At 44.9% G+C, this 71735-nt stretch overlaps 3 protein-coding genes across 4 annotated transcripts; 2 read left to right on the forward strand and 1 right to left on the reverse strand.

Annotated features, from left to right (window-relative positions):
• Positions 1-25347: 25347 nt before the first annotated feature.
• On the forward strand, positions 25348-28399 carry LOC123179877 (actin-97). Of its 2 annotated transcripts, none has more exons than XM_044591772.1 (5): positions 25348-25566; positions 26477-26550; positions 26638-27031; positions 27279-27892; positions 27987-28399. In XM_044591772.1, exons 2-5 carry the CDS (start codon positions 26491-26493, stop codon positions 28050-28052), a joined length of 1134 nt encoding a protein of 377 aa, XP_044447707.1. In that variant the 5' UTR covers positions 25348-25566; positions 26477-26490; the 3' UTR covers positions 28053-28399. The 2 variants fall into 2 exon arrangements, with proteins under 2 accessions (XP_044447707.1, XP_044447708.1); XM_044591773.1 differs by having other exon boundaries at positions 25393-25858.
• A 391-nt stretch (positions 28400-28790) lies between these two features.
• LOC123179878 (uncharacterized) lies at positions 28791-31410 on the reverse strand. Its single transcript, XM_044591775.1, has 6 exons — positions 31114-31410; positions 30586-30672; positions 30150-30243; positions 29418-29712; positions 29272-29326; positions 28791-29165 (listed from the first exon to the last, which is right to left on the reverse strand). Exons 1-6 carry the CDS (start codon positions 31201-31203, stop codon positions 29088-29090), a joined length of 699 nt encoding a protein of 232 aa, XP_044447710.1. The 5' UTR covers positions 31204-31410; the 3' UTR covers positions 28791-29087.
• A 2049-nt stretch (positions 31411-33459) lies between these two features.
• LOC123179879 (phosphoinositide phosphatase SAC7) lies at positions 33460-41575 on the forward strand. Its single transcript, XM_044591776.1, has 20 exons — positions 33460-33622; positions 34701-35068; positions 35155-35246; positions 35474-35531; positions 36057-36113; positions 36215-36248; positions 36851-36931; positions 37096-37202; positions 37417-37503; positions 37655-37732; positions 38089-38159; positions 38238-38336; positions 38595-38694; positions 39407-39515; positions 39608-39680; positions 40148-40241; positions 40660-40743; positions 40858-40924; positions 41117-41260; positions 41368-41575. The coding sequence occupies exons 2-19, from the start codon at positions 34712-34714 to the stop codon at positions 41245-41247; spliced, it is 1779 nt and encodes a 592-aa protein (XP_044447711.1). The 5' UTR covers positions 33460-33622; positions 34701-34711; the 3' UTR covers positions 41248-41260; positions 41368-41575.
• The last annotated feature ends 30160 nt before the right edge of the window (positions 41576-71735 follow it).

Genomic DNA, 71735 nt, shown 5'->3' on the forward strand with positions numbered 1-71735 from the left:
AAAGTTAACAATGGGAGAAGAACACGAGCTCAAAGGATAAGGTTCATTGGGGAAGAAGACCCCCTTTTATAGGAGGGGGAAAATCCAACCGTTATGCTCACAGCCCGCACAGAGCGGTACTACCGCTAGGGCAGCAGAAGCCCAATGAAACAACACTGCAAAGGGGCAACAGGGCGGTACTACTGCAGGAGCAGTATTACCACCTGCCTTGCGGTACTACCGCGCGACCACGGATGTAAAAACTAACTGCCGCGCCTACAACCGTTGGAGCTAGCTACGAGAAAAAGTCGGCACGGTACTACCGCTCACAGGGAGCGGTACTACCGCGTAAGGGCGGATGTAAGAAATTACATCTGCGCCTACTACCGCATGCAACAGCGCCAGGACACGAGGCAGCGGTACTACCGCTCACCAGGAGCGGTACTACCGCATAGGGCGCGGAAGTAAAAAATTACTTCCGCGCCTACTTCCGTGCGCGCCAACGTTCTCGGTTAGAGGCAGCGGTACTACCGCTCACCAGGAGCGGTACTACCGCTGGCCCCTGCGGTACTACCGCTCCCTTGAGCAGTACTACCGCACGCCACAGAGGCTTTAGCACTTGGATGCCTCCAAAACGCAGCTAAAGACAACAGACGGATCCAATAAAACCAGAACTGCCATAACTTTTGCAAATGAGCTCCGAATTGAGCAAACTCAAGCTTGTTGGATACAAGAGAACGAGTAGCATCAAAACAGCGACAGAGAAGAACTGGCAGAGCCTCCAACATCGAAAACATCATAGAAGATGCATGTGAACTCCGTTTTTGATGAACTCGAGCTTGTCAACAAGATGACCATAAGCTCCAAATCTCACAAAGAGAACCAAACAAGAACCAAGAAAGATGATGCAAGGATGCAGTGGTTTGAGCTCTCTACGAACGATACGATCAAGCTACTCATCGAGAGCCCTCCTTGATAGTACGGCAATCGATCCTATAACCCGGTCTCCCAACTACCACCATGAGACCGGTAAAATAGAAAACCTATCAAGGGCAAACCTTTGCCTTGCACATGGTCCACTTGAGCTAGATGATGATGATCTTGACTCCCTCAAGTTGGACCACCTTTCTTGATTGCGTTGGCTCGATGAAGACTAGTTGATTGCTCCCCCATACTCCACTATGGATGAGCCACTCTTCCGCACATCTTCACAAATCCATTGTTATCACAATGGACGGCAAGCTTCAAGCATTTGATCTCTTCGTGATGCTCCACTTGAACTTGCACACCGCAACCTAACCCCACAAAGAACTCTCACGAATACCATGGGTTAGCATACAAGCGTAATGGACAATGCTTACCATACCATGGGATCACTTGATCCCTTGGTACATCTTGTACGCTTTGTGTGTTGATCACTTTGATTTACTCTTTGACTTAGTCTTGATCAACCTCTCACATGACCAATCTTTAGGTAATTCCTTGAATAGCACCTTGGTCATCACAAACTCTCCTTGAAACCAACAAATGGACTCCAAGAAAAGCCTATGGACAAATCCTTCAAATATAACTCAAGGCAACCATTAGTCCATAGAGATTGTCATCAATTACCAAAACCAAACATGGGGGCACCACATGTTCTTTCATGTTCGGTTCCATCTCCTGCATAAGGATTAGCTAGCAGTTGTTCTATCATACCCGAAGGAATTTCATATTCAATATTTTCAGTAGGTGCAGTAGGTTGAGGGGCAATTAATTTTCGTTCGGTACGAGGTGAAGATACCCCGAACAAACCCCTCAAAGGATTGTTTTCCATAGTAACAAGTGACAATAAATTTCAGCACACTATAAAAATGTTTCCTTACCGAATTCCACTTACCAAAGGCGCTTCACTCCCCGGCAACGGCGCCAGAAAATAGCCTTAATGACCCACAAGTATAGGGGGTCAATTGTAGCTCTTTTTGATAAGTAAGAGTGTCGAACCCAACGAGGAGCAGAAGGAAATGACAAGTAGTTTTCAGTAAGGTAATGTCTGCAAGTGCTGAAATTGTAAGTAGTTGAGTAGTTTGATAGCAAGACAATTTGTAATGAGCAAGTAACGATAATAGTAACAAGCATGCAAAAAGGTAGCCCAATCCTTTTGAGGCAAAGGACAGGCCAAAACGGTCTCTTATAATGAGCAAAGCGTTCTTGAGGGCACACGGGAATTTCATCTAGTCACTTTCATCATGTTGGTTTGATTTGTGTTCGCTACTTTGATAATTTGATATGTGGGTGGACCGGTGCTTAGGTGCTATTCTTACTTGAACAAACCTCCTACTTATGATTAACCCTGCCGCAAGCATCCGCAACTACGAGAAAAGTATTAAGAATAAATTCTAACCATAGCATTAAACTCTAGGATCCAATCGGTCCCTTACAGAATAGTGCATAACCTGGGGTTTAAGTTTCTGTCACTCTCGCAACCCACCATCTATTTACTACTCCACAATGCATTCTCTTAGGCCCAAATATGGTGAAGTTTCATGTAGTCGACGTTCACATGACACCAGTAAGGGAATCACAACATACATACCATCAAAATATCGAACACATATTAAATTCACATGATTACTTGCAACATGATTTATCCCTTGACCTCAAGAACAAAAGTAACTACTCACAAACAATGAACATGCTCATGATTAGAGGGGTATTAATATGCATAATGGATCTGAACATATAATCTTCCACCAAATAAACCATATAGTAATCAACTACAAGATGCAATCAACGCTACTAGTCACCCCCTAGCACCAATCTATAGTTCCGGTAACAAGATTGAATACAAGAGATGAACTAGGGTTTGAGATGAGATGGTGCTAGTGAAGATGTTGATGGACATTTCCCTCCCCAAGATGGGAGAGTTGTTGGTGATGATGATGACGATGATTTCCCCCTCCGGGAGGGAAGTTCCCCCGGCAGAATCGCTCCGCCAGAGGGCAAAAGTTCTCCTGCCCAAGTTCCGCCTTGAGCCGGTGGCGCTCCGTCCCAAAAATCTTCTCCTTATTTTTTCTAGGTCAAAATGACTTATATACCAAAATATGGGCACCGGAGGTGGGCCGAGGAGGCCACAACCCACCAGATGGCCCCCCTCTGGTGTTTATTGGCTCCAATATATTCTTAAATAATCAATAAAAATTCTCCGTGAAGTTTCAGCTCATTTGGGGTTGTGCAGAATAGGTGGCCTGACGTAGCTTTTCGAGGTGCAGATTTTCAGTTGCCGGAATTCTCCCTCTTGGTGTGTTCGTTCCAAATTATGAGAGAAAAGGCATTAGAATTACTACAAAAAGCATTATTATGGATAAAAACAATATAAATAACAGTAAGAAATCATGATGCAAAATGGACGAATCGGCTCGCTGGTAGTACCTTTTCCCCCTTGATTGCCATCACTAGTAGAAAACTGGGCTTTGGTCACATGGCAATATTCACATTAGTCCCAGTTCAGTCACAAACCGGGACTAATGTGAGCATTGGTCCCGGTTCGTGTGGCCAGGGGCCTGCTGGGCCTCGTGGGGGCATTGGTCCCGGTTCGTCCGGCCCCTTTGGTCCCGGTTGGTGGGACAAACCGGGACCAATGGGCCTCGCTCCTGGCCCACCACCATTGGTCCCGGTTGGTAGCTTGAACCGGGACCAGAGGCTCACCCTTTAGTCCCGGTTCATACCACAAACCGGGACTAAAGGGTTGGTCCTAGTTGCGGTCAGAGTTTAGTCCCACCTCGCCAACCAAAGGGCGCTCACAACAGTTTATAAGCCCGTCCCTCTCTGCCTTGTTGAGCTCCTCTCAAAGTGAAAATAGATGCCCTTATACAGGGAATTTGACCTAAATTCAGAGTAAATTTCTTTGAATTTCATAGAAATTTATTATGAATTTAGGTTGAATTTTCTCTATAGGCGCATCTATGTTCATTTTTTTATAGTAAATAAAATAAATAAACCTTAATAAACTAAATAAAAATAAATAAACCTTAATAAAATTAAATAAAATAAACTATAGTAAATAAAATAAATAAACCTTAATAAAATAAATAAAGCAAAAGAAATAAAGTAAAATACATAAGTAATTAGAAACAAAATGGAATAAAATAAATAAGTTTTTTGTTGTAAGTAGAAACAAAACAAAATAAATAAAGCAAAAGAGAAAACAAAAAACAGGGAAAAAATTATGCCACCTACTGGGCCACCACGGCCTGAATACGACATGAAACCCATCCATGGGCCAGGATTCAGGCCCGCAGAAGGCCCAGTAGGCCCCACAGGCAAAGAGAACGGTTAGGCCCGAAAGCCTGCAGTTGAGAGGAGCTCGAGAGGGTGGGCGCAGCAGCGCTTATAAACCACTCTCGAGCTCTCTCAACTAGCGAGGTGGGACTAAAATTTTGACGCGGGGCAGCACAAGGCCTTTGGTCCCGGTTGGTGCCACCAACCGGGACTAAAGGGGGGCATGCGTACCTGTTCGTGGCACCAACCGGGACCAATGCCCCCCCTTTAGTCCCGGTTGGTGCCACGAACCGGGACCAATGTGTTTCCTATATATACCCCATCGCCACAGCAGAGCACTCCACGGTGCTCTGTTTTTTCTGGCCGGTGAGGGGAGGGCATTTGGGTGCTCTAGCTCACCTCCTATGCACATGAGGTGTTCGATGAAATGTCTGAGCCACACTAGTTAATCTTTCTCCTCTCAAAACTCGACCTCCGAGCTCCATTTTCCCCAAGATTTGTCTAGGTTTAGCGGTCCGTCACGTCCCGTCCCCGTCTTCACCGCCGTCGATCGCCCGCGCCGATCTCGTCGCCAGCACCACCGTGGTGAGCCTCTTGTTCTTAACTTCTTTCTGAAAGAAAAAAAATTCTTACTTTAGATAGATACTTGTCTAATTTTGTTACTTTTATTATTCCTTCTTATTACATAGCGTGATGGTTTTGGTATCCGACCCCGTCGTCCCTCGTCCTGTCTATGATTCGGATGTGGTATATATTATCTTTTTATAACTATTTGGTTCATTTATTGTTTATAACAAATATGCCGACCAACGTGACATAGATTTTATTTATCTAGGAGGTGGTTGAACCGGAAATTCCAACCGACCCTATTGTCGAGAGGTTAAATTTAGTTGAAGAAGAAAACAATTACTTGAAGGAAAAAATAAAAAAATTGAGGAGGAGAAGATGATATTGGAGTTGCATGTTGCGGATGTCGTCGATGATCACAAGATCAAGATGGATGCAATGCGCTTGAAGATTAGAAAGATTAGAAAATATGCCATTCATACCGAGGCTTGGTATCATTAAGCCGTTGGATCAATTGTTACCTTGGTTGTGATTATGATCGCATTTGTTTTCACATTGAAATGTTTTACATAGTTTCAATGTATGGTTTAATTAATTAGATGCTCTGCAGAGCTATATATATGTTGTTAGATGAGAACTATGTATGTACTTTGGTTTTAATGTGATGATGAACTTCTATTAATTTCGTCACATAATTATCTATCCATGATGTTCTGTAATGGTTTTTGACACACTTAATTATATATAATGCACGCAGATGAACCGGCAATGGATGTATGGTGACAGACACACCTCCGAGTACATTAAGGGCGTGCATGATTTTCTCGAAGTGGCTGAGGCAAACAAGCAGAATGGTTTTATGTGTTGTCCATGCCCTACATGTGGGAATACGAAGTCTTACTCTGACAGGAAAATCCTTCACACCCACCTGTTTTACAAGGGTTTCATTCCACACTATAATGTTTGGACGAGGCACGGAGAAATAGGGGTTATGATGGAAGACGGCGAAGAAGAAGAGGACGATGACAACTATGTGCCCCCTGAATACGGTGATGCTGCAACGGGGGAAGCTGCTGAAGATCAAGAGGAACCAGACGATGTGCCCAATGATGCTGTAAGGGGGGAAGCTACTGAAGATCAAGAGGAACCAGTTTTTGGAAATATGCCCTAGAGGCAATAATAAATTGGTTATTATTATATTTCCTTGTTCATGATAATCGTTTATTATCCATGCTAGAATTGTATTGATAGGAAACTTGGATACATGTGTGGATACATAGACAACACCATGTCCCTAGTAAGCCTCTAGTTGACTAGCTCGTTGATCAATAGATGGTTACGGTTTCCTGACCATGGACATTGGATGTCGTTGATAACAGGATCACATCATTAGGAGAATGATGTGATGGACAAGACCCAATCCTAAGCATAGCATAAAAGATCGTGTAGTTCGTTTGCTAGAGCTTTTCCAATGTCAAGTATTTTTTCCTTAGACCATGAGATCGTGTAACTCCTGGATGCCGTAGGAGTGCTTTGGGTGTACCCAACGTCACAACGTAACTGGGTGACTATAAAGGTACACTACGGGTATCTCTGAAAGTGTCTGTTGGGTTGACACGGATCGAGACTGGGATTTGTCACTTCGTATGAGGAGAGGTATCTCTGGGCCCACTCGGTAATGCGTCATCATAATGAGCTCAATGTGACTAAGGAGTTAGCCACGGGATCATGCATTATGGTACGAGTAAAGTGACTTACCGGTAACGAGATTGAACAAGGTATTGGGATACCGACGATCGAATCTCGGGCAAGTAACGTACCGATTGACAAAGGGAATTGTATACGGGATTGATTGAATCCTCGACATTGTGGTTCATCCGAGGAGATCATCGTGGAACATGTGGGAGCCAACATGGGTATCCAGATCCCGCTGTTGGTTATTGACCGGAGAGGCGTCTCGGTCATGTCTGCATGTCTCCCGAACCCGTAGGGTCTACACACTTAAGGTTCGGTGACGCTAGGGTTGTAGAGATATTAGTATGCGGAAACCCGAAAGTTGTTCGGAGTCCCGGATGAGATCCCGGACGTCACGAGGAGTTCCGGAATGGTCCGGAGGTGAAGAATTATATATGGGAAGTCCAGTTTCGGCCACCGGGAAAGTTTTGGGGGTTATCGGTATTGTACCGGGACCACCGAAAGGGTCCCTGGGGTCCACCGGGTGGGGCCACCTATCCCGGAGGGCCCCATGGGCTGAAGTGGGAAGGGAACCAGCCCTTAGTGGGCTGGGGCGCCCCCCCCTTGGGCCTCCCCCTGCGCCTAGGGTTGGAAACCCTAGGGGTGGGGGCGCCCCACTTGGCTTGGGGGGGAAGCCAACCCCCCTTTCCCCTTGGCCGCCGCCCCCCCTTGGAGATCTGATCTCCCAGGGCCGGCGCCCCCCAGGGGTCCCTATATATAGTGGGGGGAGGGAGGGCAGCAGGAACACAGCCCCTGGCGCCTCCCTCTCCCCCTGCAACACCTCTCCCTCTCGCAGAAGCTTGGTGAAGCCCTGCCGAGATCCCCGCTGCTTCCACCACCACGCCGTCGTGCTGCTGGATCTCCATCAACCTCTCCTTCCCCCTTTCTGGATCAAGAAGGAGGAGACGTCGCTGCTCCGTACGTGTGTTGAACGCAGAGGTGCCGTCCGTTCGGCACTCGGTCATCGGTGATTTCGATCACGGCGAATACGACTCCATCAACCCCGTTCATTGGAACGCTTCCGCTCGCGATCTACAGGGGTATGTAGATGCACTCCTCTCCCCCTTGCTAGTATACTCCATAGATGGATCTTGGTGATGCGTAGGAAAATTTTAAATTCTGCTACGATCCCCAACAGTGGCATCATGAGCCAGGCCTATGCGTAGTTACTATGCACGAGTAGAACACAAAGCAGTTGTGGGCGTAGATGTTGCCAATTCTTATTGCCGCTACTAGTCTTATCTTGTTTCGGCAGTATTGTGGGATGAAGCGGCCCGGACCGACCTTACACGTACGCTTACGTGAGACAGGTTCCACCGACTGACATGCACTAGTTGCATAAGGTGGCTAGCGGGTGTCTGTCTCTCCCACTTTAGTCGGAGCGGATTCAATGAAAGGGTCCTTATGAAGGGTAAATAGAAATTGGCATATCACGTTGTGGTTTTACGTATGTAAGAAACGTTCTTGCTAGAAACCTATACAAGCCACGTATAAAACATGCAACAACAATTAGAGGACGTCTAACTTGTTTTTGCAGGGTATGCTATGTGATGTGATATGGCCAAAAAGGGATGTGATGAATGATATATGTGATGTATGAGATTGATCATGTTCTTGTAATAGGAATCACGACTTGCATGTCGATGAGTATGACAACCAGCAGGAGCCATAGGAGTTGTCTTTATTTTTTGTATGACCTGCGTGTCATTGAAGAACGCCATGTAAATTACTTTACTTTATTGCTAAACGCGTTAGCCATAGAAGTAGAAGTAATCGTTGGCGTGACAACTTCATGAAGACACAATGATGGAGATCATGGTGTCATGCCGGTGACGAAGATGATCATGACGCCCCGAAGATGGAGATCAAAGGAGCAGAATGATATTGGCCATATCATGTCACTATTTGATTGCATGTGATGTTTATCATGTTTTGCATCTTATTTGCTTAGAACGACGGTAGTAAGTAAGATGATCCCTTATAATAATTTCAAGAAAGTGTTCCCCCTAACTGTGCACCGTTGCGAAGGTTCGTTGTTTTGAAGCACCACGTGATGATCGGGTGTGATAGATTCTAACGTTCGCATACAACGGGTGTTGACGAGCCTAGCATGTACATACATGGCCTCGGAACACATGCGAAACACTTAGGTTGACTTGACGAGCCTAGCATGTACAGACATGGCCTCGGAACACAAGAGATCGAAAGGTCGAACATGAGTCGTATAGTAGATGCGATCAACATGGAGATGTTCACCGATGATGACTAGTCCGTCTCACGTGATGATCGGACACGGCCTAGTTTGACTCGGATCATGTATCACTTAGATGACTAGAGGGATGTCTATCTAAGTGGGAGTTCATTAATCAGATGAACTTAATTATCATGAACATAGTCAAAAGGTCTTTGCAAATTATGTCGTAGCTTGCGCTGTAGTTCTACTGTTTAAGATATGTTCCTAGAGAAAATTTAGTGGAAAGTTGATAGTAGCAATTATGCGGACTGGGTCCGTGAACTGAGGATTGTCCTCATTGCTGCACAGAAGGCTTATGTCCTTAATGCACTGCTCGGTGTGCTGAACCTCAGCGTCGTCTGTAGATGTTGCGAAACATCCGACATACACGTTTTGATGACTACGTGATAGTTCAGTGCGTAATGCTAACAGTTTAGAATTGTGGCACCAAAGATGGTTTTTGAAACGTCGCAGAACATATGAGATGTTCCGAAGACTGAAATTGGGATTTCAGACTAGTGCCCACGTCAAGAGGTATGAGACCTCTGACAAGTTTCTTAAGCCTGCAAACTAAGGGAGAAAAGCTCAATCGTTGAGCATGTGCTCAGATTGTCTGAGTACCACAACCGCTTGAATCGAGTGGGAGTTAATCTTCCAGATGAGATAGTGATGGTTCTCCATAGTCACTGCCACCAAGCTATTAGAGCTTCGTGATGAACTATAACATATCAGGGATAGACATGATGATCCTTGAGCAACTCGCGATGTTTGACACCGCGAAAGTAGAAATCAAGAAGGAGCATCAATTGTTGATGGTTAGTAAAACCACAAGTTTCAAGAAGGGCAAGGGAAGAAGGGATACTTCATGAAATAGCAAATCATTTGCTGCTCTAGTGAAGAATCCCAAGGTTGAACCCAAACCCGAGACTAAGTGCTTCTGTAATGAGGGGAACGGTCACTGAAGCGGGACTACCCTAGATACTTGGTAGATGAGAAGGCAGGCAAGGTCGACAGAAGTATATTGGATATACATTATATGAATGTGTACTTTACTAGTACTCCTAGCAGCACCAGGGTATTAGATACCGGTTCGGTTGCTAAGTGTTAGTAACTCGAAATAAAAGCTACGGAATAAACGGAGACTAGCTAAAGCTGAGATGACGATATGTGTTGGAAGTGTTTCCAAAGTTGATGTGATCAAGCATCGCATGCTCCCTCTACCATCGAGATTGGTGTTAAACCTAAATAATTGTTATTTGGTGTTGAGCATAAACATGATTGGATTATGTTTATCGCAATACGGTTATTCACTTAAGGAGAATAATGGTTACTCTGTTTATTTGAATAATACCTTCAATGGTCTTGCACCTAAAATGAATCTCGATCGTAGTGATACACATGTTCATGCCAAAAGATATAAGATAGTAATGATAGTACCACGTACTTGTGGCACTGCCACTTGAGTCATATTGGTATAAAACGCATGAAGAAGCTCCATGTAGATGGATCTTTGGACTCACTCGTTTTTGAAAAGATTGAGACATGCGAACCATGTCTATTGGTATATATGCATGAAGAAACTCCATGCAGATGGATCGTTTGGACTCACTTGATTTTGAATCACTTGAGACATGCAAATCATACCACATGGGCAAGATGACTGAAAGGCCTCGTTTTCAGTAAGATGGAACAAGAGAGCAACTTATTGCAAGTAATACATTTTGATGTATGCAGTCCAATGAGTGCTGAGGCATACAGTGGATATCGTTATGTTCTTACTTCACAGATGATTTGAGTAGATGCTGAGAATATTTGCTTGATGAAACACAAGTCTGAATTATTGAAAGGTTCAAGTAATTTCAGAGTGAAGTTGAAGATCGTCGTGACAAGAGGATAAAATGTCTGTGATATGATCACAGAGATGAATATCTGAGTTACAAGTTTGGCACACAATTAAGAAATTGTGGAAATTGTTTCACAACTAATACCGCTTGGAGCACCATAGTGTGATGGTGTGTCCAAACATCATAACTGCACCCTGTTGGATATGGTGCATACCATGATGTCTCTTATCGAATTACAACTATCGGTTATGGGTTAGGCATTAGAGACAACCGCATTCACTTTAAATAGGGCACCACGCAATTCCGTTGAGACGACACCGTTTAGAGAAACCTAAGTTGTCGTTTCTTAAAAGTTTGGGGCTGCGACGCTTATGTGAAAAAGTTTCAGGCTGATAAGCTCGAACCCAAAGCGGATAAATGCATCTTCATAGAAAACCCAAAACAGTTGGGTATACCTCCTATTTCAGATCTGGAAGCAAAAGTAATTGCTTCTAGAAACGAGTCCTTTCTCGAGGAAAAGTTTCTCTCGAAAGAATTGAGTGGGAGGATGGTGGAGACTTGATGAGGTTATTGAACCATAACTTCAACTAGTGTGTAGCAGGGCACAGGAAGTTGTTCCTGTGGCACCTACACCAATTGAAGTGGAAGCTTATGATAGTGATCATGAAACTTCGGATCAAGTCACTACCAAACCTCGTAGGACGACGAGGATGCGTACTACTTCAGAGTAATGCGTAATCCTGTGTTGGAAGTCATGTTGCTAGACAACAATGAACCTACGAGCTATGGAGAAGCGATGGTGGGCCCATATTCCGACAAATGGTTAGAAGCCATGAAATCCGAGATAGGATCCATATATCATAACAAAGCATGGACTTTGGTGAACTTGCCCGATGATCGGCAAGCCATTAAGATAAATGGATCTTTAAGAAGAAGACGGACATGGACGGTAATGTTACCGTCTGTGAAGCTCGACTTGTGGCAAAGAGTATTTTCACAAGTTCAAGGAGTTGACTACGATGAGATTCTCTCATCCGTAGCGATGCTTAAGTCCGTCGGAATCATGTTAGCATTAGCTGCATTTATGAAATCTGGCAGACGGATGTCAAAACAAGTTTCCTTACTAGTTTTCGTAAGGAAAGGTTGTATGTGATACAATCAGAAAGGTTTTGTCGATCCTAAGGATGCTAAAAGGTATGCTAGCTCCAGCGATCCTTCTGTGGACTAGAGCAAGCATCTCGGAGTCAGAATATATGCTTTGATGGAGTGATCAAAGTTTTTGGGTTTATACAAAGTTTGTTAGAAACTTGTATTTACAATAAAGTGAGTGGGAGCGCTACAACATTTCTGATAAGTATATGTGAATGACATATTGTTGATCCGAAATGATGTAGAATTTCTGGAAAGCATAAAGGGTTGTTTGAAAGGAGTTTTTCAAAGGAAGACCTGGATAAAGCTGCTTACATATTGGGCATCAAGATCTATAGAGATAGATCAAGACGCCTGATGATACTTTCAAAGAACGCACACCTTGACATGATTTTGAAAGAGTTCAAAATAGATCAGCAAAGAAGGAGTTCTTGGCTGTGTTACAAGGTGTGAGTATTGAGTAAGACTCAAGACCTGACCACAGCAGAAGAGAGAGAAAGGACGAAGGTCGTCCCCTATGCTTAAGACGTAGGCTCTACAGTATGCTATGTTGTGTACCGCACATGAAGTGTGCTTTGCCATGAGTTGGTCAAGGGGTACAATAGTGATCCGGGAATGGATCACATGACAGCGGTCGAACTTATCCTTAGTATTTAGTGGACTAAGGAATTTTCTCGATTATGGAGGTGAAAAGGAGTTCGTCGTAAAGGGTTACGTCGATGCGAACTTTGACACTAATCCGGATGACTCTGAGTAGTAAATCGGATTCGTATAGTAGAGCAGTTATTTGAAATGGCTCCAAGTAGCACGTGGTAACATCCACAAGATGACATAGATATTCGTAAAGCACACACGGATCTAAAAGCTTCAGACCCGTTGACTAATAACCTCTCTCACAAGCATAACATGATCAAACCAGAACTCATTGAGTGGTAATCACATAGTGATGTGAACTAGATTGTTGACTCTAGTAAACTCTTTGGATGTTGGTCACATGGTGATGTGACCTGTGAGTGTTAATCACATGGTGATGTGAACTAGATTATTGACTCTAGTGCAAGTGGGAGACTGTTGGAAAGATGCCCTGGAGGCAATAATAAATTGGTTATTATTATATTTCCTTGTTCATGATAATCGTTTATTATCCATGCTAGAATTGTATTTATAGGAAACTCAGATACATGTGTGGATACATAGACAACACCATATCCCTAGTAAGCCTCTAGTTGACTAGCTCGTTGATCAATAGATGGTTACGGTTTCTTGACCAGGGACATTGGATGTCGTTGATAACGGGATCACATCATTAGGAGAATGATGTGATGGACAAGACCCAATCCTAAGCATAGCATAAAAGATCGTGTAGTTCGTTTGCTAGAGCTTTCCAATGTCAAGTATTTTTTCCTTAGACCATGAGATTGTGTAACTCCCGGATGTCGTAGGAGTGCTTTGGGTGTACCCAACATCACAACGTAACTGGGTGACTATAAAGGTACACTACGGGTATCTCTGAAAGTGTCTGTTGGGTTGACACGGATCGAGACTGGGATTTGTCACTCCGTATGACGGAGAGGTATCTTTGGGCCCACTCGGTAATACATCATCATAATGAGCTCAATGTGACTAAGGAGTTAGCCACGGGATCATGCATTACGGTACGAGTAAAGTGACTTACCGGTAACGAGATTGAACAAGGTATTGGGATACCGACGATCGAATCTCGGGCAAGTAACGTACCGATTGACAAAGGGAATTGTATACGGGATTGATTGAATCCTCGACATCGTGGTTCATCCGATGAGATCATCGTGGAACATGTGGGAGCCAACATGGGTATCCAGATCCCGCTGTTGGTTATTGACCGGAGAGGCGTCTCGGTCATGTCTGCATGTCTCCCGAACCCGTAGGGTCTACACACTTAAGGTTCGGTGACGCTAGGGTTGTAGAGATATTAGTATGCGGAAACCCAAAAGTTGTTTGGAGTCCCGGATGAGATCCCGGACGTCACAAGGAGTTCCGGAATGGTCCGGAGGTGAAGAGTTATATATGGGAAGTCCAGTTTCGGCCACCGGGAAAGTTTTATCGGTATTGTACCTGGACCACCGGAAGGGTCCCGGAGGTCCACCGGGTGGGGCCACCTATCCCGGAGGGCCCCATGGGCTGAAGTGGGAAGGGAACCAGCCCTTAGTGGGCTGGGGCGCCCCCCCTTGGGCCTCCCCCTGCGCCTAGGGTTGGAAACCCTAGGGGTGGGGGCGCCCCACTTGGCTTGGGGGGGAAGCCAACCCCCCCTTTCCCCTTGGCCGCCCCCCCCCCCCCTTGGAGATCTGATCTCCCAGGGCTGGCGCCCCCCCAGGGGTCCCTATATATAGTGGGGGGAGGGAGGGCAGCAGGAACACAGCCCCTGGCGCCTCCCTCTCCCCCTGCAACACCTCTCCCTCTCGCAGAAGCTTGGCGAAGCCCTGCCGAGATCCCCGCTGCTTCCACCACCACGCCGTCGTGCTGCTGGATCTCCATCAACCTCTCCTTCCCCCTTGCTGGATCAAGACGGAGGAGATGTCGCTGCTCCGTACGTGTGTTGAACGCAGAGGTGCCGTCCGTTCGGCACTCGGTCATCGGTGATTTGGATCACGGCGAATACGACTCCATCAACCCCGTTCATTGGAACGCTTCCGCTCGCGATCTACAAGGGTATGTAGATGCACTCCTCTCCCCTCGTTGCTAGTATACTCCATAGATGGATCTTGGTGATGCGTAGGAAAATTTTAAATTCTGCTACGATCCCCAACACCAGTGCCCGATGATGATGATCTCCGCCGGGTCATTGTCGATGCAAGGACGCAATGCGAAAGTCAAAAGGAGAAGCTGAAGTTCGATCGCATGTTAGAGGATCACAAAAAAGGGTTGTACCCCAATTGCGAAGATGGCAACACAAAGCTCGGTACCGTACTGGAATTGCTGCAGTGGAAGGCAGAGAATGCTGTGCCTGACAAAGGATTTGAGAAGCTATTGAAAATATTGAAGAAGAAGCTTCCAAAGGATAATGAATTGCCCGACAGTACATACGCAGCAAAGAAGGTCGTATGCCCTCTAGGATTGGAGGTGCAGAAGATACATGCATGCCCTAATGACTGCATCCTCTACCGCCGTGCGTACAAGGATCTGAACGCATGCCCGGTATGCGGTGCATTGCAGTATAAGATCAGACGAGATGACCTGGTGATGTTGACAGCGAGCCCCCCAGGAAGAGGGTTCCTGCGAAGGTAATGTGGTGTGCTCCTATAATACCACGGTTGAAACGTCTGTTCAGAAACGAAGAGCATGCCAAGTTGATGCGATGGCACAGTGAGGACCGTAAGAAAGACGGGAAGTTGAGAGCACCCGCTGACGGGTCGCAGTGGAGAAAAATCGAGAGAAAGTACTGGGCTGAGTTTGCAGCTGACCCAAGGAACGTATGGTTTGGTTTAAGCGCGGATGGCATTAATCCTTTCGGGGAGCAGAGCAGCAATCACAGCACCTGGCCCGTGACTCTATGTATGTATAACCTTCCTCCTTGGATGTGCATGAAGCGGAAGTTCATTATGATGCCAGTTCTCATGCAAGGCCCTAAGCAACCCGGCAACGACATTGATGTGTACCTAAGGCCATTAGTTGAAAAACTTTTACAGCTGTGGAATGGAAACGGTGTACGTACGTGGGATGAGCACAAACAGGAGGAATTTAACCTGCACGCGTTGCTGTTTGTAACCATCAATGATTGGCCCGCTCTCAGTAACCTTTCAGAACAGACAAACAAGGGATACCACGCATGCACGCACTGTTTAGATGACACTGAAAGTATATACCTGGACAAATGCAGGAAGAATGTGTACCTGGGCCATCGTCGATTTCTTCCGACCAACCATCAATGTCGAAAGAAAGGCAAGCATTTCAAAGGCGAGGCAGATCACCGGAAGAAGCCCGCCATGCGTACCGGTGATCACGTACTTTCTATGGTCAATGATTTACACGTAATCTTTGGAAAGGGTCCCGGCGGACTAGCTGTTCCGAATGACGCTGAGGGACACGCACCCATGTGGAAGAAGAAATATATATTTTGGGACCTACCCTACTGGAAAGAGCTAGAGGTCCGCTCTTCAATCGACGTGATGCACGTGACGAAGAACCTTTGCGTGAACCTGCTAGGCTTCTTGGGCGTGTATGGAAGACAAAAGATACACCTGAGGCACCGGAGGACCTGCAACGTTTGCATGAAAAAGACGGCATGCCTCCGAAGCAGTATGAAGGTCCTGCCAGCTACGCTCTTACGAAAGAAGAGAAATAAATCTTCTTTGAATGCCTGCTCAGTATGAAGGTCCCGACTGGCTTCTCGTCAAATATAAAGGGAATAATAAATATGCCAGAGAAAAAGTTCCAGAACCTAAAGTCTCATGACTGCCACGTGATTATGACGCAACTGCTTCCGGTTGCATTGAGGGGGCTTCTACCGGAAAACGTCCGATTAGCCATTGTGAAGCTATGTGCATTCCTCAATGCAATCTCTCAGAAGGTGATCGATCCAGAAATCATACCAAGGCTAAGGAGTGATGTGGCGCAATGTCTTGTCAGTTTCGAGCTGGTGTTCCCACCATCCTTCTTCAATATCATGACACACGTCCTAGTTCATCTAGTCGACGAGATTGTCATTCTGGGGCCCGTATTTCTACACAATATGTTCCCCTTTGAGAGGTTCATGGGAGTCCTAAAGAAATATGTCTGTAACCGCGCTAGGCCAGAAGGAAGCATCTCCATGGGCCATCAAACAGAGTATGTCATTGGGTTTTGTGTTGACTTCATTCCTGGCCTTAAGAAGATAGGTCTCCCTAAATCGCGGTATGAGGGGAGACTGACTGGAAAAGGCACGCTTGGAGGGGACTCAATAATATGCAGGGACGGATATTCTTGGTCTCAAGCACACTGCACAGTTCTACAGAACTCTACCTTGGTGACCCCGTATGTCGATGAACACAAGAACAGTCTGCGCTCCAAACACCCGGAGCAGTGTGATGACTGGATTACATGTGAACACATCATGACTTTCAGCAGTTGGTTGGAAACACGTCTCAGAGGTGACAACACTGTTTGTGATGAGCTGTACTCGTTGTCCAGGGGACCATCTTTGACTGTATTGACTTACAAAGGATACGAGCTAATTGGGAATACATTTTACACGATCGCCCAAGATCAAAAGAGCACCAACCAAAACAGCGGTGTCCGCTTTGATGCAGCAACCGAGAGGGGAAAGGACACATATTATGGTTACATAATGGACATATGGGAACTTGACTACGGACATGATTTTAAGGTCCCTTTGTTTAAGTGCAAATGGGTCAATCTGTCAGGAGGCGGGGTACAGGTAGACCCACAGTACGGAATGACAACAGTGGATCTGAACAATCTTGGGTACACTGACGAACCGTTCGTCCTAGCCAATGATGTGGCACAGGTTATCTATGTGAAGGACATGTCTACCAGACCGAGAAAAAGAAAAGATAAGGATGCGAATACATCATACGATGAGCCAAAGCGCCACATAGTTCTTTCAGGAAAAAGGGACATTGTGGGAGTGGAGGGCAAGACAGACATGTCTGAAGATTATGAAAAGTTTCATGAAATTCCTCCCTTCAAAGTCAAGGCTGACCCAAGCATCCTGATAAACGATGAAGATTATCCATGGTTACGGCGCAATAAGCTAATGACATAAGCGAAGAAAAAGTGAAGACTTTCTCCCGCAACTATTATGATGATACCATGCCAACTTTGTAACAGACGAGTATGACACCATTGTTCGTTTTGTACACGAAGTGCATCTAGTTTTTGCCATAACCCTCTCAACTTTCTTGCACATGCTATGTGGATGAAATGATGATACCATGCCAACTTTCAACCTTTTCAGAGTTCATTTGAAATGCTTTTCAATTTTAGGGTCTTATAGCTCAAAATAATTAGTAAATGCATGAAAAATAACAAATGAAGTCAGAAAGGGTTGAAAATTGATGATGTGGCTTTGAATGGTGCATTTTGAACACACAAAAAGTCAGGAGTTCAAATAAGTTTAAAAAAATGAAATCCCTTTGTAACAGACGAGTTTCCGTATGAAATCCTGATACTTCGAAAGAGATTGTCCGTTTTGTACACGAAGTGCATCCAGTTTTTGCCGTAACCCTCTCAACTTTCTTGCACATGCTATGTGGATGAAATGATGATACCATGCCAACTTTCAACCTTTTCAGAGTTCATTTGAAATGCTTTTCAATTTTAGGGTCTTATAGCTCAAAATAATCAGTAAATGCATGAAAATGGTGCATGAAAATAACAAATAAAATAAATAAGTAATTAGAAACAAAATAATATAAAATTTAATAAAATATATAAGTAGAAACAAAATAAAATAAACTTTAATAACATAAATAAAATTTATGAAACTAAAATTATCAAAGTATTTTCTGTTCAAAACATTATAAGCAACCTCTAGTATTATTGAAACTAAAATTATATAAAATTGATGCAACTAAAATTATCGAAGTATTTTCTGTTCAAAATCATTGAAAGCAAAAATAATTTTCATAAATAACTTTTTTTGTTAGAAACTTTAATAGCAAAAAGAATTATCCTAAAGTAAAATAAATAAGTAATTAGAAACAAAATAAAATAAAATAAATAAGTTTTTTGTTGTAAGTAGAAACAAAACAAAATAAATAAAGCAAAAAAGAAAACAAAAAATGCAAAAAATAAAAATTATGCCACCTACTGGGCCACCACGGCCTGAATACGATTAGAAACCCATCCATGGGCCAGGATTCAGGCCCGCGGAAGGCCCAGTAGGCCCACAGGCATGTACAGAGAGGTTAGGCCCGTAAGCCTGCTTTAGAGAGGAGCTCGACAGCTCAGGCGCACCGCACCTTATAAACAGGTGCGGCTCTCTCTCAGCTAGCGAGGTGGGACTAAACTCCCACCACCACGCCGTTGTGCAAAGTTATTGGTCCCGGTTGGTGGCACGAACCGGGACCAATGCCACCCTTTGGTCCCGGTTCGTGGCACCAACCGGGACCAATGCCCCCCTTTAGTCCCGGTTGGTGCCACCAACCGGGACCAAAGGCCGCCGCTTCCCGCCCTTTGGGCTGCTGAAAAGAGGCCTTTGGTCCCGGGGACTAAAGGGGGGCATTGGTCCCGGTTGGTGCCACGAACCGGGACCAATGCTCTCAGTATATAAGAAAGCACTTAGCGTTTTTCACATTCATCTCTGCATCAGTTCCCCCGCCCCGACGATGCCGCCAGGCTACCCGAGCTCGCCACGTCGACGCCGTCGCCGCCCTCAGTTGCCTCGTCGACGCGCAGCCGCCCCTTCCCCGAGCACGCCGCCGGTGCCCCGCCCCGACCACGCCGCGCGCCCCTGCCCCGACCACGTCGTCGTCGCCCCAGCTGCCCCGACCACGCCGCCGTCGCCTCTGCCTCGCCCTGCCCGACCACGCCGCCGTCGCCTCTGCCCCTGCCCCGACCATGCCGCCGTCGCCTCTACCCCGACGCGCACCGTGCCTCTGCCCCTACCCCGACCACGCCGCACCTCTCATCCTTTGGTCAGGGCCGGCACTGCCCCCGTCCTCCCTGTTTTTTCTGCACATATATGTGATGTTTTTTCCCGATTATATGTATATGTATGAGTATATGTATGTGTGTATATCTGTTTATATGTCCTTTTTCTAGATCTTTTAATTATTGTAGAATATGCAAATGTTTGTATATTCATATGAACAATGCATTAGGCAAAACCTTTACTTTTTTTTGAAATTTTCTATTTGAACATTTTTTTATGAATGAGAGGGAAAAGGAAAATAAGAAGAGGAAGAAAGGAGAAGAAGAGGAGAGGAAGAAGAGGAGAAATAAATAAGAAGAGGAAAAAAGAAGAAAAAGAAGAGGAGAAGAAGAAAGGAATAGAAGAGAAGAAGAAAAAATAGAAACTCCTCTATTCCTTTCTTCTTCTCCTCTTTTTTTTTCTTTTTTTTCTTCGATCTTCTCCTCTATTCCTTTCTTCTTCTCCTCTTTTTATTTCTTCTTCGTTTTCTTATGTTTTATCGGGTCTGTCGTCGTCGATATACCCCTCTCCCGATAACTTCAACACGAGGGGGGGGGTCGATATACCCCCTCCCCGATAATATTATTTTCCCATGTATGTATGTCGTCGTTGTCGATATAACCCCCTCCCGATAACTTCAACACGTGGGGGGGGGTCGATATACCCCCTCCCCGATAACATTATTTTCCCATGTATGTATGTCGTCATTGTCGATATATATAACTCCCTCCCAGATAACTTCGGCATGATGGACGGTCAATATTTATACCCCCTCTCGACCGTGATAACTTATACCACGGGAGCACCCCCCGGCCCTCTCGCTCGACCAAAACTCTCGAGGACACCCAAACCCTAGAAAAAACGATGTCGGTCTCCTACCCCCTCCCGTCGCGCCCCTACCCTTGAACCGTTGCCGAGGCCACCCCAAACCCAGAATAAGCTAGGTCTACGTTTGCACTAATATATCCACCTGATGTCATGTTTGTGTAATAATTGCCATGTTGTAATATTTGCAGAAACAATGGAGCACGGACGAGACGAGCAAGGAGAAGAGGTGTTGGGGGACATAATCTTAGCCGGAGGTGATATCTTGTCGTATCTTAACGACAATGATGGTCTGGAAGAACAGGGTGAAGAAGCAGGCTACGGTGATCGAAGAGTGGAGGAGGAAAGACATGATTATGATGCCTCCGGTGACCCAATGCTGGTGCAAGAAGGAGCCCGTGGTGACGGCTCCGGTGACCGAACAGAGTCCGGCCAGGTAAATATATTAGTTAAGCCTGTGCTGACTAGCTAATTGATGCATTCATTGTTTTGGTATGTACACATATTAATTAACTCTCGTCTTTATTCTTTTTTCTAGCCCTCCGGATCAAGCACAACTTCGGTAAAGAGACGAGGCCCGAAGAGAAAGTTGCGCTCAGATGAAAGGTTTGAGATCACAGCAATCGCGCGCGATGGCCAACCGATTGAACCCATCCGGACAAAGGAAGCATTTGCTGCTCAGTGCGGGGTTCTTGTTAGGGACAAGATCCCGATCAGCATCCACCAATGGTATAAGCCTAAGAAGGAAGACTTTGAGGTGTCTTATGTCAATGATATGCAGAAAGATGATCTTTGGACTGAGCTGAAGGCAAATTTCACCCTACCGCCAGAGGAGGATCCGGAGAAGCCAGTTAAAGAGCAATTAATCAAGTCTCATGCTCTTAAGAAGATGGCAAACCTATTCAAGAGGTGGAAGAATGAGCTAAAAACATTTGTCGACAAAGAAGAGACACCAGAATTCATCAGCCGGTATGAGAAGATCAGAGATCACTGGCCCGCATTTGTGGCCCACAAGACATCGGAAAAGAGTAAGAAGATGTGAGCGACAAACAAGAAGAATGCTGCGAAGAAGAAGCTTCACCATCGCACGGGGTCAGGTGGCTACCTCAAAGCCCGGCCTAAGTGGGCCAAGGCTGAGAATGATCTGCTTGAAAAAGGGATCGAACCACAGACAATGAACTGGACAGACCGTTGCCGGACTTGGTTCTTCGGGGCTGGCGGAAAATTGGACCCTGTATCAGGGAGGTGCGTTTGGACGAACGAGCTTTTGAGAATACCAGTCAAGAAGATTCAGCAATATATCGATGCAGCGCAGGAAGGGACGTTCGTTCCAGACAGAGAGAACGACGAGCTCACAATGGCCCTCGGGAATCCTGAGCACCCTGGACGGACACGAGGCACGCCAGGCTCCGTTCCGTGGAAGGCTGGTTTTCCGGACGCAGGCGGTTACAAAAGCCAGGAGAGGAGGAAAAAAATGGAGTAGACCCAAATTCAGAAGCTGCACGAAAGGGTTCAAGCGCTAGAGGAACAAGACGGCAATCGACATGCCGAAACTACCCCCGAAGCTACCCCGCCATCTCAGCGGAGAAGCAGCGTGGCTTCCACCGAGCTGCTTCAGCCGGAGCATGTCTTGACGGCTCCTGCTAGCTACCCCGTGGATGCTATCACGGAGTCTCAACATTGCCACCTTATGGCGCAATGGCAGAACTTCAAAGTCAAGGCGGCTGTTGGCTCTGTTTTACCTCCTGAACCCGGCGCAACCTACCACTGCCGGCCGATTCTAGAAGGATATGCTAGGGTGATGGTGGATGAAATAACGGAGGGATTTGAGGACCTCCAGCTTGACCACCCTACCGGTGAAGGGGAGACTCGGCTGGTTCTGCTCTGAAGACTCCATGCCTATGGCGGAAGGATCCCATCAACCTTCCGAACTGGACGGCTCCGGCGAGTAAGGGCACTCCGCCTCCTCCTCCGCCTCCTCCTCCGGCGAGTGATCAGGGCACTCAGCCTCCTTCTCCGGCGCGTGGCGGCACTCCGCCTCCTCCTCCGGCGAGTGATCAGGGCACTCAGCCTCCTTCTCCGGTGCACGGCGGCACTCCGCCTCCTTCTCCGCATGCGCCAGCGCGCCAGAGCAGCCAGCCTCCTCCTTCTCCGCCTCGTCAGCAAGGGCGAAAGAGACCCGCCGCCGCTCCGGCTGCTCCGGCGCGTCGTAGTCCTTCTCCTCCGCCTTGTAAGCAAGGAAAGAAGACAGCCGCAGCCGCTCCGTCTGCTCTGCCGGCGTCTAGCAGTACAGCTGCCAGAGGCGGGAGGCAATACAGATTCAGTCCTTCTCTGAAGACTCCAGAGAAGTTACCATACGAGAGGACCGAGGAGGAAACTAGGAAGATCGTGCGAGCCGAAGTGACAAACTTCTTTGAAGGGGTGAAAGCAAAGAAACATCCACCTCCGGAGGAGAAGGTAGATCCGGTGAAAGCAAAGCGCACTCTGGCTGCCCTGAAAAAACCACCAAAGTCTCCGCCGAGAGGCAACTATGAGCGCATTCTTGCAAAGACATATGCCGAAGCGGAGCGGTCGGGAAGTACTATCAGTGATCAAAGGTTAAAAGAATGACGAGCTGGGAAAAAAATTGCCCAGCTCGGCGAACAAGCGAACCAATCGTGCCCCCCGCTCAAGGTGTCTAAAGACATCGTCGCTAATGATCCGAGGATGGTGGCCGGTTATAGCAATCTTGGAGATTACCTGCCTGACGATGTACATTATGAAATCATGGAGGTGGACAAACACAAATACCATTACGGGAAGCCTCTCGTCAAAGATGAAAGATCTCTAACAACGATGATGCGAAGATTACATGATTGGTACATGAAAACCTGTAGAGAGTCTGACGGGATGAATACTTTGACGCTGAGAGTTAAACCGGAGCATGACCTCGTTGGAATTGAACTGCTGAATGTTCCATTTGAGGAGTTCTTCTAGTTTTTCAATCAAAAGGCCCTCGATAAATCAACGATCACTTGCTACTGTCTGTAAGTAGTACTACTTCTGTCATTAAGTCTCTCTATATAGGTCAGCTCTTTCATTGCATGTATTTATAATTATCCTCACTATATTATGCAGATTGAAGATCGCCGAATTGAAGAAAAGACAAATCGGTGATATTGGGTTCATTAACACAAATCTCATAGATGCATATACGGTTGAAAAACATGCCAAAGAAGCCGAGGCCAACTTGCTACGATCGTTGGTATTAAATCAAAACAAAGATATAATACTCTTTCCTTACAACTTCAAGTGAGTGTTACTGTCTTGTGCATCTTCGGTTTCCCTTATTAGTCCAGGTTATGGTAATGTAATTGATGACTTATGCATGCATGCGCAGCTTCCACTATATTCTCCTAGAGATTAAGCTTGAGCAGGGAGTACTAACCGTCTTAGACTCGAGATGAAAAGATCCCCAGGACTATGCGAACATGACTCAAATGCTCGAGAAGTAAGTTAAATCGATCATTATCCACCATATCAGCAACTTTGTTCATTTCCTGATATCAAGTAATTGTTTTCTTTGTCTGGCAGGGTTTGGAGAAAATTCACCACAAAAGCTCCGGGACTGCCGAAGAAGCTGCAATTTAGACACCCGAAAGTAAGTACTATAGTAGCATGTTCCGCACATCTCCTAGTGATTCAAGCGCTAGTTTCATCAATACCATTTAGCATGCTTGCTTATCAGTTAGATTGACCTCTATTTCTTGTAAAGTGGTTGTGGCAGGAACAAGGGAATGATTTCTGTGGATACTACGTTTGCGAGTCTATCCGCCCCACGACCTGTGAGCGGGGCTACTCTGACGAACAATATGAAGTGCGTAAGCAATAATATTCACAATTTTATTTTATTACCATCATTTGTGTCGAGTTTCATTTATTCATATATATATGTATTGACCCCCTTCTTCAAATTAGATCTTTCGGATGCGTGATGAACTCCTAGCACCAGATCGTATGCGAGCAATTCAAGAGGAATTGGCGGCATTCTTCCTTGACCACGTGATCGCTGAAAACGGAGAATACTATGTGGACCCTGTGTTCTTACAATTTAATTAGGAGATTATATTGTAAGAGATAATTATGGTATATATGTAGCCGGTAGTGTCAGATAGATATACGAGAACTTGTTGTTCGACCAATCTCTCGGAGAAGGAGAGGTGGTCAATATCACTTCTCTCTGTATGCATATGTTCATGACGATCTTCTGTTTTCTTCATTTGCTTACTAGCTAGCGTGTCTAGTCCTCTCTATACGTATATAGTACGTAGCGTCGACCAAACACGGAGATAAGAGAGGACACTTCTCTCTATTAATTAGCTAGCTAACACAATATATGAAACACCTAAATTAACCTCCCAAAACCCCCAACCTCCCCCCCTTTAAAAAAAAACAAAAACCCCAGCCCCTGAAATGCTGACGCGTGGATGGCAAAAGGCCCTGCCTATTGGTCCCGGTTGGTGTCACCAACCGGGACCAAAGGCCCCCTACCTGGGCTGGCAGCAGCGACCACGTGAAGGACCTTCTGTCCCGGTTCGTGTAAGAACCGGGACTAAAGGGTTAGGGCGTTAGTAACGACCCTTTAGTCCCGGTTCGAAAACCGGGACAAAAGGACTTTACCAACCGAGGTAAAGCCCCTTTTTCTACTAGTGCATTAAGAATGTCCCCCTCCCCTTGCTTGGAATCTGAAGCCACCAGAAAATTCTCCAGGTGTAGGTCTTACACCAACGATAAGGCCTCCCTGCAAGCCTGCAAGTGAGTGCCTTTGACGTTGCCGGGTCATGGATGCCGTAGATAAGCATGTAGGTTTCCCTGGTCGTCGCGACAGACCACCGCTGCCGTACCACCTCTGGATGCCCTCGACACACCTGCATCCACGTGTATTTTCTTTTGAGGGTACTGATACATCAATTTTTTTCTTCTCCCATGAGCATTCTGACTTGACAAAAAAAGAAGGGCTTTCCTATGTGCAGTCCATCGTTGGGCCGGGCTGGATGCACGCGGGCTGTTCCTTGGCGAGCCCAGTCCAGTCCAGTCCAGTGTGGGGAGAGGGAGTGCGCGTTGAAATTTCAAAGAATGGATGGATGGGGAGAGGAAAAGGGTAGGAATTTCTGCTTGTGGCTCCGCGTCAGCAGGCCGACAGCAGTGTGTGTGCGTCTGCGAGCGAGATCCAGTCCAGAGCGGCAGCAGTTATAGCCAGCGCCTCCCCCACCACCACCACCACCTTCCCCCTCCTCCTCCTCCGATCGCATCTCCTCTCCTCCGTCCTCCCCTCCCGTCGCCCGTCTCAGCCTCCTCCGAGCTCGCTCGCTCGCTCGCTCGCCACGGTAACCAACCTCTCTCTCTCTCTCTTTCTCTTGGTACCTTGCTGGATCTTGCTGTGCGCCCGCCTCCGGCCGGCCCGAGATCCGGCCCCGCGGCGCCGGATCTGGGCGTGCCGGGCGGAGATCCGGCGGGAACTCGGGCGCTTCACCGTCTTCTTGGGGCCCGCCTTCTTGGAGTTGCTGCCGCTTCTTGGCTGGACCTCCACCGGCTCCGCCCGCGCTGGCCCCCGCGTAGATCCGCGGCGGCTGGGCGTGTTGCTGCTTGCTGGCCGGCGACTGCTCCCGGTTTCCGCAGGCAATCACTTGCGTGCCATCCAGCGCGTCCATTCCCCTGCTGTGTTTGTCCGGCCATTGCGCCTCCACGCTAGCTCCTAGGCATGCAGTTTGTTATTTCCTGTCGGTTCATTGAGGATCACTTCCCTTGTGCAAAAACCAGCAGAGAGGAAAACTATGCTTTTATAAGTATTTTCATTTCAATTTCGTAATAGTCCTTGTCAAGCTGGCCTGAGCTGATGTGGTGCTCACGCCATGGCGTCGGTCATCGTTATGTACCTTTGTGTGAAATCCTAGTTTTACGCCATGCTTCAAGTCAGCACCACCAACCATCACACGTTTATTGTTTTGTTATAAAAATATTGCCTACAAACTATAGCTTAACCCTGCCTGCTGCTGGAGTAGGTAATGCACAAAATGCATTAAAAAAGAGTCTTTGCAAGCCCTTGTTTATTTAACATCCAGTGGTTGCTTTGCAAGCTCTCAGTATGATCGTCTTTCTGTCTTTCTTTCGCTACACTTGGCACATCTGTAGCTGTTCCGTGAAAAAATAAAAGTTGCAACAAGCCATGTGTTTCTCTGTATTAGGGTGACAGTATTGCTCGCCATTAATTATTTAGCGTTCTTGTGCTTCTTGCAGACATTCTGTAGGAAATGGCTGACGGTGAGGACATCCAGCCCCTTGTCTGCGACAATGGAACCGGAATGGTCAAGGTCAGAAACTTTCCCCTAAACTGTTACACATGTCATCTCCTGCATCTGTTAACACATGTCATTTTCTTGTGGTTTATTATCGTCTAGGCTGGTTTCGCTGGAGATGATGCGCCAAGGGCTGTTTTCCCTAGCATAGTTGGTCGCCCTCGGCACACTGGTGTCATGGTAGGGATGGGGCAGAAGGATGCCTATGTCGGTGATGAGGCGCAGTCCAAGAGAGGTATCCTCACCCTCAAGTACCCCATCGAGCACGGTATCGTGAGCAACTGGGATGACATGGAGAAAATCTGGCATCACACCTTCTACAATGAGCTCCGTGTGGCACCTGAGGAGCACCCTGTGTTGCTCACTGAGGCTCCTTTGAACCCAAAAGCCAACAGAGAGAAGATGACCCAGATTATGTTTGAGACTTTCAATGTTCCTGCCATGTACGTCGCAATTCAGGCCGTGCTTTCCCTCTATGCAAGTGGTCGTACTACCGGTATGGACTGTTCCACCTTTTAGTTCGGTGATGCTTTGCCTAGTTAAACTACCTTTATGGTTCTGTTATGCTGCCCTCTTCAACCTTCCATTGTCTAGCTATGATTATGCTTAATGTGGCTTGTGTAATTTGGATGTACTGCAGTAGTGATTGCTGCTTATTTCTTACTGCCCTATTGCATTGGGGAAAACAATTGCAACTAATATATCGAAAAGTTGTTGTGGCTGAAAATTTTCTCTGTTTGCAGGTATCGTTCTCGACTCTGGTGATGGTGTCAGCCACACTGTGCCCATTTACGAAGGATACGCGCTTCCTCATGCCATTCTTCGTTTGGATCTTGCTGGCCGTGATCTCACGGACTCCCTTATGAAGATCCTCACCGAGAGAGGTTACTCCTTCACAACCTCAGCCGAGCGGGAAATTGTAAGGGACATCAAGGAGAAACTTGCGTATGTTGCCCTTGATTATGAACAGGAGCTGGAGACTGCCAAGAACAGCTCCTCAGTTGAGAAGAGCTACGAGCTTCCTGATGGTCAGGTGATCACGATTGGCGCAGAGAGGTTCAGGTGCCCTGAGGTCCTCTTCCAGCCATCCATGATCGGCATGGAGTCTTCTGGAATCCATGAGACAACCTACAACTCCATCATGAAGTGTGACGTGGATATCAGGAAGGACTTGTATGGCAACATTGTGCTCAGTGGTGGCACAACTATGTTCCCAGGTATCGCTGACCGTATGAGCAAGGAGATCACAGCCCTTGCTCCGAGCAGCATGAAGATCAAGGTCGTCGCTCCACCTGAGAGGAAGTACAGTGTCTGGATCGGAGGGTCCATCTTAGCCTCACTCAGCACTTTCCAACAGGTACACCTCTTGTTCAGCTTTACCTTCTGTAACTCATCTTACCCTTCATTCAAATCAACATCTGAATCATATTATGTGTGACTGGTTGTACCAGATGTGGATATCCAAGGATGAGTACGACGAGTCTGGCCCGGCGATCGTCCACAGGAAGTGCTTCTGATCTCCACGAAACGCTCCGCCGCCGTTATCATCTAGTCTCGGGTTATGTTTGGTTCATTCTTCTAGAAATGTATTGCGTATTTGCAAGCTATGTTTTTTTTCCAGACGTGACGTGAGTACTCTCGGGATATGCCACCTATATACGTGGCGGCTCCATGGTGCAAGTGCAAGTACACTATATCTATGTTTGTGCATTGTCACAGTGTGTTTGTGAGATCAGTTGTCAAACTTGGGTTGGCTTGATTTGTTGTTGGAGTTGTCTGTAATAGCTCATGGTTTTTGCTATGTATTTTTATATCTTATTATTGCTCTAAGGGGAGAATCATGGTAAATTATGGATTTTTTTAAGCTCTCAAAGCGTTATACAGTGGTCATCCATGGACCATTTTCCATGTGATTATCAACTGTTCATCACTGGTTCATAAGGCCTTTAATCTGAAAGTGCTTCAGTTACTTTGATGTTCAGGTTCAGCTGCCTGATGTTACGGACAAAGTGAAAAGCAAATATTACTCCCTCTGTTCCTAAATATGTCTTTTTTTAGAGATTTCAATACAGGCTACATACAGATGTATATGGACATGTTCTAGAGTGTACATTCACTCATTTTGCTCCGTATATAGTTCATAATGGAATCTCTAAAAAGACTTGTATTTAGGAACAGAGGGAGTATTTGAATAGTAAGCCAAAAGCAGGACATGTGCATTACAAATGTATTTCATCAAAGAATTACATGTTACGGACAGAAAAAAATTGTCTTTATTAGGAACATTGTGCATTTGCTGACACCTTGAAATAATTTGAGTTCTCGTTCAAAATTTGTATATATTACATGAATGCTTCCTACTAGTTCAAAGCAACAAACCCTCCACTATGTGTGCACTGCTGGGGGCTCATCTTCAGGCTCCTGATGAATATGAGCACCAAATACTTGTTCAGTTGGTTTTGAAACCCTAGTTTCATCGACGCTGCCTAGACCCCGGAAAGGAAAATTCAACTTATTCCTGCATGCTTGTCAAGAACCAGACCGGCGGCTACTTAGCTACTCCGTTTGAAAGCACCAGACAAGGCGTTGTACGCTTCGACACAGCGCCTGAACTTATCCTCTGCTTCAGCCTGAAAAATACACACTTTTGTTGAGAATCAACACCCCTACACAGGTTCTAGCTCAGCATTCGCCCCAGTGTGCCAGAGGTTGTTGCAAAGACAAACCAATGCTGACCTGTGAAGATCCTTGGTGCTTGTCCGGGTGCCACTTGAGAGCCGACGCGCGAAAACTGCAGAAACATAACACCAAGAAAGAAAAATCAATCGGGAGCCTAATTATCAGAATTGTTGCAAATGCTATGGAGATGCTCAAAGACTTACGCGGACTTAATATGATCAAGCTTTAAGGGGCCCAAGGCAGGCAAGCCAAGGGATATTCTGTGGCTTTTCATATCGTCACGACGAGGGGCCTCTTCCTCATCCACATCGCTCTCGTTCCAAACTTTTTCCCTTGATTTGTTCGGTCGAGGCTCCTCCCTCCATTGGAACCCATTAGGAAGGTCATCATCATCCTCCTCCCCGGGCCAGTACCACGTAAAAGATGTCTTGCCGCCAACACTCCCGTAAGGGCTATCGCTGGAATCATCACCATCAAAGTTCCTCCAGTCTATCCCACCTATACAAAACGTCATGGTGCACTTGTTATTGTCCTCCAAATATACTGAAAATGGTCCTAAAGTAAATGGTGTTTACGCATTTGAAGGTATAAGCTATGGTCCAAAAAGAGTTACAGACTGAACATGCTAGGAATATTAAATAGTTCATATGCATCAAAGTAAATGCTATGATACTACAAACTGAAGCTTATAACAGGATGAACCTTAGCAAGTCAAACACACCGCAGAAAATCACAATCTGGCTAAGAGTTGAAAAATGAATTCTCAGAAGATACCAATGGTCCAATCTGTCACAGAATACCAATGGACTCTTCAAGAGGTTTAGCGGTAGGTTCATATTTGCGCATTTCCACATGCTTTTGGGAATCAGAAGATACAAACTGATCTTGAGTGAAAAGAAGCAATTGGAAGGTAAAGGGTTTGAGAGTAAACTTGCCTCTGCCTTTGCTATACGGATTACTTCCAGGACCGGAGCGTACTTTCGATTTGCCACCAGCTTTCTGCTGCCTCGTTTGTTTACTACTTCTTTCCTGTTGACAATTTTCAGACCAGTTTCAAAGTCTAATCCATTTAATTTTTTTCAAAGAAGGCAATGCTTTCCAAGAAATTAAACAAATGAAGCGACCACTTGGAGTTTTCTATGCATTGTCGCGCATCTGATTTCCCCATTCGCTTGGTGAAACAATGAACAATATGTCACCAGTTACAATTAAAAGAGACCCGCACAGTTTGGTGTATATAAGATTTGATGTTGTAATATTTTTTTTATAATCTTCACAGGTAGATAAATCAGTATGGTGCTGGCATTCGCATACAAGCTCATAAACCAGGAAGTCAAAAAAAAAAAAATCAAAGGAAATGGTTAAAGATACCTGGGAGGGACCGCCATTAAGCAGAATGTTCTTAAGGGCATTCTTCGCGTCGGTGCGCTTTTCTCGGACATTGAACCGAATACGGGGCTGCGCAAGAATAAGTACAGAACCATCGTCAAGCTCACATACCACCCAAATAACTGAATACGCGCAGACGCCGTACTTGGCAAGTGCTCAGGCACTAAATTTTTTCTAGGAAATTAAAGGATCCCCCAATTTCATTTCGAAATTGAGGCAGGCCTCAAATTTGTAGCAGGCCTGAAAAATGCACAGCACAATAAATAGAGCTTCCATTGCTGAAGCGTAGAAACTATACGCCCTAAGCTGACTGTGCTGATGATCCTGCGCAGTAAATATTCCTCTTTTACAGGCTAGCCAGCTCTGCTGGCCTAACTAGTAATCCTAATGGGATTTCGACAGCAAGAAGCAAGAACTGAACTGGATGCGTGGATCGAACTGATTCATCATCATCAGACAAAAAGAAAGAGCGGGGAAAGAGACGCATGGGGTTAGTCAGGGTGGGCGCACCGTGGATTTGGAGAGCGCCGCGGCGGTGGAGTGGAAGGACGCCGCCGCCGCCGCCGCTGCCGCCGCGCCCCTCCGCGCAGCTGCTTGCATCCCGGGAGAAGAGGATGGGAGCGGGAGTGTGGGGGATTTGGCGGCGGCGACGGTGGACTAGGTGAGCTAGGGGAATGGGTAGAGTGAGCCGAGAGGATCCCGTCGGCGTCGCCGGAGATGGCCGGGAGAGGTAGATCAAGGCGTCGGCGTGCTCTGTCTGCACTGAGGGGATTGGTTCGTTTTTTTTCTCTTAGGCATGACGGATTGGTTCTGGGCGCTCGAGCCTGGGCCTTTCTGTCGCGTGGGCCTGCTGCAGTGTATACGTTGCACACCACATGCAAAGTTTTTTTTTTTTTCATTCTTCTCCACAGCTCAACCCCCCAAGAAAAAGGGGTTCCCTCGAGTTAGGGTTATGTTCCTCTCGCCCGATGCCTCCGGTGACGTTAAGAACATCTCTACTCCTTCTCCGCTTCTCTGATCGGGTTCTGCTGGGCGTCTTGCCCCGGGCTAGGCGAGGATCGGGACGCGAGGCTGTGAGGGTTTTTGCTCCCCATGTTTGGGCGGTAGTTTGGATGGCGTACAGAGGAGAGCATTTGGCTGCTGGAGCCAAGGGGAAGGGGAAGCTTGAGGATATGATGCGAGAGCTGGCCCTAGATCTCGCTGGGCGGCGGCGCGGGGGAGCCAAGGAAGAGAGCAGAGAGAGCGGGCTAGGAAGAGAGAAGGAAGCTGATTGGGGAAAACCCTATTGTCGGTATCAAAACCAGCAGATCTCGGGTAGGGGGCCCGAGCTATATGATCATATCAATGGGTAACAAGAGATAGGAGACACGAAGCTTTTATCCAAATTTGGGCCCTCTCTAAGGAGGTAAAATCCTATGTCATTCTCTTGCTTATATTATGAGTGTATCAAAGTACAAGATTGATTTACCTCGAGATCGTAAGTTATGGTCTAAATCCTAGGGGCAATGGCGATAATGATGAATGTCTGAATGGCCTCCTCTACGGACTAAACCCCCCGGCTTATATAGGCACCAATGGTATCTAGGGTCACACATAGTCAGTTGCCATCTAGGGGTTACATACCGAATCTAATAGACCTTCTTGGAGTACACACCAAGTCCTCGGTGAAGCTCGATATGCACATGTAGAGGCCTCCGGAGTCCGTACTCATCAACGGGCCGTTAGTTCGGCCCATGGAATAGGCCAGCTAGGCCGGGACCCCCTAGTCCAGGACACCATTACCTATGGGTTCTCCCTCACCTCATCCACAACCGAGCCAACAGACACGCACACGGTCCTCCATGCGAAATCTTAGTTTTTCCCTCAACGATGGCATGATAATTTCACCGCGGAAGGCATACATTGTGGCCACGCCGCTAAGAGTGTCTCTAGCAGATGCCTTAAAATCTCGTGCCGTAAAATCGGTTTGCAAGATCCCATAAAACGTTTTTACAGTATGACAATTGTTCTGGCAGAACAGATTCCGTAAAAATAATCATGTCAGATGTGGAGTCCATTAGACAGTAGTTAAATATACAATCATGTCCATGCAAAAAAGCACAAAACACCCTGGAAACAAATTCTAAATTACAATTGGGTGCACCTTGCGGCGTGGAGGAGCTCCTGCGCGGCTGAGGGATGTGCTAGCGGCGGCGGAGGCGCAGTTCGCGGGGGCAACGGGTAGGGAGCTCGTGGGCGACGACAGCAGCAGCTCGGAGGCGGTGGCAGCTCGCGGGGGCACCGACGGTCGATTCCCAGGGCATGGCGGGGCACCAGCAACGGCGGCGAGATGCGGGCTTCTCTATTCAGCTGGAATCGAGCTCGGAAGGCCGTGGCGCCGGCTCCAAGGGAAGCGGTTGGGGCTGAAATTTCCCTCCCGTCAAAAATAGAGGATAGTGTAAAAAGAGGACGAAATCCCGTAGCTATAGAGGAAATGGGCTCGCGGATTCGAGATCCCATAAAAAAAATTCAGGGCGGACGACTTTGAGGGATCTATTCTAGCCGGATTTACGGGCTCTATCTCGTGGTCCGGTTTGCGGGATCTGCTAGAGATGCTCTAACACCGGAAGGCCACAAAGTGCCCTTGATACAGTGTTTTGGTTAACGGCTGATCTCATCCGGGAGTCAGATCCGACGGCCGAAAACGTATCAAGAGGCGCATCCGACATCCGAAGGCCCGGCGCTAGTTGACTCCCACCTCCGCCTGCCGATTCAGGCGGCGCGTCGATGGTGGATGGATGGATCACCATGGCCATGCATGCCGCGACGTGCGGGCGGGCGGGCTCTCCACTCCTCCGCCACCACCACCACCACCCCGCCAAGCACTCCCCTCCCTCCTTCCCCCCACCACCTCTCACCCGCGACTAGGAGGACGCATCGACTCTTCTCCCCCAACGCTCGCCGAGGCATCCACCACCGCCCCTCGCCACCCCGCGCGCGACGGCGTCCTAGATCGGACCGTTCCGATTGTCTCTCGCAGGTAAACAATCCAACGCTACATATTTCTCTCGGGTTCGGGTCGGGCAAAGGCGGCCGGGCTCCTCGGCCGGCAGGCTGCGTGCGTGCATTGGTGGGTGCACGGCCGGAGCCGGTAGCTTCCTCGTTTCCCAAGGCCACTCTGGTCGATGATTGCGCGGTCTTCCTCCTGGTACACCCCTACGTCGTGCCGGCCGGCCGGCATGGGTCGTCCCAAGGACATGGCCCTTAACGTGTTGGACGGAATTCCTGACCCACGTCCGCTGCTTGAAAGATCGTGTAGTCCAGCACGGTTTCTTCTCACCCTGCTCCGGATCGGATGCTCTGCTGCCTTTTCTGGGCTCGCGCTAGTTCAAGTAATTAAGTCTGGGAGGAGGAGCTGCATTTTGGCTCGCCCCCAATTGCTGGAGGAAGACAGTTTGGCATAAATGCTGCTGGCTTTTATCTTCTCGCAAAAAATGAGTCTCCACGGCGTTTATTGCACAACTGTAAATTTTTATCAACATGTAACAGTACTACTAGCATTCACGCAAAAAAGAAAAAAGAGTTCTACTAGCAGACTATTTAGGCAGTAATGATAATGAAGCAGAGCACATAACTTTTGTCTGTTAAACTCGTTGAAATTTCTGCCAAAATTCTGCTCTGGAAAAACACAAAATCCAGTGTTATTGCCAAAGCTATCTTGTACGGTAGATAAGTACTTCCTCTGTAACTTTTCATAAGGCTTTTTTAGAGTCCAGGACACCGTAAAAAATCGTCTTATATTAAGTACATAGGGAGTAGCTCGGTCCCTGTAGGCCTTCACAGCATTGGCTTAATCTGGTCAAAACAGCTAACGCGAAACCAGGATAGTTTTTGGGTGGCATACTCTCAAGTCCAGGAGTGATCCTATGGTGGATCTGGAACGGGACAAGCTTTGAGTGGAAAAGGAAGTTCCGTTTTCTGCACTTTTCGCATCACTGTTGTTCTAGCATAATTGTCCTCATCGCATTTCTTAAGCCGAACATATCTGCCGCTGTGCTGCATTAGTCTGTGACATCTCTATTGTTCAAAAGATTCACCATGCTTAATAATGCTTTCAGGGTACCCTGCAATGGATGCGCCAAAGGATGCATCTCCGTCGCCGAAACTGCACACGAGGCTGAGGGTGTGGGAGTTTGCAGACCGTTATGTGTTTGAACCGGTTGATGGCCTTGCCGACCTGTTCCTCTCAATAAGCCGGACCAATGGGTCTATGAACCTAGTGCAAGAGTTGCCACCGCGTGGCCCCTCGGCAAATCCAAAAGTTAGGATAGTGTTTGGTGTGGTAGGAGTGCTCAAACTTGCAGTTGGATCATGCTGTCTGGTCATCACTGACCGTGATTGCGTCGGGTCCTACATGGGACATGCTGTTTTCAAAGTTACAGGACTAAAATTTCTGCCCTGCACTACCGCTTCTTCGGCCGAGCAGGTCTGGCAATTATTAATTTGTTCCCAGTTATGCTGTTTCCATATGTGTATGTCATGTAATCATCGTAGAATGATTCATGTTACCAGAAAAAGATGGAGAGCGAATTTTCAGACCTCCTGGATGCTGCAGAGAGGAGTATAGGCCTGTACTTCTCCTATGAGGCCAACTTGACACTTACGTGGGTATCGCATATGATTCCTTTTTTGTTACATGCATTTTGTCGTTTAATGGTACATGGAGTTTCAAAGAAAACATGTAATTGGCCTAGCAAAATGGATAGCAAATTTTCTCCCAGTTAAACTATATACCAGAATCAATCAATGTAGGCATCCTATGGTCTTATTTTAATTCAGTTCTCGTCATTGCAAGTCCGAATGACTCTTACCTTTATCCCTTCTGTTGCAGTTTACAGAGGCTATATGATCTCGGGGACACGTTCAAAGCACTTCCACTTTGGAAACAGGTTTGTTGCCTTTTACTCATGTAATGCTGGAGCTTGTTACACATGTGACGGCCAATCCTTTTCCCATTATAGAGAGTAATCCACCACTACCTCAGTTTCAAAATGTAAGATATTTTTGTAGGCTTATATTTTGAGATGGAGGTAGTCCATGTGATGCTAGGTAGGAATTTCGACGTTCTCCTTGTTGCATCTTTGGTCAGTAAGTTACACTTATGCTGTATAGAAAATTCATTGTTTTAATGTCTACGGAAAAGTTTGAATGACTGAACAAACTAATCACCATAAACGTAAACTATAATACAAATCTGCACCAAAACAACATGAACTGTAATCGTGGCATGTAACTATGGCTGGCTTTACACTTAGGCTTCAGTATATGGTGTTTCTTTTGATGGTATATGTCTAAAGTGTGTGCTCGTAGTAGTACAGAGCCGATTTTTCCGAATGGTTTCCTTTACTAAATGTTCCTTTCAACATGTGAATACAAACTCTTCTGCACAGACCAATTTACTACATTCTTTGCAGGCAGAACGTAGATTTATGTGGAATGGTTACTTGTTGGAGCCTCTCATTGAGAACAAAGTAAGATTACTTTCTGTTTTGTTTTTGTAATTTCCAGTTTTAAGAATATCAGATCCAATATTTGTAAAGTATTCTGATTCCCTTTTTTTCTTCCTTGACAGCTGGACCAATACTTATTACCGGTCATTCAAGGAAGTATCCTTTGCTCATTGATATACTCCAACACACTACCCAAAATTATCATACCATGCTCACAATCTCCAACACACGAGTTTGACTATGATTTTTTACTTATAATACCTACAAAATTAGTAAAATGGCATATGGCATAAAAGTATTTCGCAAGACAAATACAAGATTGCATGCTCAATCCATGTACTTCCGCATATATATTAGTGGTCGAAGTTTTAGAACCTTGACCACATGTTTACTTATGTGCCTTATATGCTACTATTTACCATATGTCCAACAGAATTGGAACTGTTTTTTTTTTTGCGGGAAGAAAACTGATGTTGTAGTAAACATGAAATAGCCTCCAACAGAATAGTGGCATTCGTGTAATTTGCAAACAAAAACGATGGCATAAGCTGAATTGGGTTTGAGAATAGTGGCATTGGTCAAAATTTCCCATTTTATTTGTTAATTGGTGGTTAAAAATAGAGAATTTTCACTGTACGCTTTTTACGACGTCATCTATTTGGAAAACAGATGGAGTATTGCTAGTTTATACTTAAATTACCTATTCGATTATGATTAGTTATATCAATTTGAGTTGCTGTAACTTAACCATATGTCAGGTTTTCAGAATATACATGCAGAAGTTGGATCAGATAAAGTAGTAGTAACCATGATTGCACGCAGGTGCACAAGAAGGATTGGTGAGAGTTCTGAAGCATCAAAATAAGTTTGATAATGAGTTCTTTTCACTATTTTTGAGTTAAACTAATTTCTGTATTTAACCAATTTGTACTTGGCCTTCCGTTTTTAGAAATTGAATACCTTTTGGTTAATTAAAAAATTAAGCGGATGTTGTTAACTGAAGGTACACGGTGTTGGAGACGGGGTGCTGATCCAGAGGGCTATGCAGCAAATTTTGTTGAATCAGAGCAGATAATGCAAACAAAAGGATATACAGCATCCTATGTACAAGTAGGTTTCTAAATAAACAATATGAAAATCACTGGCTAGACTAATAGTTGATTAAATGTTTTTGATTTCTCTTCTCTTTTGGTCTTTTGGTTTCCTTTCTTTTAGTCTGTGTGCTAAAAGTTCTTAAGTGGTACAATGATCTTCACCATGTTCAGATGGTACTGTGTTATTTTTATGTTTTTGGATAACTCGATGAAACTACTATATATTGCAGGTTCGAGGTTCTATGCCTTTTTTGTGGGAGCAGATAGTTGATTTGACATATAAACCTAGTTTTGACATTGTTAGAGTGGAGGAGGCGGTGAGCTCTGTCAATTCTATCTTTATTCTATTTTCCTTCCCTTCAGGGCATTGATATTATTCTAATAAACATTGTTGATTTTTGTACTATAATGCAGCCTTGGCGTAACCATTTTTTTCATCCTAATTTGTGTTGCATCTCTGTTCTGCAGGCTCGTGTGCTTGAGCGACACTATCATGATTTACAAAAGAAATATGGAGCTGTGGTGGGTATTGATCTTGTCAATACAGTAAGTAATGAACTCTTGGACTCACTAAGTGCTAGAATTTTTTGGGTGGTGATCCAGAATAAGGGTGTCTGTTTTACAGTAGCAGATTCAGAACTCCTCATTTAGGAATAATCTTGCATATTTGTTTGGCACATCACCATTGTATCATTGGTTGTGCATATTTCACTTCTTCCAATGGAACTAGTAACTCCGTTCAGCTTGCACCCTATGAATGATCTAGCTATTTTTTGGCGAAAACTCTGTTTACAGATTTGCCTTTCATATTCAAATTCCAGTGTATGAATGTTTGTTGGCCTAATAGTAGATTACTCTGTTTTGCATGTGCATTTACTTGCTTTTCTTATTCCTATATTCAGACTGGTGGTGAAGGCCGCCTCTATGAAAGATATGCAAAATCGATTGAGCCTATTCTCAGTGAAGATATAAGGTGCCATTTTCCACAATTTGGATTTCCCCTATTGTGGTTGTCTGTTCCTAATTGGGCTACGTTGTCTACTTACTGCAGATTCATACATTTCGACTTCCATAAGATATGTGGTCATATTCATTTTGAGCGCCTTTCACAGTTGTATGATCAAATTGAAGATTATCTTAAGAAGCATAAGTACGTTCCTCAGAGATAAGAAATGAAGTTTTACACGTTTTACTGCTTGATGTTAATTTTCTTCGACTACACCTGCTCCTGTTGTTTGTTTCTAGTTTTTACAGTTGTTTAACCTGGATTTCTTTGCCTTGCTACTAAAGTGCTATATTTGATCAATGTATTTGACACGAAAGCAATACTAATGATGATGAGCGTACTATGTTCTTTATTTTTCTTAATTGCTTCCATCTCCATGGTATTACTAATGTTACGGTATAGGTACTTCCTTTTGGATGATCAAGGCAAGAAAATGGCGGGGCAGACTGGCACTGTCAGAACAAATTGTGTCGATTGCTTAGATCGTACTAATGTAACTCAGGTACAAACTCCAGTACAAGGCGGTCATGTTTTTTTTCTTCTTTAACGAAATCTCTCTGTTGTGCCATCATTTATTGTTTATGCTTCATTTGGAATCTATATAGTGTGATATTCTATTTAGATGTGGAAGGCCTATTCATTCTCCTTTTTTTTTCAGTGTTACCTCCTAGATGAATTTTTAGAAGATACAGAAGTTAACACCGAACTTGTTCTAGGTATTTTTATAGAGGGTGTCTAATTATGTATCAATGGGCTCATCTAAGCTAACCACAAAAACATATGTGTTTTATCATATATGCAAATTTTAAACTAGCATGAGCTACATCAATTAGCTTGTTTAGGTCGAGCCATATGTTTGGTTTCATGATGGTCTTTGCTAGATTTTTTTTCGTACTGTTGCAGCCAGATTACATGCCTTGCATCTAATTGCAAATCTTATGTCCCACATCAGTCTCAAAGTATTTGTGTGTTGGCCCATCTTTCTCTGACGAGCCATTATTGCATTGACATTTTTAGATATTGCATCTCTTACCTTCCATCTTGACCTGCATTTTTTTTGAGAAAACGATCCGACTTTTTTCATTAAATAAACAAAATTACATCACATCAGCATTGCTTAAAGCCTTAAACAGATAGATAAAGATTGCATTTTCTCTGATCTTCTATCTTGATCTGCATACTGAACATTGACAACATCGACAATGCTTAAACAGAGCATGGTTGGAAGAAAAACTCTCGAAAGCCAGCTCCAACAACTAGGTGTTCTTGGTGGTAACGATACAATCAGCAATCACCCAGCTTTCGATGCAGATTACAAAGTTTGTAAGTATTATGTTTGATATTCTGTAACCATGGTTCCTACTTATATTTCCCCTGTATTTGCCTTTGAGCAATGTTGCTGGAACCATTTGCAGTGTGGGCAAATCATGGAGATGCAATAAGCACTCAGTACTCTGGTACTCCTGCTCTGAAGGGAGACTTTGTCCGGTAATCTCTATAAAGTGAATGCATCACTCGGTTGTTTTTTCAAGTGTTTGTAATAAAATTGTTAGCATCCTTATAACCTCGCTTTCATTTGCCCAAATTGGTTTACTAGTAAGTCTGGCACCTTGAGTCACAACTGAGCTGCTATTTTTATTTGATTCAAGGTTTTAAGATGCTGTAACATCTGCTGCAGTAAATCTCCTCCTGTTTCACCTCCAGAATGTCTGCTGTCGAACATAACTGGAAAAAAATGACCTGTAAAACTGAAAAGATCACATAATTTTGAAAGTAATAGCGATGATCTAGACATTGTATTATCTTTTTCTTTTTCACTCTTTTGTGGTCTTTCAGCTTTATGTTCATATATCTATTTTTCATCATTTGATCTTCCAAGGAAATGGCTGTTGTCTATTTTCATTATTTTGTACTCTTAAGTTGTCCATATTTACAGATTTGGTTTTGTCTATTAGGTATGGGAAACGGACTACTCAGGGAATTCTAAATGATCTGTGGAATGCACTTGCTAGATACTACTTTAACAACTTTGCAGATGGTACTAAGCAGGTATTTATGCTGTCTTAGCATGCATGCAAATTAAGTGAATAGAAAAACAAGTTCACAACGTGGCGGCTTTGTGTTGGAGTTCACTGCCGATGGTTGAAGCAAGTGAGGACAGATTTTAGATCTGATAAAGAATAATGTATAAGTCTTTGATCAGCTAAAATTACAAAGTATTGTACCATTATTATGTCTATGATAAAGGTATATATAGAGAGGCTAGCTAATGGTAAATCAAGTAACTATATCCATAGTTGAGTTAAAATGTGAGAAATAATCATATTTTTATACTTGTAAAAAATAATTTGTATTATACAAAAACATTGAAAAATATGCATTACAAATCAGGCAGGTGGATCGATCTGTGACCTGCATCTTCCAGCCCTTCTCAGATAGAGGTTTGTTTTGGTTGTGTTGTTTCTAGGATGCCATGGACCTTCTTCAAGGACATTACGTATCATCAGTTAGTCGGGACGCCGCGATTCCAAGCAGACCCGGAGTTATGCAGGTGGGTATTATCTGTTTCAGTGGCCAACACTTGTCTATGACATCGCAAGTTTGCAGCGATTGGTTCTAGCATTGCACCGAATGTTATCTTACTTGCACGTTTTCTCCTTTGCAGTCCTTCCGTGCTGCTTTTGCATTGATTTTTTGCGCTGCTATGTTCATGCTTATGTCTCTACGACAAGGTAAAGTTTCTGGCTTCTGAATCTGACACATTTTATGGAATTGACAATGATTACGAAAATCCCACAAACTAAAGCTGACCTATATGGAGAAGTTTAATTCAGTCTTTGTCATCCTTGGTGTATTCTGCCAGAAGTTGTGCTTTATTGACATGTAACTTGATTATGTCGCCTTTGTGGAACCATAATTTGCAGCCCGGAATGATCTTCGCCACTTGGTGGTAGCACTTGTGTGGGCTGGTCTGTGCGTTGGCATTGCACTATTTGTCAAAAAGAATGGTAGGAAGTTCTGCAACCGACCTCGTTTTTACCTGTCACGCAATTGACCGATGCACGAAGGTACCTTTGCATGTATGCCAAGTGATCACGGTAGCTTGTCGCAAGCTCCTTGCAGCATCTTCTATTGTGTGAAGATTTATTCTTAGCATTTTTCTTTCTTTCTGTAGGGCGCTTGCCCTCCCCAATTTTGTATCAAGGTCTATTCTGGCACCCCCGCCTACCTGCAATTTTGTATTTAAATTCTGTCCCTGTCTCACTACGACACGGTTTGTTTAGTTTGACATAATTGTAAATCCCATTGTGATACGATAGCAATGAATTGATGCACATGCACTAGTATTTGAAATATCTAGCTCCAGCCATTATTATTCTTCATATACTTTCTTCCCACAGAAGGAATTAATTTTAATCAATTAAGGCCTTTCTATTTCCCATTTATCCTTTAATATTTCCAATGATAGAATGGATGTTAATTATCACCAAATACCCTTTTCTTTTCTTTTCTTTTCTTTGGCAATAATTGTCATTTCTGGATATCATGGCCGGAAATGAATTTTGTAGAGTTTGTCTGGTCCTTCCAGTTTCTCTTGCTGCAAAGAACGAAGCCGACAGTGGGGTTTAGTTTTTCTTTTTCTTTTTGGCAACTAGCCACTATTCTGCAGAAGGTTTACACCAATTTCTACCGTTGTATATTCAGTGTAACAGGTGAGTAGGAATCGAGATTTCTCATATGTTATTCCGAAAGTCTGAAAATACCGGAGAAAAATACAGTAGGATCTGCATCTTCTGATGAAAATCTAAAATTTGAACAATCAATCAAACCAGGTTCACTGCTGCAATTTGCATGTTAGATGTGAGAGCAGCTAGTGCCATGACCACAACATATATGTCTCGAATATTTTCCAACTTGCCAACATGTACAATAAGTGAAGTAATAATGTTTCAACCCATGCATGCATATGCTCCAATAATGTTTCTAACTTCAAAAAGAAAAAGAAAAAGGGGTACCTATAGTTTCTTTTACTCATTTTTTCCGACATGGTGCGATGGAGCGCTTGGCGCCTTAGGATCAAAGAGAAACTTGCCAACACCGAAAATTCTTCACTCCACCACACAAAGGGAGACAAAACCCCTCCTTATGTCCATACAATCACTGCATTGCCATTACCAAACACCCGCTAGTTTAGGAGAGAACTCTGAGTTATAAGGCTCCATATGCAGTACTATACTAAATATAGACCATCCGATCCATTTCTAGAATAGAAGAACATATAGTACCGTCGAAACATATGACTTCATATCATACACACACCGTCTTATGTTGTGGACTGTACAAGTTGAATATGACAATATTTCCACTACCAAAGAGGCAACATATATAGATATATATGAATAGGGCATACAAGTGCCAAGATCCAAATTATTACAAGGAGAGACCACTTGATCCAACATCATCACATCGGAAGTCTCAAATAGTCTGAGTACAGACAAAACTCAATGATGCCTAAGAGGCGGAAGCATAAAGCAACGGTCCCATCCGATTGGTTTCAGGCTGCAGGCGAAGTCTCGCTAGTCTACTCATCGTTGTCGGGGTACTCCAAGTAGGAATGTCATGTCTTAGCATCTCAGGTATATTTGTGACTTGCACATATTGTTGTTGTGGCAAAGGTGAGTACTTTGGGGACTCAGCAAGTCTCATCATCAAAGGTACTAGAACTAATAATACTTATAGGTGTGGTAGAGGTGAAGTGGTGAAGCTGCAGCAAGCGACTAAGCAATATAGTACACTTACAGTTTTTGGATTTAAGATGAGAAAGCATACATGAAGGGGATCGCAAGCTAATCGTATATTCACCTGCCTACACATTCATAACACTACCTTGTCCTCCCCTTCGGATTAACCCCTCAAAAAAGAGGCAACTGAGGCACACACACGTTGGCAAATTTTAGTTAAGTTGGTGGTGACACATAAGTAGTGAACTCGAGACTTCCGGATATGTTGGTGCCTCTGGTTATGAAAACAACATATAGTCCGATAAGGACTAATGTTCCAAGAAATCTGCAATATGATATTATGCATATGATGACATGCCTTTTCTCCCCCAAAATCCCTCTAATGGTTTATAAGTGAATTTGATTAATGAATTTTTTTAGTACTGGTTATTGTCAACTTTTGTTTCCTACTTCATCAAAACTATGTTATTCAAAAGTTATAGAACCATTTTTATTGAATTGTTAAGTGATTCCATTAATGACTTAAATTTATCATTACTTACTATCTATTTTTTATTAATTGAACTTTTTAATATTTAAGTTGACCGAAATTAATGGTACTATTTTTATTAAATCCAGAGAATTATTTAAAAAGATACTCATTTTTATATGATTTTTGAAATCTTTTCAGTATTTGAATTTTATCCATTTATTTAATTTATGTTTTAATAAAACCAAACAGACTGTGGACTGTTTTGGCCCATCTGGCCCCTTTGGGCTCAGTCCAAAAGGTCCATCAGAGGCAGCCTACTATACTTCCACCATGTTTACATTTAAAAAAAGTTAATGGATACATGACAATTACCTTTTCCTTGAGTACTTCAATTTCTTAAAATTTGTTGAAGTATGTGTGGATTGCCCAACCTTCTCCGTCTGTTTGGACTTTTGGTTCTATTGGTTGGTGCATGAAACTTAGGCGGTGTTCGGCAGTCATCCGCGGAGCGGGCTTTAATCAACTCTGCAAATTATGGCCTTAATCAACTGGATTGCCACTCCGCTCCAGCGCGGAGCCGCGGAGCGGAGGGAATACGAATGCGGCCTTAATATGGTCTCAAAGACAAGAAGTCTTCATTTCCAGTCGGTTTTCACCATTGAAAAAAAAGCTTGCCTTCTTTCTTTCCACGTTTAGGCAAAAGAAGGCAAGCTTTCATTCTCAGACATGCATGGCATGCATGAATTGGTGAGGTGGGAGGCTGCAAGGAGATCAACTATTTACGTATATAGGATTAATAGAAAATTGTATGACACATTTACATCTAATTTCTGCCCAGGAAGGCAAAAGAATCTTAAAGGGTTTCATTTTTTCTCTGTGCTTAATGTTCCAAGCTGTTTATCATTCTGCAAATTCAAATGCAGCCAGGCAGCTACAGAAGAAAAATGTTGAGAAGACTAGGCGCAGTAAGCTGTCATGATAGGAATTAGGCTAGCCAGCCCTATTAATCACATACATGTGCTCCAGTTTTTCAGTATAAAATCATTGCATGTGCAGTCAGGATCATATACGGTAGTACCTGCGCATAGAATTGATATAGCTCACATTGTAACGTCAGTAACATATGTAACTGGAACTGGTTTGTTGCGTATGTATCAGACGATGAAAACTCATATAGTGTACAAATTCATGGCTCATGGTCTACATAATCTGCTTCTCATACATAATTATGTCATAAGATTTCTAAACTCATATTAGTCGCATTCTACTTTCGATCACATATTAGATTTGTTGGATCATTAAGATGTTTGTATAAATTCAGGAACTGTTTTTGTTCCATATCAACTTTATGAGCTTAGTATTTATCTGTTGTAGTTATTGTTGATACGTTTTTGACTAAGCAACATCTACATAATATTATTAGCCAAAACTTGTAGAGAATGTATGTTTACACTCATTGTGTGGCATAGGTCAAGGATATAATGTATCATATTTATACAACTGCGAAGGAAAGCCTCAAAATCATCTCACCTTCAGAGATGAAACTTCTGAAGTACCTACTGAATATTGAAGATCCCGAAGAGAGATTTTCTGCTCTCGCGACTGCTTTCTCTCCAGGAGATGAGCACGAAGTCAAGGACGAAGATGCTCTTTACACGTAAGAAAACTCTATTTAGGAAGATATTTATGTAAAAGTTCAATCGTTTCATTGGCTGCAACATCATTTTGTCCATGCAGTATAATATGTTGGCATATTTATTGCGTCGGATGCATCTAGTTTTTCTTGTCATTCGTCATGTCATAAGTATTTGAGTTGATTGGAGTAGTCAGTTGGGAATGTTGATTCTGTCCTTAGCATTCTTCACTGAACTAGTACTTACTATATAATGACATGTAAGCATTGAGTTGACTTGTCTAATTTCCACCCCCATAAAAAATGTTGCCATTGGGATGTATGAAGTTGATAGAAACTTTTTAATATCTTCAGACTGAACTATTGCCTATCAAGTTTTAATGTGAGAGTTATATTTAAAGAAACTGACTTCATAATTCTTGCCTAATTAGTCATTGTTCAGGATTGAATGAGCGCTGCATTGTACCTTTGGGTTCCTGCTTATCCAAAAAACGACAATGATTTGACACAATGAATGCTAAATGGACCAGGATAATATTATGTTGACCTCATGTTGATGCATTAAATATGCATAAGATAAATAATGCGAGGAATGTATTACATGGAAAATACTGGAGCATGTATGTTGTTCCATCTTGAGCACCACACACAAACTGGTCGCTAAGAGGGTGCCAATGTTTTTGTTACAATAATGTTGGTTCATGTAACTTAAGGTGCTTATCGTAATCTCTATGCATTTTACCCAGACCTGCTAATTAGACATCACCATTTATGCAGAACTCCCAATGAACTACACAAGTGGATGAAAACGGTGCTCGATTCGTACCATCAACAAGGAGGAGACGGATTTCATGGATGCCAGAAGGATGAGTGACCTGGTTATCATCCAGCGAATGATTCTTCTCAAAGGGATGGTCGAGGAAGAATACATGAAGCAATACATAAACCCCGAGGACCAAGAATCAGAGGACAGGGAAGAACCAGAATTTTGAGCCTGCAACACCCATGAATCATTGATGCTTGTAGCCGAATATTGAAGATAAGATGTTTTGTAGGGTGCCAGTGCTAGTGTTGGTCTTATGAAGTTACAGCCTTGCAGATAGATAGGTAGTAGGTACCCTGCAGCAAGGTAGGGTTTAGCTAGAACCTATGCTTTTTCATTACACTGATTACACATTCTTAGGTGATACAAGCAATAGCAAACTTCGGTGCAGGCAGTCAATATTTCATAGTCGATAGGGTTGCGTGTAGTCAAAATTTCGTCGTCGATCTTTTAGTGCAAGCGTGTCGTCAGAAATTATTGGAATTTTGCTGTGGACATGCTTCGACCTGGTGTGGTTACTGCTAGGTCGGTGAAGTTTGATTTTCATTTAGACTAACAAAATAAGATTCAAGTTTGTATAACACTTGGACCATATTATCTGACATAAAAATGACACACACAACTAGCATTAATCTGGTCAAATCTGAATCTTAGAATTGGTGGACGCTTGGTACAAATTCCTTTTTTTTTTTTGAGAAATCTCGTCATCATTATTGACTCAAAACGATGTTCATATGTACAGTAGTTGGATCATGGGGATGACTCAACCAAATATGATGACCATTATGTAAAGAACTAGCATATTTTGCGAGATTGTGAGCTTCAAAATTACTTTGGTAAATGTTTGGTGCCCACTGGCCGGCTAAGATTTAGCCGGCCGCCCAACACGCACACGTCGGCCCCATCACCACTTTATCTCCACCCTTATCTCTACTAGAAAACGACATGGACCACTCATTCATCATCTCCTACCCCCCGATTTCCTTTTTCCTCAGCCTCTTCTCTTCCCATGGCAACAAGGAACAAGCCGTCTCCTGTCAATCCACACATCCGTGGGGTTGTGGTCTCTCGTTCTGCGACAGACAAAAAGGTTGTAATCGGCTAACCGGCAAGATTTTCAGGGGGTGACCACGGCGGGCGGCTGCAACCCGGTGAGAGGATGACGATGCTGGAACCAGCAGCTGGTTTTGCTACAACCGACGAAGCAGGAGCTGGAACCGCATCTCGTTTTGCTGCAACCAAGAGCGGAGCAGTTCGTTTTGCTGTAACTGAGAGCGGAGCAGCTAGTTTTGCTACAACCGACGAAGCAGGAGCTGGAACCAGCATTTCGTTTTGCTGCAACCAAGAGTGGAGAAGTTCATTTTGTTGTAACCGAGAGCGGAGCATCTAGTTTTGCTACAACCGGCGAAGCAGGAGCTGGAACCAGCATCTCGTTTTGCTGCAACCAAGAGCGGATCAGTTCATTTTACTGTAACTGAGAGTGGAGCAGCTAGTTTTGCTACAACCTGCGAAGCAGGAGCTGGAACCAGCATCTCATTTTGCTGCAACGAAGAGCGGAGCAGTTCGTTTTGCTGTAACCGAGAGCGGAGCAGCTAGTTTTGCTACAACCGGCGAAGCAGGAGATGGAACCAGCATCTCATTTTGCTGCAACCGAGAGCGGAGCAGTTCCTTTTGCTGTAACCGAGAGCGGAGCAGCTAGTTTTGCTACAACCCGCGAAGCAGGAGATGGAACCAGCATCTCGTTTTGCTGCAACCGAGAGCAGAGCTAGGACCAGCAGCTAGTTTTGCTACAACTGTCAGCATATGAAGTTACAACCGACTATGGAGAAGCTGGAACTAGCTGCGAGCGTGTGTGTTGATGGTTGTTGGCTACGGTGGACGAGGCGTCGCCGCCACTTTTTTTATGTCTAGGGGCTGGACAGTTGCTGGAACCGGTGTCGGCATACGATAATCTATGGGGCAAGAGACATGCCCCTTCCTAGGCTCGATGGATGGCGATCGCAGCACACAAAGAGCAATACTCAACCTACGATCAGCACATAGAGATTTACCCAGCTTCGGTCCGCAAAGGATGCGTAATACTCTACTCCTGCTTTGGTGGATTAAGTTTGTAAAAGGCCCTGTTTATAGAGAGTGCATCCCTTGCCGACAAGGAGCTTCGAGGGCGCAACTAGCTAACAGGAGCTGAATCCCTCTAAACGTTGCAATGGCCCTCCTTTATAGCTCAAGGGGGTCACCATAATGGCAAAATGGTAAATTACATGCTAACGGTAGCTACAAAGCTATCGTACCTAACCCTGACCGTATAGGACAAATGCGTTTAATGCGCCGCTAGGTGTATTGCTCTGCTTGATGCCGGGAAGGAGTCCTGTCCCGTCCGCACCGCTTGGCTCATCTACCTCTTATTACCTTGATACGCACTTAGGCGCGTGTCAATAAAGGTAATTCTCTAGAGGTGGACAGCCACGCAGCCTTATAGCTTCTACCTACCCACTTGCGTGCCCGCCATCTGTCAAGAGGTTGTTGATGTGGAGTGGTGGCACGGAGCTCGGCCTGCCGGCTCTGTCCTTGCCGGCTATGTGGAGTCCTTGTTCTAGGGAAGTCATGCTTCCTTTTAATCTTGGTCTTGAAGCGATATTAGTACTTCTTGATGACCTGCTTGGAGGTCTTCTTCATGGTGTTCATCCACCATGCCTTGGGTATATTGGGATGAGTTCACCTTCTGGCTTGCTTTTCCTGGCGCGGAGGCTGCAACTTGCCACTGCGTGATCAGGGGTATGAACACCCTTTGTTCACTATACCGACAGGAGCCCCAGGGCTTGGGCCAGACGTGCGTGGACAACGCTTGAATAGGCTAGGCCCATTAATCACGCACAGGCAAGTGTGTGAAGAATGATAACTGCTACCAATTCCTTTTTACCGTTGCTAATGGTAACGGATCCTTGCATTTAATGCGGGATCCTGGTGTATGAGATATGCCCTAGAGGCAATAATAAATGATATTATTTATCTCCGAGTTCACAATTATGTTTATGTTCCATGCTATAACTGCAATGATTCTCGAGTCTGCAATATCCACGAGGCTCGGAGGAAGACTCATATGCACGTGTGGAATAATAAACGATAAGAAGTATTCCTAGTCTGGCCTCTAAGACTAGCTCAAGTGTTGCATGATGATTCTGTTTTCCTGATCATGGGCATGTCTATGCCAGCAATTTTGAGGGCACAATGTTAAGAGAACATTTGTGTTGAATCAACCCGGATTGATGTTATGCTATGAGATTCATTCGTCACAAGTTTATTGGTACATAACACAGAGATGGTTAACGTTTGCATGATTCCTTAGATCATGAGAGTATCGAGTTTCTTCATGCTTGCTTCATGAACTTTGGGGTTTGTTAAACGTCATCCGTAAATGGGTGGCTATTACGGCGGCTTACGGGTTCATGGAAAAGTTTGTCAAGTAACTTGATAGCTCAAGATTGGGATTTGCTCCTGCGACGATGGAGAGATATCTCTGGGCCCTCTCGGTGTTACGGTATCCATCATCTTCTGGCCAGACACTTTGTGATTTGATCATGGGGATGCCGGAACACGATAACGAGAAAAGAGAACAATACCGGTAACGAGGTAACTAGCATAGTGGACAAGTTGTTGATCCACGGGAATGCCAACATGTCTCACCTCGGGTATTTGTAACATATCGCGAAGCAACAGGAATAGCACACGGCAACTGGAGGTTCACTCGAATATTTATTCGTGTGGGTATAGGGGTCAATATGGGTGTCCACGGCTCCGATGTTGATCATTGATCGGAAGGGGTTCCGGGTCATGTCTATACTTCACCGAACCTGTAGGGTTACACGCTTAAGGGTCATCTATCTGCTGAATACTAGACAGGGAGTCTGAGAGAAAATTACCAAAAAAGTTTCGGACACCGCAAAGTTTGGGACAACGGAATCGTACCGCAGAGAGAGGTCACCGGATGAGTTTCGGTGAAACCAAAAAAAAGTTGTTTCGGGGTATGCCATTAAGTCAAAATGGTTTCGGCACATGCCTGATAATTCTTGGAGGGTGCCAGAATCATTCTGGAAACTTTTTGGAATTTTCAGAAATAGAAACCGAAAATGTTTCGGAGTTGCCAGTACCGCTTTGGCTGTTTTTCGCAGATGAAATTCACTAATCTGAAATTGTTTCAGAAGAATCCAAAATCATTTTAGTGGGTACTAGAATTATTCTAAGACCCACAGAAATATTTTTGGATTTAGTGGACGCGAAAAATTGTCTTCATGAATAGTGAAAACGCATTCTTGTTTGCTTTTCGCAGATGAAAATCACTAAACCGAAATTGTTTCGGAACGCGTTGAAAATTATTTTAGTGGGTACTGGAAATGTTCTGAGCCCACATACATATTTTCAGTTCGAACGGACGATGAAAAATGTCGTCATGAATAGTGAAAGTGTTTTTTTGCTTGGCTTCTTGGAGAAGCCACCTTGAGGGCCTTTTTGGTATTTCCCCCCTTGGCTTCTTGGAGAAGCCACCCTTGGGCTTGGCCTATAAATAGGGGTGGAGGGGGCTGCCTAAAGGATCATCCCTTCTCACATACAAGTGCCATGCATGATCTGGCTTCTCTCTCCCTCCCAGCGAAACAGTTTCGTAGAGCCGAAAGGCTGTCTGGGTTCCGGTGGGAACTAGTTCTGGACGGCGAAGCCCTGCCGGATAGATGACACCGTATGTGTGCAACTCTGTAGAGAGATCGTAGTTTCGGGCTTAGTTCGTGAGTGCCTCCTGAAGGGCTGTCCGTGTGACCGTCCGAGTTTTGAAGGTCCTCCCGAAGGGCTGTCCGAGTGATCGTTCGAGTTTCGAAGGTCCTCCCGAAGGGCTGTCCGCGACACCGTCCGGGGGGCTGTTCGACCGCCTCCCGGAGGGCTGTCTGAGGAGCAGATGAGGGTATACATCCTCGCGGTTGGGAGGTTGTAAATCCTAGCTGCGGGGATCTGCACCGCCGATCGTCATCGACTCTACTTCCCGCTGCGCTACGAGTCGGTAACGAAAAAGATCAAACCATGTATGCAGTCTCCATAGTGGTCCTGGGCTGGTGCGTAGGTCGGAATTTTTTTGTTTTCTGCTGCGTTACCCTACACATGGGGCGATGGAACAAGGCGTAAGTGGGGATTGTGCGCCTGAAAAGGAGTGCCACATACAGCGCGGTGAAGAACTAGCCCCCGCGCCTTTGATAACCCACAAGTATAGGGGATTGCGATAGTCTTCGAGGGTAGTATTTCATCCAAATTTATTGATTCGACACAAGGGGAGACAAAGAATATTTATGAGCCTTAGCAGTTGAGTTGTCAATTGAACCACACATGGGAAATTATATTTCTGCAGCAAAGTGTTTAGTAGCACAGTAGTATGATAGTTTTGATAGTAGCGGTAAAAGTAGCAATAGTAATAGGAACAACAATAGTAGTAATTTAGCATAGATCAATATGAGAAAAGTGTAGGCATTGGACCAGTGACGGATATTTGTGTTTGATGACATTCATCATTTTACAGTCACAACCTAGAGCGATACACAATAGTTCCAATTCATCAATGTAATGTAGGCCTGTATTCCATATATAGTCAGACATGCTTATAATAAGAACTTGCATCACATCTTCTGTCCTTCCCTCCCGTGGGAACGGGAAAATCTAAGGGATATTAAGGCTTCCTTTTAATAGAGAACCGGAACAAAGCATTAACACATAGTGAATACATAAACTCCTCATACTACGGTAATCACCTAAAAGAATCATGTAATAGGTGCATAAAACTTGCAAGATAGGATCAAGAACTCAAATATACTCATGAAAACATAAAGGGTTCTCATCTGAAATCATGGCACTCGGGCCCAGTGACAAGCTAAGCATAGCAAAGTCATAGCAACATCAATCTCAGAACATAGTGGATACTAGGGATCAAGCCCGAACAAATTGATTCAATTACATGACAAATCTCATCCAACCCATCACCGTCCAGCAAGCCTACAAAGGAATTATTCTCTCCCGGTGATGAGCATCATGGAATTGTTGATGGAGGATGGTTGATGATGATGACATCATCGAACCCCCCTCTCCGGAGCCCCGAACGGACTCCAGATTAGCCCTCCCGATGAAGAACAAGTGGTGACGCCAGCTCCGTCTCGTAACACGCGATGATTCTTTCTCTCTATTTTTTTCTCCGTGAGACGGTACTTATAGATTTGGGCGTAGGGAAACCGGAGGCTCCAGGGGCCCACAAGCTCACACGACGCGCTGCGGGGGGGGGGGGGGGGGGGGGTTGGACGCACCCCCTGAGCTTGTGGCTCCTGGGTGGCCCCCTCCAGTAATTATCTTCTCTAATATTTTTTATATATTTTGGAAATATTCTCCGTAAATTTTCAGCTCAATCCGAGAACTTTTATTTCCGCAAAAAAACAACACGATGACAATTCTGCTGGAAACATCGTCAGTCCGGGTTAGTTCCATTCAAATCATGCAAATTAGAGTCCAAAACAAGAGCAAAAGTATTTGGAAAAGTAGATACGTTTGGGACGTATCAATTCCCCAAGTTTAACTCATTGCTTGTCCTTAAGCAATTCAGTTGACAAACTGAAAGTGATAAAAAAAACTTTTATAAACTCTTTTGTTCTCGTTGCTGTATGTATGCTTAACTAGTGCTCAAGTTTTCAACAAAGATTATGAACTAAGCATATGAATGATAACACTTAGGTCTCACATTTACTCATAACAATAACTTAACCAACTAGCGAGCAATAATAAGATATCTCAGATGCCAATAATTTGTCAAAACAATCATGATATAATATGATAACATGGTTTCTCGCTAGCCCTTTCTAAGACCGCAAAACATAAAAGCAGAGCACCTCTGAAGTTCAAGTAGCGACTAAATATTGTAATTCATGATAGAAGAGATCCAGTCATGTCACACCCAACATTAACTATACTCAATGCATAAGAATGACAATAGTTCTCTCAGGACTGGTGCGTAAAATGAGAAGGTGATGACTCAACAATAAAAGTAAATAATATAAAAGTAAATAGATATGCCCTTCGCAGAGGGAAGCATGGATTTGCAGAGGTTCAGAGCTCGATGCTTAAAACAGAGATGAATACATTTCGAGAGGTATGCTTTTCTTGTCAACGTCATGATCGAGGATTTTTAATATCTTCCATGCTAAACATATTATCGGCAGTTCCCAGTCGGAAATGTAAAGTTTACCCCCCTTCAACCATACAAACACAAGCCCGAATTCACGGGTGCCCTCCAAACAATCAACTTTTCGGGGGAGCTTGTTTTATTATATTTTTTCTTTATTTTGATTATAGCACTGGGCATCCTAATTAGCAGCCTCTCTCGTGCAATGACAAGTGAATAAACACCCATCGTGAGAATAACCTACTTAGCATGCAAGATACTGACCGCTCCTTGTCGCTCCATGAGCGGTACGGGCACACAAGACAGATGCTTATTTGAATGATTAGAGGTGGCACATGCAATAGTTGGAACGACAGAGAATACCGCATATAGATAGATATAGTGGATTCATCTGGAACAACTTTGGGCTTAAGGATTTGGATGGACAAGCAGCATTTCCGCTTAGTACAGGCGAAGGCTAGCAAATAGGTTGAGAAGCGACCAACTAGAGAGCAACAACGGTCCTGATCATGCGTTGAGAATAATTAACATTGAATACGAGCATGAGTAGGATATAAACACCATGAACATAAGTATCGTGGAGGCTGTGTTGCTTTTGAATCAACTACATGTGTGAACATGTGCCAAGTCAAGCCACTTAAATTGTTCAGAGGAGGATACCATACTAACATACTAAATCACAACCATTTTAATGCATGTTGACACTCAAGATAAATCATTATCCACTCCTTACTACTTAAGCATGGCATGAGCAACTATAATCTCTAATTGTCATCACAAACATTTTTACTTATAATATGCCGAATCCGAATCAGGATTGATCGTGTTAAACATATTTACAAAAATGAAAGCAAAATGAGTTCATATCAGCTTTCCTTCACCGCAATCACTTCATTAAATCATCGTCATTAAGCCCTGCATTGACATAACATTCATGTCCAGTACGAAGTCCTCCACGGGCAAGTCCAGGGCAAGCTGCAATGGTGTCCAGCTGCCGCACGCGCACACTCAGGGAGCCGAAGTGTCGTCACGCGGCCGCCGGCACCGTCGCAGCCCAGGCCCTCCAACCACAGAACGAGGCGCGGCCGGACCACGCGACATGGAGGAGGATGTCCCCCGCGGTGGTTAGGTTCCCCACGAAGGCCCGCAACATGAGGTGGTCGTCCGGGTGGCATGCCACCCGGTCCATCACCGGTGGCAAGAGAACCATGGACGATAGCACCAAAAAGAGGAGCAGCGGCGACACGTGCCAGCATTTTCCCCATGGATTCAACCCTTCTCTACCCTAGTGTTACACAACAAATTGCGAGAACATTTTTTTTAATGAAAGGCATATAGCCCGACTTCAAATTAATGAAGCCATGAACAAGCTAGGATACAAGGTGCAAATTATTACAATGGCTTTGCATGATTGGTTTTTGAAAAGTTACAGACAAAAATTGCCGCAGGCCGAAACTACAGAAGTCGGCCAAAGAGTGAAATTGCCACCACAAGGGGAATCAAAACCATGCCATTGGAGAGCACAACACCGGCCAGAACAACGGTAGCTGAGGAATCCGCGGATCACCAACAAGCAGTGAAGAGGAGGATCGAGCCTTGTAGGGAGAAACCATTGCCTCTACACAGCCCAGTCGTGCCATTGCCGGAGGGGAGACCACTATCTCCCCTACATCCAGTACGAGGATGCCGCTCAAAAGCGGGCAAGCATAAGCGCAGCAGGGCAGCAGCCGTTGAAGGGTAACAAGGCTTAGGGTTTCAACCTGGGACTAAAGAGGGGAGGAGGGGGAGGAAGACGAAACTAAACACATCCTCAGAGGCTAGTAGGAAAGCCGGAGCACTGCCGCCGTTGTCAAGGTTGATCCAGAGTAAAGGGAATCCTCCATTCCAGGCTCCACCGCCACACCCTCTAGGGCCAGATCTGGCAGCCCGAAAGGGCCGGATCCAAATCGGCGAGGGTGGCAAGCCGCATAGGGGAAGGAGGCCGGAGATCCGAGCAGCGAGGTGCCTCTGCCTCCCAATCGCCGCCCGCGTGATCGGAGGGGCGACCAGCACCTGCAGCACCACCCACCGGCGAAGTCGACACCACCGGCCAGATCTAGGGCTGCCGCCCCGGCGCCCAAAGCTCCCTACAGCGAAGCAGGGCAGCAGAGCCTCACCACCACCTTCACTCGAGGCCACGCAGTGACCGGTGACAACCTCAGGTGGCAGCAGGGAGGGAAGGAGAGGAGGAGTGGGTGGCTCGGGCGCTAGGGTTTCGTTGCCCTCGAGTCGCCCGTGCGGGATCACAAATTGCGAGAACTCAGAGAGAAACCATATGGGGGTGGCTGGATGTGGAGAGGACTGCGTAGGAGTGGTGTACTGTCAGGAGGACGCGGCCGAGTGGGCGTTACTTCATGGACGCAGAGTCTCTGCTCCCCGAGCTCGGGCGAAAAGTAAAATCAAAACAAAATCGAAAAAATAAATAAATAAAATTCTATTTTTTTGGAAGAAACATTGACAAAAGTTTGAAGTGCTTGCAAAAATTTGTCATGAAATCACATTCCTAGAAAGGCGTGGCAAAAAAAAAACAAAATCGGTAGTCTGGAAATGCTACTTTCAAAAGCATTTTGGAGCACTGAATTTGTTTTTTTGCCACACCTTACAGGAATATGATTCCGTGACGAATTTTTGCAAGCATATGGACTTTTGTCAACGTTTCTCCCAAAAAAATTGGATTTTTTTTAAAAATTTGTTTTGATTTTTTCGATTTTATTGTTTTTTTTTGAGATTTTCGATTTTACTGTTCACCGAGCTCATTTGAGCTCGGGAGCATAAAGGCACTCTCGTTACTCCACGCCCCACTCCAGCGAAAGTCCAGAAATAAGCAAATCAGAACAAGCACGACACGCCATCAAGCTAGCTATGAAAAGTAGTCTAGCCAAGCTCGCCATCGACCAACCAGCCTTCTCTTTTACATGCGCATTGTCTTGCCGTTAATGATGTTAATTTGGTGAAGGTTACTTTGATGTTAAATCTTTGGCTCTAGAAAAGATATAATCTTAAAAATTTGAAGAAAAAAAAATTATATCTATACCATTTCTGTATTTAGTTAGTGTCTGCAGTTTAGAGGCATCCAATTAAACTATTTTAGGCTGCAATTATTATTTTTCCATTTTCTTATTTTGGCTTTAATGCGACTTGGTTATAGAAAGCACATCCTAGAGATACAATCACGATCAAAATAACAACAAAGTAGTATAGAACAAGTAGATAAAATAAAAAGTAATTAATTGTTAAGACCAAAGGCCAAACTGATATTACACACGTAAATCGACTAGAATTTATTTTTTCTCTCCTGTTGCAAGACACGGACAATGTGTACTAGTTAGAGCAACTCTAGCAGACCCCGCAAAACACGCAGACCCGCAAAACTCGGGCGAGTATGCGGGCTCGGCCCAATTTTCCGGCCAGAACAGAGCCCGCATACTCGCCCAACCCGCAACTAATTTTGCCGCGGCCCGCAAACCGCACGCCCCGACTACTATATCTACGGTTCCGCGGCTCGTTTGCGGGTCGAAATCCTATCCCCCGCCGCCGTCGAGCCACGCGATTCCCCACCCCCTTTCTCCACATTTCTCGCCACCGGCGACCACCTCCCCGCCTCCAGCCGACATGTGGGGCCGCATGTGAAGCTCCGGACGCGGCTCCGGCAGCAGATCCGGCGGCCGAAGCGACCCGGAGCGCGAGCGGCGCGTCCGGTCGGACGGCGTGAGGAAGCGCGGGGCCCGGAAATGGACCAACCGCGGCCTGTCGCCGCCGGTGAGCTTCCGCGTCCACGAGACGGAGGAGTACGACCGCAGGCACACGTCCTTCTCCTCCGCGAGATCTTCGTACGCCGGGAGCTTCTCCTCTTCCGGCGCGGGCCTTCTTCCCGTGAAGAGGGAGTGTTCGGAGGACGAGAAGGAGCCGGAGGGGCCGGACGAGTTCGACTTCGTCCCCATCAAGGAGGAGCCCGAGGAGCCCGATCCGCTCGGCCGCCGCGTAGTCGTCGGGCCGGAAGACTACGTTGCCGACGTCAACACCGTTGTGGCCGCCATCGCCGAGTGGAGCGTGCGCGAGGAGGCGGAGCGCCGGCGCCACGCCGAGGAGCTCGAAGACCTCCAGTGGCGGCAGGCGGTCGCTGCCAACCTCGCTGCCAAGGAGAAGGACGAGGAGTGGCGCCGCATCCGCGAGGAGCAGAGGGCGAAGTACGTCGACCTCTGCAGCTCCGGCGAGGAGGATTGAGCGTCCTTCTCCTCCATGGCGTCGTCCATTTTCCGCGACCTTGCCGCCGTCAGATCCAACCCCCTCTAGTACTAGTATTAATGTAGTATGTAGTATGAACTGTGTTTGTAGTGTTTGATCATGTAAAATCTATGTAGTATGTGATGAACTACTCGCGTCAACAAGGTGCAATTTCTCCCGTGAAAATGTTTTTTCAAATTATGGAGTTTTAGATACGGTTTCTGTTCGGCCGCGCTAGTTTTTGACCCGCAAACGCGATCTTCGTGAAACTGCAAACGCGTTTTGCGGATCAAATTTTTGCGGGGTCTGCTAGAGTTGCTCTTAATACACATATATCGATGTCACTTCTCTATATTGGACCAGGTGCAACGTATTCACGTTTTTGGCCATCTCTGCTAGTATGATTTCCATTATTGTCAATTATTAGTAAGAAGTTAATCCCTTCCTCTCCACGTTGCGATCAGTCTGCCGTCTCCAATGGTGCACAGGGACATGATAGAAATAATGCGACAAACTTACTTGGCCATAAGTTTGTCCATGGACACAATTAATACGGATGACTATTTACGAAGTTAACCAGAATCACACACAATTATTATCGTTGAAGTGCTTCGAATGTGGCACACAAGATTTATTTAAAAATCATGTGCGATTTGCGTTTCTGCTCCGGTGCTCCCCCCCTCCCCCCTGGGTTGAACGCGAGGGGGAGAAACACAAGGACGACCAGGATTAACCCAAACCGGTTCGAAACGAGGGGCACAATCGTCTTTTTTGCCCATGTGTTTTTTTGCAGGGCCGTCGAGGAGCCCTGCGGGGCCCGTACACGGCCCGATTCGTTCGTATGTGTATTCGTATACGGCTGGGCGATTCATTTTCGCGTGCAACCGTCAGCGCGTGGGGCAGCACGTGTCATGGCAAGTTGCCAAAACTGTCCCATCATATAAATGTGGAGGGGAACCACCTCCGGCCACATCGCCCACCATTTACCCCCGCCGCATCGTCTCCCTCTCCTCTCCCACCTTGTCGTCTCCCTTTCCTCTCCCACCTCATCATCTCCCTCTCCCCAACCGCATCCACTCCATCACCTCCATCGCCATGGCAGACGCAGGAGGCGAGCGCCCCGATTGGGGTGCAGATCTGGTGGCGATGGCGTAGCAGGTCGCGGCGGGGACATTTGTGAGGGGACGTGCCGGCGTCCAGCGCGGTGTAGCAGATGCTGTAGATCTGTAGAAGGTGGAGGCGGGCTGGAGCGGCGCAGTCCTGCTAGATGCGCCTGCTCTGGCGAGCTCCGGCGAGGCGCAGAAGGTGGAGAAGGTGGAGGTGGGCTCTGGCGAGGCGCACAAGGTGGAGAAGGTGGAGGCCGGCTCTGGCGAGTAGCATGTGGAGCAGGAGGTAATTGTTTATCCCTTTTAGTTGGTAGTTTTTAGATTCTAGGATTTTCTCTGCTTTAGATTAGTTGGATGATGTTTTCTCTGTATTTAAGGGTTTTCTGTATTTGATTTGTGCAAGAATGGTGGACCAGATATGATTATTAGATTAGTTTAGAAGTAGCCGGATTGAGGGATGGGGTACATAGAAGTTTGGATAGATTTTGTGATTGAATCATCCAGTAGATATAGTAGTTAGGGTTTTTTTGTATTGGATTCAATTTTAGCCAGTGATATGTAGATTCTGTGATTGAATCATCCAGTAGATGTAGTAGTTAGGGTTTTCTAATTAGATGTTTAGTTAGGTTTTTTTTGTATTGGATTCAATTTTAGCCAGTGATATGTAGATTCTGTGATTGAATCATCCAGTAGATGTAGTAGTTAGGGTTTTTTAATTAGATGTTTAGTTAGGGTTTTTTTTGTATTGGATTCATTTATAGCTAGTTATATATAGATTTTGTGATTGAATCATGTAGTAGATGTAGTAGTTAGTGTTTTTTAATTAGATGTTTAGTTAGGGTTTTTTTGCATTGGATTCATTTGTAGACAGTGATAAATGTAATTAAATTGTGTGAATGAATGATGCAGTAGAAGTAAGAGTTAGGATTTTTTAATTATATGTATGAGTTAGGGTTATTTGTACTAGATTCATTTATATCTAATGATATATGTAAGTAAACTTTGTGATTCAATGATCCAGTGGATCTAGGAGTTAGTGTTTTTAATTAGATGTTGGAGTTAGGATATTTTAATTAGATGTAGGAGTTAGGCTTCACCATTTCACTCATTCTGACCTATGAGTGCTCATTCAGAACTGCTCATACCATACTGCATTTGATAGTAAGATAGAAAAGGCTAGGTGATATTTCAAGAACAAGAAGTATGAGTATGTTGACATAATTTCAATTTTTTTAACACGTAGCTTCAATGTTTATGTGAATTTATGTCTATAGACCATTAAACATGCATGATTGGAATTTCAGTCTCTCTGAATACTATTCTAGACATTTTCACTATCTGCCTCCTTGACTGTACTGTTGTACTAGCTAGCTCCATTGGATTGGAAATTTGACGTTGTCTCTGAAATAAATCCAGTATATATTGATAGAGTAAGTCACTGAATATTTATTAATATTTGAAATGGAATGAAAACCTGATAATATAAATTCATAGTTTATAGGTATGGCTAGCTCTTGTTAATATAACGAAAAATAGTTTCTATATCTCTAAATGTCTGTTTAAAAATTGCATTGCAGTAATATTTGCGCTTATATCTCATCTTTCAGGTTATGTGCTCACTACAAATCCACGGTGAATATAAAACTTCCTCAAGTTATATATAAAGGTCCTATTTGCATTGTGTGTCAAAAACTGCTATTCCACTGGTGAATAAATTTATCATTATTAAATTTACTGCACATATATAAGAAAGTAATAGTTTGCAGTGGTTGGTTGCTTGCAAAAAAGAGAGGAATGGCTATTGATTTATACCTACATATGCATGTTCAAAAGCAAAATCTGGATTTGTATGTCCCCAAGTAATTCACTATGTAGGCTTTTTTAGCTAGGCCTTGATGTTCTTTTGAGCTAACAAAGATTAGTGTCTCGACCAAAACATTTACAATTGCATGAAGACATATTTTTATCCCTTTTGGGTTCCTTATTTGATGTCTAGTAGTTAACATTGGATCAGTTTCAACCTCATAACTTGGACAAACACAAAAGAGAAGTGTTGGGTTAATCCAGAGAATGTCAAGAATCCAACTAGGATTTTCATTAGCATATATGAAGGAAATCATTTATTTGTTGATTGATTGCTTAGATTCTGTGTTTATAAGGAAAGCATTTATTTGTATGTCCATATGAATGAACTTGTATGTTGATAACCCTATTGTTTAATATCTAGATAGCTTAATATATAGTCTATCAATTAGTTGTTGAAATGTACATACCATGTGTAACCTGTGCACTTTTTCAATGTAGTTCGGAGCTTTCCATCATTATGCAAAAACATATTGTTTAGGTGGCTTTATTTGTTTATCTGTAGGTTTCATATTAAAAAATTTTTGCATTGGAAAATATATTGACAATATTGGTCACTTGCAACATACCTTTGTGGTTCACATTGACAAGTTTGTTTGTAATGACATTATTTGAATTGCAATTCAATTCCTTGTAATTGATTTGCTTGCTTGACAATATAGCAGAAGGAGGATCTTGTGGGCAACAAGAGGAAGTATGACATGACTGGGTTCTACCCATATGATAGTGATGAAGATGAGCCGTACGAGGCAAGGGCTACTTGAAATGTTATTTGTGCATTGAGTTAGTCTTATATGTTTATAGTATTTGAATGCATAAAGTATTAATGTCAGTCATTAATGTGTGCAGTATGATTCTGGAGATGATGTGGTCGAGGGGAATGTCAAGTCCTTCGAAGAGAAGATGGTGGAGAAGATCAGGGCCCAGGGATCTGGTATGTACCACAACCCGAAGACGGACAAGTTCCGCTGCCCCTACTGTAGCAGGCCCAAGCCTAGGCCTAGGTTAATGGAGCATCTTATGGAACATTGTCAGGCTACAGCGATCAGCGGTGATGACTACAAGATCAGGGCGCAGCATTCTGCCCTCCTGAAGGTCCTGAGAAGCCCTAAAATGTAGTTGCCCTAGACCTTGGTTATCATGAGATGGAGGAAGCCTCAGTGATTTTGGTGAACTTAATGTGGTAGTCTGATGGTGGAAACTTTATGTGGTAAACTTTATCTAAGTGTAATACTGTGATGTGAACTTGGTAGTGGTCTGAACTTGGAGGTGTCTACATCAGCAAGTGTGCTGTGTGGATGCTGCTATCTATGGTATCTATATTTGTGTCCCTTAAATTTGCCATTATGGTTCCTTAGATTTAGAAGTTGTGATGTATGATTTGTTTGAGTGTGCATTTTCTGAATCTACCTGCTGCAATGATCAGACATGTTGCATCAGTGTTGCTTCACTGATCAGACATGCTGCAAACACTTCCCATGATGTGGCCATGTGGAAGATGCTGTGGCAATGGTGCAATAAATTCCCATGCTGTGGCCATGTGCAACATGCCGTGCCCATAAGCAAATCCTACCAAATGTACAACTTTGCGTTAAGTTAATTAATGTTGTTTAGTGAAGTAAGTGGAAATTGTTCATCCACACATATGACATCTTTCCATCATTTGAGTAAGCAAAAATAGCAAATACTCCACCATATGATCAAATATTCCAATAATTGAGCACATATTCCATCATTTCATCAAATAATAATAAAAAAGTAGTTAAAGATGGTGTGTGTGTGTGGAAAACCTAGCTGTATTTGAGTAGGTGATCATGTGTGCAAATTTTGAGGTGATCATGGTGGCAATGTATATTATAAGTTCTTTGAGAATACTTCAGTTTTTGATAGCAAAGTATTTTCTAAGTTCTTTGAGAATACTTCAGTTTTTGACAGCAAAATATTTGGGCATCCTCACATGGTGGCAATGTTGGTCCAAACTTTTTGAAATTTTTCCAAATTTATATTTAATTTAAAATATAAAAATAAAATGATTCAAACTTGTGTGCAAAATTTGACATATGACATATGCAAAAATAAATAAATACAAATTTAAAAAATGACTTTGGGCATCCTCACATGGTGGCAATGTTGGTCCAAACATTTTTCAAACATAGTCAAATTTCTATTTAATTTAAAATAGAAAAATAGAATGATTCAAACTTGTGTGCAAAATTTGACATGTGACATATGCAAAAAAATAAATACAAATTTTAAAAATGACTTTGGGCATCCTCACATGGTGGCAATGTTGGTCCAATTTTTCTTCAAATTTAGTCAAATTTCTATTTAATTCAAAATAGAAAAATTGAATCATTCAAACTTGTGTGCAAAATTTGACATGTGACATATGCAAAAAAATAAAAAAAAATTTAGAAAATGACTTTGGGCATCCTCACATGGTGACAATGTTTGGTCCAAATTTTTTTCAAATTTTGTCAAATTTATATTTAATTTAAAATAGAGAATTCGAATGATTCAAACTTGTGTGCAAAATTTGACATGTGACATATGCAAAAAATTAAATAAAAGATTAAAAAATGCCCGCCTACCAACAACATATTTGAAACCCCACGGCCTGCATATGACTAGTAACCCATTGGGCCAGGATGTAGGCCCACGGGGAATGTATATATGTTGCCGATAGGCCCCACATGGCAGAGAGGGACTGGTTAGGCAATGAGCTGCCTGCTTTAGATAGGAACTTGAGATGGATAGCTCAGCTGCGAGCTCCTCTCCATTGGCGAGGTGGGACTAAACTGCCACCACCCCAAGACTGTGCCCGACGTGGCTCTCGTTTGGGCCTAATTCGGGTGGGCCGTACCAGGCCAGCCTCACACGCGGTTATCAGCTGGAGAGAGGAAAAAAATCCCCATTTCATCTCACAGAGACGAACCCTAGGTCTTGCTGCCATTCCCCATTCACTCTGTGCGCTCACATCTCACATTTGGCGTCGCCGGTGATGGGGGCCAAGAAGGGAAGGAGGTCGCGGTCAGCAAGTGATTGCCGCCGCGCTCAAGAAAAGTGGGAGGAGGCAGTTGGGAAGTTCTGTCAGGGCGATGTGGAGAAGAGGGCGAACGTGTAGGAGATCTGCAGCTGGTTTCCCAGCTTGCAGATGTTCATCGACCACGCTAGGGGTCTCATCAAAGTGCTTACGGGCAATGAGAAGAAATCCTTGTTTGGTGCTGCTCGAGGAGTTGTTCCATTCCAGGTTTTCCTCTAGGCTATGAACGAAGCGGAGAACTCCCCGGATCCGCGTCAGCGTGCGAGGTGGTACATGTACCGCTCCCGCCGCCGCGCCCCTCCTGTTCCAGTGCCAGATCTTGTCGGAGTGGTGCTCGCGGTGCCAGCTCAGGTTGATCAGTCCAATGTTCACTCTGATAGTGATGTGGAGCAGAGCAAGGATGAGAGTGATACTGAAGATGTGGAGCAGAGCGAGGATGAGAGTGATAGCAAAGATGTGGAGCAGAGCAATGATGAGAGTGGGGAAGAGGAGGTTGTTGTGCTACTGGACGACAGTGATGGAGAGGAGGAGCAGGAAGATGTTGTCCGAGAGCAGCTGACGGACGTGCTGATTGTGGGGGCAGGGATCCCGCAGCTCGGAGACAGGGCCATGCCGATTGAAGCAGATACCTACATCTGCATGGGCATTCGTCACTCACAGCGCATCAAGAAGTTGAAGGACAAGAAAACAGAGTGATGGCATGTCAGTGTCTTCAGTTTGTCTATCTGTGTGAGTCAGTTTGGCCCCTTTTGATAGCATAGTATGTTCTAAGTTCTTTTGAGAATACTTCAGTATTTGAGATTAGCTTAGTTTTATTTACAATGAGCTGTTTGGTTGCCCCTAACAACTGTGATTTTAATACTGTATTATTGGGAAAGCTATAGTTATTTCTCTGCATAAAAACTTTAGCCTCTTTTTTAAAAACATAGTTGGTCAGTGCTAAAATGCAATGGGTAGGCAGCACAATTTACAGCATTGTGCGGCAACAACCAAACAGTTCTATGTATTGCGAATACTACAAAATACTCTGTTTTAGTCAAACCATGGTATCTCATACGTATAGGCAAAATTACTGTAGTTTTTAATTCTTTGGTTTATATAGTACTAGCAAACATGCCCGTGCGTTGCAACGGGTGAAACAATATCACACGGAAAATGAGAATCACAATGCACTGAAATGAGAATCAAGCCGAAGATGTGAGCTGATCCAATGCACAACACACTATAAATGTAGGCTAGCATTAACCGGCAAACTTATATGGAATCATTCAACATACATGGAGATCATTAATAACCAACGAACATCATATGGCAAGGTTAAAAATATCACTCTAAGGCTAGATCCAATGCAACGGCGCTTAAGGTCCTGAGGAAACTAACATGCACAAGTGCCCAACGATAGCATTTACATTTTGTAGATGTTATTTTAGTGTCCGACTCGAGGTTATGCATCTATGTCAAGGAAAGTAGCCGTGAGCGACGCAAAAACTGCGAAGATTTCATCCCCTCCGCCAACATTGTACATGTGTAACCATGTTTCAGGTGGCAAAATTAATTTTAATTTTCTGAAAGAACTTGACATGACTTCTCTGAACTCTTATTTGTCATCTACGTCCATATGGCAGGGTGCCTCCCAAATCTCGCAAGGAAAAGAGCAATCGCGGCGAGGCCAGCTATGTTTGTTTCGTTGTAGACATATTAGTGTGGAGATGTAAGTTTGTATTAGGAGACTGCAACATCATTATTATTGAGGAATAAAACCAGATTTATCTCGCAAAGAAATGTTTACTCGCAATTCATGCAGGCAAGTAGTTGGTGGACACAATCGGCAATGGCATTGGCAACAGTAGTGACGACAGGAAGTGGACATGGAGGACGAAAAATATAAAATGAACATAGGCATAAGAACAAACACTTCAAAGGCACACGCATACCATGAGTAGCAAGGAAAGGAGGTGTTTGTAATTTCTACTCGCCTGCCCATAATTTGTGAAACAAAAATCCTCATAGTAATTACGACATGACCGACAATCTAGTAATGGTATTATTATTTGGCCGTCAGCGACGTCTACTTTATCTATGAATCTTTTTCCTTGACTGACCGAGGGGATTTACACTACTTTCCCATATACACATTCTCTTTTAATTCTCAAAGATTGAATGCATGATGTGTGCTCGCCTCCCATGCAAGCTATGCCGTTTAATTCTTTGTGTAATTTTTTTTGCGGTTGAATTCTTTGAATTTATGGCCTTGCATTATTTATGGCCTTGCATTCTTTGTGTAATTCACCTTCCTTCATTGCCTTCTTACTCGTGTATGGGACGATCTGATCCTTCCCGTAATTGCCTTGCTTTATTGCCTCATAAACTTCTTGCCTTCCTATTTCTGGAAGGTTATTCTTCCATAATTTAGGGCCTTTCACCCATGTATAATTACCGGCCTTTTTTGCTGCGCTCAAATTGGTTCTCTCCAACATTGCCTTCCTTACTCATGTATTGTACTTGGTTCTCGAGGCGGCTTACAAATTTGTAATCAAAACCGTATATAAGTTGGTATAGTAGTTTGTAGGCGCGCGAGGTCGGACTAATAAAAGAAAGGAATGATTTTTTGTCTACATACACTAATCAGTCGGATTTTCCATCGATGTTAAAAGGTAGGTTGCGAGTTCGATCCACGCACGGGTCTATTTTTTGCCTCTTGTCCTTTGGTTGTCTGGGCCTTCGAGCAGTTTTCTTCCATACCCAGTACAGGCCCAATGCAGAATCTGGTGAATCGTTTTCTCTTCTAGTGGACAGACGCACAAACGTTTAGTAACACCTCGGATAGTAATAAAAAGTCTCAAAAAATAATATGGGTGAACGGATGAAAAAATCGTCGAAACACACCTTGCCTTATTAGTAGGTATAGACTATGCTATCAAACCCAGAGAACTGCAGTAGGTGTTAATTTGCTGTTAAGTTATGTACTGATGAAGTTTATGTAGTGCAAATGTGATGTGTTCAACCTTTTAAGTTATGTATTGCAGTTGTTAATGCAATGCATATGTTATCCTTCTGTTTTCAAAAATAATCCATTTGTACTTTCTCTATAATCAAACTAATGATCCATTGGATTGTTGATTGGTCTATTTTGCAGACAAAGGAGCCACAAAAAAGGTGCTGGAGCTGGGAGCAAGACTGCTAGAGCGAGTAGCAAGTGAAGTGTACACAACGAAGCAGGGGTGGAGAATCAATGTGGCAAGTCTGGAAGGATAAAAAAAGAAGACTACTTCCTGATGAAGATGTGGCCTTTACTTTGTTGCGATGTTTTAGTAGTTTTTGCTGTTATTTTGGTGTCCTCGTGAACTTTGTAAGCCCAGGATGATGGGTTAGGTAGACTGCAGGCCATGCTGGCTTTTGATTATATGGGTTTATGCTGCGATGTGTTGGAATCTGGTAGTGCTAGGGTGAATACTCTGGTTCTGAAGTGAGTTTTTAGTAATGAAAATCGGAAGGGGAAGCCTTTATTTAAGAAAAAAATGCAGATATTATTGTACTGCAGATAGGATTTGCTTAGGAGATATCTACAATTCCTCTATGTCATGCACGTTTCTTTTTGTTTGTTGCTTCCCTGACCATGCATTACTAGGAAAAGGCCTACTAATGGCGCATCTAATTTGGCCATTAATAGCGCATTAGTGGTGCGCCATTAGTAGCACGCCATTAGTATATTTTACTAATGGCGCACCACTGGTGCGCCATTAGTATCTGGTATACTAATGGCGCACCCCAGATGCGCCATTAGTATATACAACAGTGCGCCATTAGTATGCCTCCCAGGGGGGGCATCTATACCCAGGTGCTTTGGCATACTAATGGCGCACAACAACGGGATGCGCCATTAGTAACTTCGGCATACTAATGGCGCACTGTTTAGTGATGCGCCATTAGTATCCTCTGGCATACTAATGGCGCACTATGATGTGATGCGCCATTAGTATGAATATTAGGTTTTTTTTTAATTTTCTGTTTTTTGCACAGGTTACAAAATGTATAATTGGACAAAATATAGACAGCACACATCAACAACAGATTCATCGAATACAATAGAAGATTAGTCTCTGAATACAATTCATCATTTTAGTCTCCGAATAAAATTCATCATATTAGTCTCCGAATTGAAAAGACCGAACAAAGATAGAACATTATATTACAAGTCTCGAGACCGCGAGTTTGTCTTCACATTACAAGTCGATATCGATCATCTAAACTACCATCACATAGAAGAGAGCCGCGGTCATCACGATGAGCATCATCACGATGAAACTCGTCTTCATCCGGTTCCTCCAACGCTCCCTCCCCTCTCCCGCTAGATAGCGGGCGTATCTAGATTCGGCCTCGGCCCTAGTGGCGTACCCTTTGTAACTGTTACCGCTGAATCGGTGAACCTGTCTCCGACACTCCTCCCAGTCGTCGTAGACTCCGGGAACCTTACCCTTGTACACGACATACCACGACATCGCTATGCAGTAGCCAAACGAAACGTTAGTACCAATTCACAGACAATACATAAGCAATATATAAGTATGCAACAGAACGATCGGAAGAGAAAAGCAAGACATTAATAGCATGGATTACATCTAAGTTGAAGGACTCTCGAAACCAAAGAGACATACTACAAGTTCATTAAAGTTTAATTACAACATGAGCCAATCGATGTTTCAGAACTAGACACAACATCACTGCTTTCGACTCGACTCAAGGGACCGGAGCGTGGACGAAGCCGCCGTCTATCGTGGGAGTCATGAAACAACGGGCGTTGTCAGCCTGCATTTGTAGGATTGTGTCGATGTCACTGTTGGACGGTTGATTTCTGAGGTAGAACTGCCCCGAGGTACGAAGGACATCTTGATGGATGATTTCCGCAAACTCCGACTGGATGCGAAAGAATTCTTGTCTGATGTCTGCGTCCTGGATTGCCGACACGCTCGCGGCCCAATCTTTGAGTCTACTCGGTAGCAGTAGTTGATGATGGTCCCGTACGATCGCCCTCATGTGATGGATGGCGTAGTAGGCACCCTTCTGACCGCCAGGCGGCTGCTTGACGCAGCAGAACTTCGTATTGTGGGAGAACACGTGCTTGCCGTACTTACGAATAGGCCTGGTGAAGGTGCCTCCAGATTTGACGTAGCCGGGGAGAACATCATCAAGAACCTTCTTGACATTTGTGTAGTCTACGTTCGACTGACGGCCCGGGTCGAAATACGTGGCCATGGAATATTTGGGGCTTAGGAGGATGAGCGTGCAATGTGTGTCACTGCAGAAAACACGGAATGTTAAAAGAAAAACGATCGAAATCTAAGAATTCATATGTTACGAGGCGGTTGAGGGGAGGACTTACTCGGGAAAGTAAGGCACGAGGAAGTTGTCCTTATCTTGGTTTGCCAGAATGACGCCTTCGAGGTAAGAACTCGCGACTTGCCGGTCCCCAGCGCTGCCCAAGATCTTGGCACGCATGTAGAAGGGGTCGACTATCACGATGTCCGGGGTCTTGTCGCGAATGATCCGCATCTCCATACTCAGCGAAAATAGCCGAACGAAGGTGTAGTGCAGTGGATGAAGGTTCAACATAGCGTGGATGTCATCAAACCGCAGGACGATCGTACCCCCGATGGAGTTATCCACAAAGCCCTTGCCCTCTGGCACCTTGGCCGCGAAAACCGGGTATGCCACATCCTTCTCTCGGAGACGCCGCTTCTCCAAAGAAAGAACACTGTCATGCGGACTCCGCATAGCACCGGTTGCAGCATCGAGCATATTTCTCGGTAGCATCGGCCTACCCGCCACATGCACCCTCCTCGAGATATCCGCAGTTGAAGGTGGCCCGTCCTGAGCACGGATCGTACTCGGTGCCGGCTGGCCCGCACCCTTGTTAGTCTTTCTTTTGCGCGCCTTCTTCTTGATCTCCTGTAATGGGACCGAGTTCTGCTCACAGACCGCCTTCTTGAGTGTGTTGGGGCTGATCATATTTCGCACCTCGCCTATCTGAGGCTCGGTGAAGTCGGCAGCTAGAGGCGTCTCCTGAGAGCTGAATTGCAGACGACGCCTGTTGCAACTTGGCTTCTCCGCGGTACCAGCTAGATCGCACACGTCTTTTGTTGGGTTGGGTTCTTGAGAAGGAGGCCCCATGAAGTCGCCACCGTCCCCATGATCGGCAAAGTACTGATCGACGTTGGCAAATGTATCGTCGTCGTCGTCGTTCTGATCCTGTGCCATATGCATGTTTGGATCCAGTGGCATAGGGATGTCCGGCACCGTTGCGGCGGTCTTGCCATGGGGCCGACTTGGCGCCGGCACGACTGGCGGTGTTGTCTTTGGGGTGGTGTCCCCCGCCCCCAAACGAATCTGGCTCTTCGGCCAAAGCAGGGGCCAGCTCAGGCAGGCACTGAGGTTCATCACGTCATCATCGTCGGCCCCGATGGGTCGAATCGGAGGTAACACCTCGTCGCAGCCTGGCAGCACCCGAACCAGTTGAACCCTAAACAAGTTGGGTGGCATCTGGGTACCGTGGAACAAGGGGTTGCCCGGTTGAACGATTTTGCCCTTGGCGACATCGACCAACTCGTTGTTCACGAAGTGCAGGAGAGTGCACGGAACGTCGACGGTGCCCTGCGAAAACATGTAGGGCGTTAGGGATGCCCAGTCAAAGGCAAGGAGATGAAGTCCTCGGCCGAGAGAGGCTTAATTAGTTACCGTGATGATGGCGTCAAGCTCGGCTAATGTCGAGGCACCGCCAACGGCGGGCGTGCAGTTGACGGAGGGGCCGCTTGCTGCAGAGGTGCCGGCCGGCGTACACGCGGGTGCATTAAGCTCCCGTGCCGGCGTCGGAGACACCAATGCCGCCTCCGCCGGAGACACCAATGGCCCCACCATCGCGTTCTGCGAGTTGCTGGCCGTGAAGCTAGGAATCGGGGGCGGCCCCTGTTGGCCGCCTGCAATCCACGCACTAATCCCCTGGGTCAAGGTAGGCACAATGGCGGTGATCGTCGCTCCGAGTTGTTGTTGCACTTGCTCTTGGACAATCTCCGGAATCCGCGCCACCTGTGCCCTGAGTTCTTGAACCTCGCGCGCCTGGCTTTCCGAGCTGGTCTTTTTCTCCTTTCGCCCAGCAGTGTTATAGTATGACGACCATTTTGTCGACAAGCCTTTGCCGGCCACACGACTAGCTGACGTCGGCTTACTGAGCTTATCCTTGTTCTTCATTACATTCAACGCCCTATTTAGAGTGGTGTCCCAAGGGTTGCTCTTAGTCGACCCCGCGCTACTGCTTTCAGTCGCCTGCGGAAGGAATGTGAACCACTTAGAAATTTGGCTTCATTAATTAGAATGCAACCATATGGAGCTAATTACGTGGGGGTGTATTCCTTACCAGAACAAGCTCAAGCGCCCTGGTCTTCGGATCCGTGGTAAGCTCCTTTGTTTTTGGGTCCTTCTTGTACCGGGCCCTGACAAAGTTCCTGGTCTGCTTGTCACCGTATTTATCGAAGAGGGGCGGTAGGCCTTGCTCGGCACGGTCCGCCTCCTCCTTGTCCCATATAGGCTCCACCACTCTGTAACCGCCGGGACCGAGTGTGTGTTCCCCTAAGTTCAGCTCCCGCATTTCTTTCCCCCACTTACTTGATTCGGAGTTTGCGGTGCTCGAGCAATTGATCTTGAAGTCGTTGTAGTCATCTTCGGTGATCGAAGGATTTTTCTCCTTGATCTTCTCATAACTCTCACCTTTCTCGATCATTCTCTTCACATTGCTTTTCCAAGTAGACAGGGCCTTGCTCATCTTCGTGAGGGCAACATTGTTCACTTTATTCCCTTTGAGGCTTGTGTTTTCAAATTCAGCGGGGAACTTGTATCGTTCGTGCAGCTTCGTGAAGAGGAGGTTGCGCAAATTCCCTCGGTCAGGATGCCTCAGGTTCTCGGTGTTGATCGAGACGGTGCTCCGGAGAATGCACCCGAGCTGAAGCGAGTACCCCTTGACTATTCGTTCGGGCGCCGTTGGATTCCCGTCGGAGTCCACTTCAGTAACTTCCTCCTTGAGTGTGCGGAGCACGGTCGGGCGCCGGTCCTTCCGTTGCCTCTTCGGTTGTCTGCCATCTGTGCGTGCGCCGCCATCATCAGTGGTGGCATCCTCGGCGGCACCATCAGTGGTGGCATCCTCGGCGGCACCATCAGTGGTGGCATCAGTGGGGTCATCCTCGGCGGTACCATCAGTGGTCTCAGGATCGGTGGGGAAGGCGGCGTCCTCATACAAGTGAGGTTGTTCCTCCATCTCCTGGGACAGCTTCCAGAATGGCTTGTCGACGCCCGAACCCCCGGCCTCATCGTTGTTGGCCATGTTTCTCTCTAAATAGGAACAAAGTTTGG

Source organism: Triticum aestivum, chromosome 1D (assembly GCF_018294505.1).
Source record: "Triticum aestivum cultivar Chinese Spring chromosome 1D, IWGSC CS RefSeq v2.1, whole genome shotgun sequence".
NCBI classification, from domain to species: domain Eukaryota; kingdom Viridiplantae; phylum Streptophyta; class Magnoliopsida; order Poales; family Poaceae; genus Triticum; species Triticum aestivum.

Bases quoted from the DNA above. Each gene is read 5' to 3' on its own strand.
- LOC123179877 (XM_044591772.1), top strand. From the start codon at position 26,491: ATGGCTGACGGTGAGGACATCCAGCCCCTTGTCTGCGACAATGGAACC. The intron at 27,032-27,278 runs GTATGGACTGTT...CTCTGTTTGCAG, and splicing joins TGCAAGTGGTCGTACTACCG to GTATCGTTCTCGACTCTGGT. The intron at 27,893-27,986 runs GTACACCTCTTG...TGGTTGTACCAG, and splicing joins CACTCAGCACTTTCCAACAG to ATGTGGATATCCAAGGATGA.
- LOC123179878 (XM_044591775.1), bottom strand. From the start codon at position 31,203: ATGCAAGCAGCTGCGCGGAGGGGCGCGGCGGCAGCGGCGGCGGCGGCG. The intron at 30,673-31,113 runs GTGCGCCCACCC...ATTCTTGCGCAG, and splicing joins CGGCGCTCTCCAAATCCACG to CCCCGTATTCGGTTCAATGT. The intron at 30,244-30,585 runs GTATCTTTAACC...AATTGTCAACAG, and splicing joins TTAATGGCGGTCCCTCCCAG to GAAAGAAGTAGTAAACAAAC.
- LOC123179879 (XM_044591776.1), top strand. From the start codon at position 34,712: ATGGATGCGCCAAAGGATGCATCTCCGTCGCCGAAACTGCACACGAGG. The intron at 36,114-36,214 runs GTAAGATTACTT...CTTCCTTGACAG, and splicing joins AGCCTCTCATTGAGAACAAA to CTGGACCAATACTTATTACC. The intron at 38,337-38,594 runs GTACGTTCCTCA...GTTACGGTATAG, and splicing joins GATTATCTTAAGAAGCATAA to GTACTTCCTTTTGGATGATC.